This window comes from Benincasa hispida, chromosome 1 (assembly GCF_009727055.1).
Source record: "Benincasa hispida cultivar B227 chromosome 1, ASM972705v1, whole genome shotgun sequence".
Lineage (NCBI taxonomy): Eukaryota > Viridiplantae > Streptophyta > Magnoliopsida > Cucurbitales > Cucurbitaceae > Benincasa > Benincasa hispida.
The window spans coordinates 29,454,290-29,526,378 of NC_052349.1; the positions used below are offsets into that span (position 1 = coordinate 29,454,290).

At 33.5% G+C, this 72,089-nt stretch overlaps 4 protein-coding genes across 4 annotated transcripts; all 4 read right to left on the reverse strand.

Moving 5' to 3' along the window:
• Positions 1 to 18,573: 18,573 nt before the first annotated feature.
• Positions 18,574 to 19,542, reverse strand: LOC120076728 (cation/H(+) antiporter 4-like). Its single transcript, XM_039030628.1, has 3 exons — positions 19,454 to 19,542; positions 19,249 to 19,352; positions 18,574 to 19,157 (listed from the first exon to the last, which is right to left on the reverse strand). The coding sequence occupies exons 2-3, from the start codon at positions 19,289 to 19,291 to the stop codon at positions 18,574 to 18,576; spliced, it is 627 nt and encodes a 208-aa protein (XP_038886556.1). The 5' UTR covers positions 19,292 to 19,352; positions 19,454 to 19,542.
• An 8,412-nt stretch (positions 19,543 to 27,954) lies between these two features.
• On the reverse strand, positions 27,955 to 29,475 carry LOC120076736 (cation/H(+) antiporter 12-like). The gene is made up of 2 exons (XM_039030640.1): positions 28,525 to 29,475; positions 27,955 to 28,116 (listed from the first exon to the last, which is right to left on the reverse strand). The coding sequence occupies exons 1-2, from the start codon at positions 29,473 to 29,475 to the stop codon at positions 27,955 to 27,957; spliced, it is 1,113 nt and encodes a 370-aa protein (XP_038886568.1).
• A 10,265-nt stretch (positions 29,476 to 39,740) lies between these two features.
• Positions 39,741 to 40,510, reverse strand: LOC120076754 (cation/H(+) antiporter 4-like). Its single transcript, XM_039030659.1, has 2 exons — positions 40,416 to 40,510; positions 39,741 to 40,324 (listed from the first exon to the last, which is right to left on the reverse strand). The coding sequence occupies exons 1-2, from the start codon at positions 40,456 to 40,458 to the stop codon at positions 39,741 to 39,743; spliced, it is 627 nt and encodes a 208-aa protein (XP_038886587.1). The 5' UTR covers positions 40,459 to 40,510.
• A 9,609-nt stretch (positions 40,511 to 50,119) lies between these two features.
• LOC120067955 (cation/H(+) antiporter 4-like) lies at positions 50,120 to 52,903 on the reverse strand. Its single transcript, XM_039019609.1, has 3 exons — positions 52,539 to 52,903; positions 51,445 to 52,449; positions 50,120 to 51,238 (listed from the first exon to the last, which is right to left on the reverse strand). Exons 1-3 carry the CDS (start codon positions 52,782 to 52,784, stop codon positions 50,120 to 50,122), a joined length of 2,370 nt encoding a protein of 789 aa, XP_038875537.1. The 5' UTR covers positions 52,785 to 52,903.
• Between the last annotated feature and the right edge of the window lie 19,186 nt (positions 52,904 to 72,089).

A 72,089-nucleotide genomic window follows, 5' to 3' on the forward strand; every position in this document is an offset into this window, starting at 1 on the left:
GAAGAAATCTTCATGACAATCACGTCACCTTGTTGCACAATCTCTCGAATCAAGTGATATTTTCTCTCAATATGTTTGCCTTTTTTATAACTCTTAGGTTCCTTCCACAATACCACTATTATCACAATAAAGTGTGATGAGTAAAGACATATTTTGAATGACTTCCAAATCAGTAAGGAACTTTCTTAGCCAAATAACCTCTTTAGCAGCTTCACAAGCAACTACGTATTCAACTTTCATATTAAAGTCTGCGATGCATCCTTGCTTGATGCTTCACCAGACTATAGCTCCTTCATTCAGAGTAAACACTGACCCTGATGTGGATAACCTAGAATCCCAATTAGTTTGAAAGTCAAAGTTCATGTATCTTATAAGGATAAATCCTGAGCTCCATACACAAGAATATAGTCCCTCGTTCTCCGTAGATACTTCAAAATTATTTTTTACAGCTGACCAGTGATCTAATTCCGGATTGGATTGATATCTACTGACAATCCCTACTGCACAACAAATGTCAGGTCTGGTACATAACATTGCACACATAAGGTTGCCAACAGCCGATGCATATGGAACTTATCTCATTTCCTCAATCTCTTGAGAAGTCTTAGGACACTGTTCCTTAGACAAAATAATTCCATGCCTGAAAGGTAATAAACCCTTCTTGAAATTCTGCATCTAATATCTGACAAGCATTTTGTCAATATATGATGCCTAAGACAAAGCCAACATTTTGTTCTTACGATCCTTGATAATCTAGATCCCTATAACAAATTGCACCTCACCCAAATATTTCCTTTGGAATTGGGCGGCTAGCCTTTTCTTTTTATCTGTCAATAAGCCTACATCACTCCTAATGAGTAGGATATCATTCGCATACAATACAAAGGAAAAGTATTGAACTGTTGATGATTTTCTTATAAACACAAAACTCATCAACATTCTGATGAAAGCTATAATATTTGATCACGGTATCAAATCTTATCTTCCAAGATCGAGATACTTGTCTCAGTCCATAAATGGACCGTTTAAGCTTGCAAAACTTTTACTCTTGACCTTACTCAATGAATCCCTTTGGTTGATTCATGTAGATGGTCTCTTCAAGAATAACATTAAAAAATGCAGTATTGACATCCATTTTCCATACCTTATAGTCATAATATGTAGTTATGAACAAGAGAATATGTGACTATGGACAAGAGAACTCATATAAAGTTAACATGACAACATGTGAGAAAGTTTCTTTATAGTCCACTCCCTCAACCTAGATATAACCTTTTGCCATTAGTCTAGCTTTAAAGGTTTGTACCTTTCTATCTACATCCCTTTTTCTCTTGTAGATCTACTTATAACCTATAGGTTTTACCTTATTAGGTTGATCTATAAGCTCTCAGACATAATTGAAGTACATAGACTCCATTTCTTGATTCATAGTTTTAACCCATTCATCATTGTCAACATCTTCCATTGTTTGATTGTAAGACAATGGATCCTCAACCCCATCATCAGATATGATGTCTTAGGCTTCTATTAAACTCATGTAGTGAACAGGTGAGTTACTTCCACTATGTCGATGCAATCTCAACTCTTGAGATGGATGTGTTTAACTAGATGAATCGACATCAACAACCCTTGTTGACGTACTAGCCTCTTAAGCTCTTGTTGTAGGATCATTAGAAGTCTCACTTAAAACTATTTTACTTCGTGGTTTGTGGTCCTTCATGAGGTCTTCTTAAAAAAAGTTAACGTTTATCGACACAGACACTTTATTCTCATTTGCATCAAATAAGTACCCACCTTTCATTTCCTTGAGGTAGCCTACAAATAGGCATCTCAAACGAGGTTCCAACTTTTTGGGATTTTTCATTAGCACATGAGTTGGACAACAAAATCTCGAGGTGTTTCTATAGATGCGATGAAATGATTTTTTGCTTGGTCTCTTTAATTATGTAAACGCATTGGTTTGTCTAATCAAATTCAATTGTAAGTTTAATTAGAGTCTTGGTGAGTCTAGGGTCAAACTTAAGGATTTCTTTCTAAAGATGCGATGAAATGCTTGTTTTGATCTTAAAGTAACTTTTTGTCAATAATGAAAATAATTGGTTCTATTCTATCACTATTACTAAAATGCGTGAAAGGGGGTGTGATGAGTAACATAGTTAAAGGAAAGCAAGATGTGGAGAGAACTGTAAGATTCCAATAAATGAAATATCTACTAATACTTCCTAAGCAGTGCATATACCACATGTTCAAGCCACTTACTCATAATCACAAGTTATACTTCTCGGTGCATTTAGCCACAATATCCTATTTCTAGGACGCATGCAATGTCCTTCCAGATTGCAATGGAAACAAATTCTTTTTGCATCCTTGGCCTTCTTGTTCTACTGGGCAGTAGGTGGTGGGTTAACTTTCCCTTTTTCACCTTTTTTCTTCTTCCACTTTTTGTGCCGGATAAGGGAAGGCACAGACTTAATTCTAGAGGTCGAATCTCTAAGAACTTTTCAAAGGATGAGGCAACATTTTCCTCACCCTTCTATTCCTTGACTTTCATCAAGGTCTGGAAAGTTTGTAGCTCGTTGAGCAAGGTGGTCAGGTTGTAGTCGATCCTGTTTATAACAAATTGCTATGAAATTGTAGGAAACTTTTAGGTAAAGTTTCCAAGATGAAGTTAACCTGAATGGCCTCATCAATGATAGACTCATTCATTTCAACGACGTTAAAGTGGACTATCATGTTGAGAATATGTTCTCGAACAAATTCCCTTCTTGCATACGGGCATTGAAGATTAATTTAAGAGTGTCATGCCTAAGTTGTGCGGATGGTTGTCCGAACATTCCCTGCAGGGACTCCATGATTTCACGGGCAGTGTGCATGGGCTCATGCTTTTTGGCCAAGACTTCATAAATTCTTGCCAAGATATATGCTCGGGCCTTTTCATTTGCCCATACCCAACGCTCATATGTCTCAAATATTTCAAACGACATTTGGAGTTGGGACTGGAGGACATTCCTCCACCAGGACAAATCTTAAGTCATTGATGATCAGAACTGTATTGGTTGTGTTTTTTCAGGTGATGTAATTATCACAGTTAATTTGTTGGCGGCGAGCATATTTTATGTTGCAGAAGTCATATTGATAAAATTCTAAAATATACAATTTATTTATATTAGTAATCTATGCATTGCCCAGTTTGAAAAACCAATCAAATGTAGCAAAATAATTTAATACACCCTATGTGACATCTATTTTGCAATGATGTTTCAGTGAGGCAGGGTAAAAGCTACCGTAGGGTGATCAGGTACCTCTTCACTGAAATGAGACCATCTCAACCAATATATTGTACAACTCTTTGTTCTTATAAATATCAATCACCATTATTCGTTCCATAAATGTTAAATAGCTTAACATTTTCTTGTAAATGTAACCCCTCATTTTAGATTCTAGAGTTCCGCCCCAATGACCAACCGTAGGGAAAAAAATGATTGAGGAAAATACTAAAGCAACTATATCTATTTCTGAAGATTGAGTAAATGGTCATGCAAATACCATCTGTAAGGGGACACAAGTAAAGGTGCCTCGAGGCCGAGTATGAAAATTTACTACAAACTAATGAGAGAGATTGTGGGATGTGTTGACACACGTTCCGCTCCCACTTACTATAAATACTCTCTCCATTCACTTTGGTATTGACCTATACAAACACCAACAGTAGGGGAACATAAACAAAGGTGCCTCGAGGCAAAGTATAGTTCTCACGGTATGAATTATGAGGGAGAAACGTGAATTTTTACTAAGTGATTATTTAAATTTGCTCAAAAGTAACACTTACTTTGGATCGTTAAACAATTTTGATTAATGTTTATTAAACATTTGAACAAACTTTAATCAACAATTGCATGCTTGCAACAAATCTATCTAATTCACTTTACCTAGCCCAGTTCTTAGGTAGGGGTGTTCCATTTCCATCAACTTAAATACTCCTGCCTAGACAGAACTAGCCTTATACAAAGTTCCCTTATAGATACATTTGCTACAATTTTAATCTTTTATTAAAACCAATTTAATCCTATTAAATTGATTAAAAAGATTAAACTAATTTCTAATCTTATTAAAAATGTTGTGAACTTAGGTCTATGTGAATCATATTTTAAACTATTTAAAAATTGATTTGAACCTATGTTTGCATGCAATTCTGAATTATTGATTTTAATTTCTAATTTCATTTAATTATAACTGTTATAAAATAAATGAAACAAATTAAAACCATGTATTGCATTTAATGACATATTTAGTAAAATTATTATATTTATAAAATTATCTAGAGTAGTGTCATGCTCCATGTAATCTCCATTTCATTACTTAACATACATAACAATTATATACTAAAGTAATGAAATAAAAATATTAATATTCATAGATACATCCAACTATATATTATAACTCTTATAATATAAATGATGCATGACAATGTTATTATGCATGCAAACATATATTATAACACTTATATTATATGTGAAGGGAAACCAATGACGGTTTCGTGGCGGAAGCGGGGATCGATCCCAATTTTAGTTTATAGAATTCCAAATTCCAAAATGATACAAAGAGAGGAGATTATGCATAAATAAATCTATATTTTACAACAAGCTTCTTATGGGAAAATGGGGAAGAAATATTACATATCCTTGAAGCCAATTTCTTCACGTTTCCCTCGAACGGACATCGATCTCTTATCTGATCTGGATACCACCACAACTGGAATCTTCTGTATTCTCAAGGGTTGAGAATATGGCAGGAGTTGTAGGCTCTACATAATATTTGGAAGAAGGGAGAAGAGATTGAGAGGGAGAGAAGAAAAATTTCTTCTCTGTAAACTTTTGCAGAGAGAGTATGAGATTTTTTTTTTCTTCAGATCCTATAAATTGGAAGAAGATGATTGAATCTGATTTTTCACCACCTATTGTACATAAAGTGCCGAAAGAATTAGGGGAATGGTAACTCCCTCCCTTTAATTAAAATAAAAATTAAATTAATATATATATTATATATATATATATATAATATAATATAATAACCACCTTATTACATACATATATACTATATGATATATGAAATACAACCTATAACCTACAATTTTATATTGTATCAAATACAAATATAATCTATAGTTTTATTTTCTCTCAATATTACATTATATTTAATATAAATCATATTTATACTAAATTCAATTATATGAATCTCATCCATATAATTAATATTTGAATCATATTTAAAATTTAATTCCTCTCAACTAATTATGGTATTTAATAAATCATATTTATATTAAATTTAATTATATGAATCTCATTCATATAATTAGTATTTGAATCATATTCAAATTCCTCTCAAAATACTTTATACTATAATGTATCAAATACATTATATTAATTATATCACATATAGAGGGGATCTTATGGACCTGTAGATTTAAACTCCAATGCTACTTGGATAATTAACTAAACTCTTTAATTAAATTACCCAACTTCCATTAACTGTCGGTCACTCCACTACAGACCGACAATTGCACTATTCACACTACAGATATATTTATGTGTTTATTGGATATAACCAATCAGCAGGGCGATGACCCTTCACAAATTACTTGTAAGTATAGTTGGGCCACAATTTCCGTTTTGCCCCTGTAGTTACACTAACTTCTTAAGTACCACTGATTCATCTAATGAATAATAAGTCATAGTCCAACTATGACTAAGTCCCTCTCGAGCCAAGAGAGGACCACATTGTTCAAGCCCCGGAATCATCCCTTAAGAGATTAATTTATCTACTTACCCCAACATTAGGGAATGAGTGAATTCCGTCTTGTGGAGCTGTGTTCCCAACTTCCCAATCAGATAAATCCCCAAAATGGTCGGCTTATTAAGTTGGCAATCTGGCCACTCTCACCCATACAAATCAAATGACCGCCTTCATGAGCAGGAGGTCACAACTCATTTAAGATTCAGGTCATGTCACCTATGGTCATCCGAGTGAAATGTAAGTCTCTATTATTAATGGTATTATATAATGAGACTAACTATTTCGTGATCCGGTCTCATACAAACTCTGTGTATAGGATATCCCCGCTCACATATCTCCATATGAATGATCAAGATTAGACCATTCGTAGCACTTTACAGAAATTGTAACATCTACAAAGTGGGTCATATCCATAGTGTCACCAGGATAAGGTACCAAGCCTTATCTATCTACTATAGACCATTTATGTTATTATTTAAACAAAATCCACCTGTATGTCTCTACATACTTATTTAAATTACATAAAATAACATAGGATATTTAAACAAAATCCACCTGTAGTTTATTGGATTAAGTGTATACACATAAAATAACGATTATTTTATTAATAACAATTTGTTTATACAATGTTTATAAACTACGAGAATACAAGATATTTAGGACACCAATCCCAACAATATGATGCATGAGCATGCTATAAAATAAATCATGCAACTATATTATAACATTTATAATATTCATAATGCATAATTAATGTATAATCTATGGTGGAAATTTACTATATAACATACATTATGGCATATATTAATAAAATAAACCATACATCAAATGCATAATTTAAATAACAATTTATGGACAGGGATTGGACTCGTAAATCATTAATTAAATTAATATAACCTTTATATTAATAATGGAAAAACTAACTATTACATCAAATAATAGCTAAACCGGTTCAAAACAGGTGAACCAGATCTTGAACCGTACAAACCGGATTGCCCAAAACTCGAACTGCTAGACTTCACAAACTGCTTGCGAATCTCGTGAAGTTTCTGTCTGGGAGCGTCGCAATGCTATGAAAAATCATCTCTGTCTGATGCATCACAGCGTCGTAACACTAGGGCACAACATCGTGAAGTTATTGTATACTCGTTTACTGTACAAACGCAAACTTTTTCATTTCTACTCTAATTTGGGCCTCGTTTTCTCCAGAAAACCACTAGAATCAGCATGAGCAACTCAACAATGAATTATAGACTCAATTGCTTAATTAATTCTAGAAAAGAAAGGGCCCTTATAAACCAATTTATGAAATTAAAGCAATAAAATCTAAAGCCCAATTTTGAAAACATCCATAATTCACATACGTTCATCAACCATCAATGTAGTAAATGTACAAAACCCACCAACGGATCTGCATTTTAATTCTATAAAATTTAAAAACTGGGTATTGGAACTTGACTCTTATACCAATTGAAGGAACCGTGAGGTTCGTAGAGGAAGTGGATCATCCAAATTCCCAATTTTACATAAAACTAAAACGTATATAAAACCTAAATCATGCATTCTAAAAGGAATTTTACAGCAGGTTCTAAAACATTACAAAGAAGAGAAATAGAGATTTGGAGACTTACCTCTTGAAGATACAATCTTCACGAAAATCCTCTTCTCTGCTAATAATCTTTTGGCTTAAACTCTCAAACCAAGAATCGTAGAATAAGCAAAAAGAACACCGCCACATATTGAACCATTTGTATTCTCCTTTCGGTAGAGAATCAAACAGGAGGTGAGGATTCTGTTGGTTTCTAAGGGATAGTTTTCTTGAGAGGAAATCTAAGAGAGGGAGTTTTTCTAGAATGTTGTTCTGTCATCTACCACCGAAATCCACAAAAGGAAGAAGATGATATCTCTATCTTCAACTTCCACGTCCTTAGAGAGAAAAATGGAGGAGGGAGTTAGAAAATAACTCCCTCCATTTAAATTTCAAAAATAAATTAAAACCAACTTTAATTTATTTTATATATATATATATATAAATATAATAACACACACATTAATTATACATTAAACACCTTAATGTATAACATATATATCATACTATATTTTATATCTAATATAACATATAATTTATAGTTTACACTATATCAAATATAATAAAATTTATTTAAATTTTCTCGATAATTCATGGTATTTAATATTAAATTTAATTATATGAATCCAATTCACATAATTAATATTTGAATCATATTCAAATATTTATTTCTTCTCAAATAAAATTTATATTATAATGTATAAAATACATTATATTAATTATATCACATATAATTAATTTAAACTAATTATATCACATATAATTAATTTAAACTAATTATATCATATATAATTAATTTCCTCAACTAGAACAATTCAAATTAATTCATAGTTAATTCTCAATAATCCCAGTTGAGCTACAGAGGGGATCTTATGAACCTGTAGATTGAAGCTCCAATGGTTCTTGAATAATTAATTATACCCCTTTAATTAAATTATTCAACATCCATTAACTGTCGGTCACTCCATTAAAGGCTGACAGCTGCACTTTTCACACTACAGATATATTTCTGTGTGCATTGGATATAATTAGTCAATATTGCGATGACCTTTCACAATTTGCTCATAAGTACAGCTAGGCCAAGAATTATCGTTTTTCCCTCGTAGTTATCTAACTCCTTAAGTACCACTGATCCCTCTAATGAACAATAAGTCATAGTCTAACTATGACCAAACCCTTTCGGGCCAAGAGAGAGTGTGGCGCCATATTGTTCAAGTTCTGGAACCAGCCTTTAAGGGAGCAATTTATCTACTCACCTCGACATTAGGGAAGGATTGAATTTCATCTTGTGTAGCTGTGTTCCTAGCGCCTCAATTAGACGAATTCTCAAAATGGTAAGCTTATTGAGTCGACAATCTGGTCACTCTCACTCATACAAATTAAAGGACCGCCTTCATAGGCAAAAGTTCACAGCTCACTTAGGATTCGAGTCATGTCACCTATGGTCATCCTAGTGAAATGTAAGTCTCTACTATTAATGGTGTTATATAATGAAACTAATCAATTCATGGTTCGATCTTATGTAAACCTCTTTAGAACACTCCTGCTCACATGTCTCTATGTGAATGATCAGGATCAAATCATTTGTAGCACTTTACAATAATTGTAACAACTATAAAATGGGTCGTATTCGTAGTGTCACCAGGATAAGGTACCGAACCTTATCTACCTGCTACAGACCATTTAGGTTATCACTTAAACATCATCCAACTGTATATCTCTACATACATGTTTAAGCTACAAAAGACAACCTCAGATATTAGTTTATTGATTTTGTGGGTTAATGCTACTAAATGTCGAATAAAATATCTTGGATTTTATTAAATAAATAAACCGTTTGTACATTACAATTACAACTACAGGACCCACGAGATTTAAGGCATCAACCCCAACAGTATGTGTATCTATAAAATCTACAAATGGCCATTTATTTATAGAAAATTTTGGCAAGTAGGAAGTGACACACTTGAACATTATGCATAGGTAGTTGAATGACTCATGGCCAACATGTAGTAATGAAAAAATGACACTTGGCATTGGACACTAAGCATGGAATTAATGGGCATCTATTATTATTGTAATGGTATTTATAATACTTTCCCTTAGATGTCCATTATATATATGAAATATGCCTTATTAAAACCTTACTAGGAAAAAACCCATGGAAAAAAAAAGTTCCTAGTGAAGGAAAAATACTACATATTTCATATAATTTATACTTTTAAAGGAATATATTTGCTCCTCCTCGTGACAACATTACTTAAGATCTTTGAGTCGCCGCATTCCAATGTTGTGCACCAATCTTTTAAAGGTTACGGTAGGTAATACTTTTGTAAATAAATCTGTTAGATTATCTTTCGAACAAATTTGTTGTACAATGATGTTGTCATTTTCTTCAAGATCATAAGTGTAGAAAAGTTTCGATGAAATATGTTTTGTTCTATCTTCTTTAATATATCCTCTTTTGATTTGTGATATTCATGTTGTGTTGCCTTAGTATAATATCGTTGGAAGATTTTTACTAGAAGACAAATCACATGTTTCACAATGTGTTGAGTTATTGATCTTAGCCATACACTTTCTCGATTAGCCTCGTGAATTGTAAGAATTTCAGCATGATTTGAGGAAGTTATTGTTATGCTCTGTTTCACTGATCACCATGATATAACAGTTCCTCCACATGTGAACAAATAACCTGTTTGAGATCTAGCTTTTTGTGGATCAGATAAAAATCTAGAATCTGCATAAACAACTAGATCAAAATATCAAAATTTGATTTATTTCAATAAAACAAATCCATATCAATCATTCCTCGGAGATAACAGAGTATATGCTTAATTCTATTCCAATGTCTTTTAGTTGGAGAAGAATTATTTCTTGCTAATAAATTTACTGAAAATGCAATATTTGGTCTTATATTATTAGTAAGATACATATAAGTGTAGCAATTGCACTAAGATATGATACTTCAAGACCAAAAAGTTCTTTAATATCATCCCAAGGTCGAAATATATCTTTCTTCACATCTAGTGAACGAACTTCCATTGGAATGTTCAATGAATGTACTTTTTCCATATATCTTTTCAAAACTTTTCCTGTATAAGTTGACTGATGAACAAATATCTCATCTATTAAATGCTCAATTTTCAAGCCAAGAAAAAATTTTGTTTTTCCAAGATCTTTCATCTCAAATTCTTTCTTAAAATATTCCATTGCCTTTGAAAGCTCTTCAGGAATTCCAATTATATTTAAATCATCAACATATACAGTTATAATAATAAATCCAACTGTGATGTCTTTATAAAAACACATAGACATATTGGATTTTTTTTGATATCATTCTTTAAACAAATATCCATTTAGGCGAGTGTACCACATTCGTCCTGATTTTTTCAATCCATATAGCAATCACTGTAACTTTATCGAATACAATTCTCGAGAATTTTATTTATATGTTTCAGATACCTTAAATCTGTTGGGGTTGATGCCCTACATCTCGTAGGATCTTGTAGTTTGTAAACACTTGTATGAACAAACATTCTATGATTTATGATATATGATATTTTATTCACATTGTCTATGAAATATTTGATATTTTACTTGCATTAACCACAAACCAATAAACTAAGATTCATGGTTATCGTTGTAACTTAAACATGTTCAAAAATATCCATTTGTATCCCAAAAGTTTGACACCTTCTGGTGTTTAGATTATTAGTCCAAAAACTCAAAATTTTGAAAGTGAGTTTAATTTTACCTCGATTACTTCTTTCCACTGAAACCAATCTTTTTTATGTCGACATTCTTTAACAAATTTTGGTTCAAAATCCTCATTTTCATATATAATATCAAGGGAAATATTACATGCAAAAATGTTGTCAATAAATATTAGTTCGGTTCCATTTTTTTCTTGTCATGACATAGTTTATTGAAATCTCATTATTATCTTTAGGTATTTCACCTTCCTCATTAGTCATGTCGAGGATTTATTCATACGTATTTACATCCTCAACCAAGTCTTTTTGACTATTAATTATTTTTTTGAGGATTTTTATCTTTAGAATCCACTGGTCTACCATGCTTCTAGCATGTTCCAGATTCATAGCGACAACTTGATGTGTTGGGATATCAATTTTCGATGGAACATTTGCAGCTGGTATATGTGACTTAGTTACTTTCTTTGCATCTATAGATGCATCTGGTAACTGATTTGCTATATTTTGCAAATGAATTATCTTCTAAACGCCAAGTTCACCTTGATCTGTACGGGGATCTAAATGAGACAATAATGATGCATTCCATATAATTTCTTTTTTCAACTTCTTAATTCCTCCCCCTAATATTGGAAAATTTGTCTCACTAAAATGACAATCAACAAATTGTGCAGTAAATACATCACTCATTAAGGGTTCAAAATATTTGATAATGAATGGATAATCATATCCAATATATATTCCTAACCTCCTTTGAGGACCCATCTAAGTACGTTGTGGTGGAGCAATTGGAACATATACTGCACAACAAAAAAATTCTTAGATGGAAAATATTTGGCTCATGGCCATAAACTATTTGTAATAGTGAGTACTTATGATAAGATATTGGCCTAATGCGTACAAGTGATGCTGCATGAAAAATAGCATATCCCCATACAGATGTATGGAAACTTAGCTTGCATAAGCAACGGTCTAGCAATTAACTGCAAACGTTTTATGAATGATTCTACTAAACCATTTTGTATATGAACATGAGCTACATAATGTTCAACACTTATCCCAATTGACATACAATAATTATTAAAAACTTGAGATGTAAATTCACTAGTATTATCAAGATGAATGGTCTTAATTGTATAATGAGGAAATTGTGCTCTTAACTTAATTTGATAATAAGCACACATGTGACCATCTACTAGATACGTCTATTAATAGCATAAAATATCTAAATGGTCTATTTGGTAGGTTAATAGGTCCACATATATCACCATGAATTCGTTTTAAAAATGTAGGTGATTCAATCCTCACTTTAGCTGGTGATAGTCTAATTATCAATTTTTCTTGAGAGCAAGCATCACATGATAATTCATTAAATTGAAGAATATTTTGGCTCTTCAATGGATGTCCATTTCAATTCTCAATAATTCTCCTCGTCATTATAGATCCTAGATGACCCAATCGGTCATACTAAATTGTAAATATGTCTGGATTCATAAACTTCAAGTTCATTGATGCGTATGTTTCAATTTACTCGTATATGAGTATAATATAATCCAAAAGATAAAGCAGACAACTCTTCTAGTATATGTTTTTCATTTGAGATAGTAGATATGATATATAGATATTCTACATTATTCTTACTATTAGTCTCAATATGATAAGTATTGCAACATATATATTTAAAACTAAGTAAATTTTTCTTTGATTGACTAGAGAACAATGCATTGTCAATTGTAAATTTTGTCCTTCTATGTAAAATAATATTTGCTTTTCCAAAACCTTCAATCAGGTTTACAGAACTTGATATCATATGGACTTTTGTTTCCAACATTATTAGTTTGGAAAAATATTTTCTACTTGTAAATATTGTATGTGTAATAGCACTGTCTGCAAGACATAGATTTTCTTTACTTATTTTTTAGTCACCCAACATATGAAAATGATCCAGGTTTCTTCATTGAAAGAAAATAATTATAATAAAAAAACAATATTTGGAATATACAAAGGTAAACATATACTAAGACAAAAAAAAAAAAAAAAATGAAGATAAAGAAGACAACAACATTAAATCTAGATATTTTCAAAGTCAAAGGAAATATTCGATATTCTATCAATTCTGTCAGTTTTCTCTTCAAGAGATTCAAAGAAGTCTGCCACATCCAAATTTGTCATATGGGATGGGTCAAATATGTCATTATCCTGGTATGCAAAACTTGCTTCCACATTTTTCTCTTTTTTCTTTAGGGAGGCTTGATAGAGATCAACTAAATGTTTTGATGTAGACAGATACGTGACCAATGCCCAGTCATTCCACATTAGAAGTATTTATTTTCAATACTTGTTGAACTCTTATCTTGTGGAATTTTTCCTTTGTGATTATCATTTTGTGTGGTTCTTTTGAAATTTGAATGATTAAAACGACCACCACAAAAATAATAATTATTTTTTTCTCTGCCATGGTCACGACCTTGACCACGACTTCGACCATAATTATTATTAAAATTCACAGCATTTTCTTCAGGGAATGGTGTCATTCCGGTTGGTCGAGATTCATGATTTTTCATTAATAACTCGTTATTTTGTTCGACCACTAGAAGACATGAAATTAGTTCAGAATATTATTGAAAACCCTTCTCTCGATATTGCTACTATAGGAGTATATACGAGACATGAAATGTAGAATATGTCTTCTCGAACATATCGGTATCAGTAATTTTCTCTCAATATAACAACAATTTTGAACTGATTTTAAATAATGCGGAGTTGTAATCCCTTACTGATTTGAAATCTTGTAGCCTCAAGTGCATCCACTTATAGTGAGTTTTAGGAAGAATAACTGTGTTTTTTATGATCATACCTTTCTTTCAAATTTTTCTACAAGATACAGCGATATTTTATTGTAAGATACTCTATTTTTAATCCCTCGTGGAGATGATGACGAAGGAAAATCATAGTTTTTGTTTTATCTTAACTGGATGTCGTATTTTTTTCTTCAATAGTCTCTCCAAGATTCATAGCATCCATGTAGATTTCGGCATCAAGCACCCATGACAAATAATTATCGTCGTTAATGGACATCTATTATTATTATAATTATAATATTTATAATAATGTCAATTTTATTATGTTTTCGAATATTTTATATGATTTAGTGCTATATTTTAAATGCATTATTTATGTCAATTGATATACCAAATATATATAAAAAAATATTAGTTAATCTGTTATATTTTCAAAATTATGATATGATTTTGATGATATATCAGTTAGATTTAATTTGGTATATCGTTTGTATACGAAGTATACTTTGGACCGATATACTATATTTAGAGAGGGAAAAAAAGTATATCAATGAATGATATACTTAAAATATTAGATCGGTATTCCAATTGTATGTTAGTATTAATTCAAAATGCATTTCAAGTACATTATTGTTATGTGAATAGTATAGTATCATTTATTCAAAATACAATACTAAGTATTCCATTGGTGTATTAGTAGTTTATAAATACTCATTCAAAACTTAAGTATAAGATAACATTAATCTATCTATTAATAGTCATTAAAAATTTGTATCAAATATATCATTAGTATATCAATAGTTTTTATATTCATTCTAAATCAATTTCAAGTATAACATTCGTGTATCAATAATATATCAATACTCATTCAAAATTTAATTCAAATATATCACTAGTGTATTGGTAATATCTGCACTCTTTCAAAATTCATGTAAAATATAATATTAGTGTATTAATAGTCATTAAAAACTAATTTGAAGTATATCATTAGTGTATCAAAAGTGTATCAACATTCATTCTAAATAAAAATTGAAGTATAATATCTGTGTACCATTAATATATTAGTTTTTCTAAAGAACTCAATTGTTCAAGTATATAAGTAGTATATTAACATCCCGTTCATGATTCAATTTCAAATGTAATATTGGTATTTCAATAATCGACATTAATAAGTTGATATATATATACTCTAAAACAAATTAATAATGATTTTAAATTAATTTGACAAATATAAATGACATACTTTAAAAGTATATTAGTTGATTGATATATCTAATATAATGTATATCAATTGAGTCATATACCTGTATCAAATACACTATCAATATTAGCAAAAATTTGCTATTCTTGCAACTACCTTGAATTAAATAAATGAATTTATATGAATGTAAAATACAAATAAACACACCTATCTCTGCATAGGATTTACTCAAAAAATTACTAATACATTTCATGTATGGTTTCAGTTGGCATATGTTTCTTCTCTGGAAACAAAAACCTGTTTTGAAAGAATATGTTTGAATGTGTTATGTGATTTGTTGTTGTAATACCAACAAAGAAGTTCCAGTGTTGAAGTCAGCTGAGGCAATCAAATCTCCAAGATGTCCAAGCTCTGGATATTCATTCCATTTATCGAGACCAGCAGTTTGAGGTGACTCTAAGCCATTGCTTCTTCCTACAATCATAAGATCAAACATATCTACTATTTTTCTAAGTATGAATACTGTTTCTTGTCCATCTCTGCAAACCTCCTCTTCAAACACAACTCTCTCCTCTCCTAAACAATTTCCTTTAAAATCTTTAACAACCTCTTCATCCATTATATGTTCCCAACTGTTGTCCAACTTTGATCTATTTTCATCTTCTAGTGGCGCTAGCAGTCGGAGCACCATTAGCTCCACTCTCAAGTCATTTACCATGCGTTTTGCATATGATAGTGCCTCCCTATCATCCTTCCCTCCCAAGAAAATCACACATACTGAGTATCTACTTTTAATTCTCGATGACAACGTCCTTGCTCCGGTACGCCCTAATTTTCCTCGGTCGACGAAGATGCCAACTGAACAAGGAGCCCTTTCGAGGACATTGTAGTTCAATGTCCTGATCTTGTTGTCAACTTTGTCAACAAAACCATCCATGGTCCATGTTACATGGAAAGGAAGTATTATAAGTGATGCAACCTTGTCGAGTGCCAATGTGCGTACATCGTTGTGCATGACCATGCATGGTGAGACCGCAGTGAAGCATTCGACGTACACCGTCCCTTCATTCACTCTCTCAAATCAACAAAAATATTGAATAATTTGTCGGGAGTAAGAGTGGTCGTCGAAGGGGTTGTTCTGCCATTTGTGTGAAATGAAGATGGGAGTGATCCGACCAGGGAGCTCGATGAGATGGAATATATGAACGGCGATTGGGTTCTCGATTGTAGGGCACGAGAGATTCAAAATATGAGCAATGGCATTAACATTTTCCTTCTGATGAATGCAGGCGAGAATTTGAAACTTGTCGGAGTGGCGATTCAAATGCATGATGTTCCTATTTTGATAGCCGGCATATTTCCTTGAAGGATCATACAGCCCTTGCACTGCAATTGGCATCACGGTTGCAAAAAATAATACGCAAACAATGAAGCATCCAAAAAGGTCATTGTCAACAACCTGTATTAAATGATTGAAATTCCCACATTAATCCAAGCCAAAACACAGAAAAGAAGTATATACATATATACATACATGGTAGTCAATGGACGTTGTGTAGAAAAACAAGTCCACAGGACCTTTGCAGCTGATAATGAGAGAAAGTGCCAAAGAATCCTTGAAGGGCAACTTGCAATACTTAGAAGACAAAAAACAAGCTACAAATTTGACAGTACAGGCCACACAAATCAGAACTATGTTCAATTTAGTGTAAGGAGCATCAAATGAAATGTTTGACAAATCAGCTCTCAAAGCACAGGTGGTGACAAAAATAGGCATAAACACATGTTCAACAAGGCACTCAATTTTATTCACAAGAGTTGATGCTAAAGGCGCTCCATCAGGAATAGCCATCCCCAAAAGATAAGCCCCTAGAAGTGAAGGTTGACCTGTAAAGTCCCCAAAACAACATATAAAAGAGCTGAAGAAACAACCCCTTCAATATAACAGCTCTTCACTGGCATTCCTTGAGGTGTTTGTTTGATGATCCAAAACATTGCAGGTCTAATCACAAAGAAAGCCGTAAGTATGAGCATTATTAAGGCACCCACTTCAACTGCGACTCTTGAAGGGTTTACTTGGTATTGTATGTGTTGTGCTTTTATGATCAGAATGAATGTACCAAAAACGTCAATGACCAAGGCAGAGGAAAGGCCTAATCGCCCCACTTCCGAGTTCATAATTTTAAGCTCAAACAAGTGAAGCAACAACAGCAAATGAAGTCATCCCATGAAAGTTAATCAACATGGTGAGGAATCGTCTTTGTTTGAATGTTACTTGCCAGTCTTCATAAAGTCTCGTCAAAAACATATTTTTAACCAATGTCTCTGTGATTAGAGGGAGTAATAAAGCTGAAATTCCAATGAGAAATGCTGTTTTTCCTGTTTTTATTGTCATTCTTAAATCAATTTTTACTACACTTAGAAATATGTATAATGTGTACCCAACATCTGCCAGTAATCCAAGCACCTCTTGACTCCCCACATTCAGATGCTTTAGTTTTGCTTCCTCCCATTCGTTCCATGACCACCCGAACGCCAATCCGACCTGATATTCATTCATGGATTAAATTAAACCCTTTACATAAGAAAAAGGAAAATTATTTGGAAGTTGTTTTATACTTACAAGAATTTGACAGGGAATCTTGGAGATCCCTAAACGCTTGAGAAAGTGATACGTAATTGCAAAGCAGAAACAGAACAAAATCAACTGAAGCTCTAGAAGAGGCAAAGAATTCTTCAACCACCATTGAGGGTCATTAAATTTAACCCATAAACCATTTGAATTTATATAAGGTGGAAGATCTATACAAATTGTACTTGTCGTATTTGAATGCAACTGTATCATCTTCTCCCCCATCACAATTAGTAACCAACAACCAAAATTTTGGTTTTGCTTTCAAAATAATATATTCAACATGTCTTTTTTTTTCTTCTTTTTGTTTATATAATTTTCTTTTGTCTTTAAACAAACATGAAAGTTAAGCAACCCAAAAAAAGCCCCTTCCAAAAAGGGATTTGACAGTTCTTTTTATTTTCCAACTAACAGCCAGAAGGGTTCATCTTATATGTCTGTTTTTAACAGATCTCATTAAGAAATATAGCTAAAACATGAGGACATGTGGTTATGTTTTTATTTATCCCCTTGTTGGTGACAAATATAATCATCAGTATGGTTACCCCTTTTCCACCGTTACATGTATGAGATTCAAATATCTCGAAATTTTATATTTAGTGATCATTAAAAACTGTAAATATTTTAATTACATTGTCACGTGACGCTCTTGTTAAATCATTTGTCTTTTTTTTTTTTTTGTGGTACATTAAATTAACCAATATCTATGGATTTGTCTATCATAATGCCATATAAATGAGTTAAACTGAGAAGATAAACTTTCCTTTCATTAACTTATAAGATGTTTATAAAGTTAGCACACCACTGCAAAAAAATTGGATCATGAACTTAGGAGGATATATTAGTTATTTCTGTTGTTGTATTACCAAGACAGAAGATCTTGTGTTGTTATCTAGTGATGCAATCAAGTCCCCAAGAACTCCAAGCTCTGGAAATTCATTCCATTCACTAAGACCAGAAGTTTGAGGTGATGATGATTCCAACCCTTTTCTTCTGCCTACAATCATAAGATCAAATACATTCACCATTTCTCTAAGTCTCAATGCTGTTTGAGGTCCATCTACACTTATTTCCTCTAAAAATCTCACTCTCCCATCTCCCAAACATGTCATTTTGAAATCTTTGATAACCTCTGAATCAAGCATTTTCTCCCACTTACTTGTCCCCTGATCTTCCATACAACTCCCAAGTTTCAGCACTGTTAGTTCAATCCTTGTGTCCTTTGTTAAACGCTTTGCAAATGAAATTGCCTCTCTGTCATCATTCCCTCCCATGTATATCACACATACTGTATACTGACATTTCACTCCTGAAGATGCCATTGAAGGAATGCTTCCTAAATGCCCTTTGTCTACTAAGATGGCTACCGAACAAGGCGCTTTTTCAATCACACTGCAATTCAAATTCCTCATTGTGTTGCCTTCTTGGTCTGTAAATGAATAATTGAATCTTAATTATTTGATTTGTTGGTCTGTAAACGAATCATTGAATCTTAATTAATGAATAAGAACAATGTATACCCAAAATCTGCAAGTAATACAAGCACATCTTGACTTTCCACATTCAAAACCTTTGTTTTTCCTTCCTCTCATTGATTCCAACAACATTCAAAAGCCAATCCAATCTGTAAAAGAAAACCCATTTAAGAAAATGAATTGAAATTTAGGGAAGAATTGGAAGTGGTTTTTTTACTTGCAAGATTTTGAGAGGAAAGCTTGGAGATACCAAAATGCTCGAGGAAATGACTTGTAAATACCAATGAAAAACGGAACAAAATCAATTGAAACTCAAGAAGAGGTAAAGATAACAGATTTTTAATTACCTTTGTGACGTGATGCTCTTGTTAAATAATTTGTCATTTTTTTTGTGTACATTAAATTAACCAATATCTATAGATTTTGTTACTACAGATAAATGAAAACAACTTCAAAGTGAATTAGAATCAGTTACATACAAGCTGTTCTTTATATACATTTTGTAATTACATGTGTACAAGCAAGAAAGTGAAAAATTATAGAGTGATCAAGAAATCTATCAGACTTATCTTGTAATAATCTTTGTACTCCCCGAATAAGAAAAATCATCAAGCTTCTCGCATGGACGTAGGCTATTCCTTGCCGAACCACGGTTAAAAACATCAGTGTTCATCTTTCTTCCCTGACTTCTCTTTCCTCTATTGTGTACCATTTAGCCATCGATCGGTGTACCTCAACACTTCCATCGTGTATAGATCCTCGTCGCACTTCGAAACCTCAATCGTCTAGAGGTTCTTCAGTAAAGCCATTCATCGTCTAGACTAATCTTTCCCTTATCTGTCTAGACGACTCCCTACTTTACCTCCAATCGACTAAACGACAACAGCCACCATCGTCCAAGCGAATTTTCGGCAGCCTTCTCTCCTCAGGTTCTCTCTTTTATTTTCTCTCGTTTTCTCTCATGCAAAACAAAGAAAGAAAAGGAATAGTCATTTAAAGTCTTCAAATTCTTAGAAGTGCATAACTCTTCTCATCTCGACCATCAAGGTGTAAGGTGAAGATTATTCTTCACACGGATTGTGCTTTCAGCACGCTGGTTGAGTTCAGTGTTTTTCTTCAGGTGGTTCTAGTTTTTCATCGTCGGGCTTGCGTTTTCATTAAGCCCAAAGATCAATTTCAGTTTTAAGTTTGCATGATTATCTCAGCTAATTTTCATATCAAGCCCAAACAAGTGGTATCAAGAGCCTGCAAGAAAACTTCAAGATTAGTCAAGATTCTAAAGAAGCATAAATCTTGGAGACTTTTTCAGACAAAATTTTGAAAAACAAACATTGGTAATAGCAAGCATTGACATTGAAAATTTTGATGGGAAAGGAGATTTTGGCTTGTGGAAAGCCAAGATTCAAGGCCATCTTGGGACAAAACAATGGCACATAAGGCCTTTGAGGATCCAGCCAAGCTCCAAATCACTTGGCAACTCCGAAGAAGAAAAAAGAGAACATGAGAGCTAATTGATCATGGTACATCTTGTTTTAAATTTGTCTGACAGTTTCTAAGACAAGTAGATTCGATCAAGAAACAGCCTTCAGATTGTAGAGCATAGTTAAATGAGCTTTATGAGACTAAAAATCTGCCCCCAATAGCTTTTCCTATGCGAAAGGTTTTTTTTACCTTCCAAGATAAGTGCTTCTAAATCCTTGACAGAGAAACCTTAGATGACTTCAAAGGATAATACTGAATTCAAAGACTCAAGGAGAGAGATTAGGGTAGATAATGAAAGCCGATTGTGCTTTCTAACTCATTGTCGGATTCCTAAAAGATGTAAGACTTTACCCTAAATATGGAGAGAGGACTCCTAACTACTGATATTATCATTCTCAACTTCTTAAAATCATAAGATGGAGCTTCTGTGACTAGCAAGGAAGCATAAGCCTAGTGTTTTGAGGGTTTTATTTGGTAAGTCAAAGCAGGAAATAAATAATGGAAAAAGGGAAAACAAAACCAAACAGAGAGGGAAAGAAAACATCCAAGGTTAGATGTAATTTTACAAAGAAACTTCAAAGTGGCAAGAATGAGCAAAAAACAGACAACAGACCTTAACAGAGAAGTGCCAACCTAATTAGCCAGGTGAAGCCTCAGTTTGGGAGAGATTCTTACTTCTTTTCAGATCCCTTTATACCTAAAAATTGGAAGGCAAATAAAGAAACTAATAAAGAACCTAGATTTAGGTCTGTCAGACTCAGGGCCTTCTCTATCCACATGACACCCTACAAAAGACTGGTTTCAACTTATAGAGAGTTGGATTGGAGTTCTGTTCTACAGGTAATATAACTCAATGTCCAGTGGTTGGAGGAATTGCTCCTGTTTCACTTAAACTTGTAAAGAAACAGACAAAACTATTGAGGTAATGTCCAGACATCGTGCCTAAGCTTGAAGAATTAAATTTGTTTCACTTAGCATGCCTCAGATTCTATATGGCTGTGAATAAGGGGAAGAAGGCTATTGGCAAGATTTAAGCAACAATAAGCCTATTCTCAGAGGGGTAAAGCAATTAATAGGATGTATATGTTGTTCAAGGAGTTTAGAAAATACACTCAAACCTTTGATTGTGACTCAGAAGCAGCCCAACTGAAGAGATCTTTGCACAAAAGAACTCTCACACATTGGTAACCAAAGGTCTACAAGTGTTGCTTAGTCAGGAATTCATACCCTAAGGGAATTCATCAGAGCCTATCCTTTTGTGAAACCATTTTGTATTATAATACAATACAAGTTTTTGTTGAGCTCAGACACAACCAAGGCCCATCCTTGACTATATGCCATATCGGACCTTTAGCGTCCTCACCTTTCCAATTCCTTTAGTGGAGCTAGGTATTTCTTACCTTGTATGACTAATTCTAGAAGTGTTGGATCTATTTCTTAAATCTAAGGATTTTAGTCATTTTGAAAAGTTCAAAGAAGGAAGATATGGGTGAAAATTATTCTAATTCGTCAATTAAGTGTCTAAGAATTGATTAATGGGCTTGCAGTTACTGTGCAAGATTTAATGCTTTTGTAGACGGCTGATTACTAGACACAAGACAGTTAGGTAACACCTCGTATAAAATGGGGTGGCAAAGAGAATTGAATAGAAACTATAATGGAACGAGAGTAAGGGAAACCTTATTGCAGATGCTATACTTTCCTGAGGAAATTTTGGAACAGAAAGCAGCCTCATATACTGTCTATTACACTAAAAAATGACCCCCATGCATTTCTTAACCTTCTTCAACCCCTGAAGATAAGGTGGAGCCTAACATCCTCTAGCCTAAATAACTAAGCGTGTTTAGTTGCACTGGTTATTTGTATCAGGACGTAAGGAAATAGCTGGCAGAGCTTGTGAAATGTATGTATCTTAGGCTTCACAGAAGGTAGTTCAAGGTTTAGATGTGACCCTACAGGAGAGAGATGTATAACCAGCAGAGATGTTGTTTCAGGGAGGAATGAAAACGTATATGCAGGATCTAACTCTAATGGCTAATCACTCAAAAGGAAAAATGACTAAATATTTGAGATGGTGCAAGTTCTTAACCCTATTCTGATCCTATCCAGCTCTGAATACCTTTTGATCAACTACTTCAGTCTTGAAGAAAAGTTTAGAAAATGCTTATTACTGATCCCGAGCAAGAAGACAGGATTGAGGGGTTACAGCCTAGCTAGAGATAGGTAAAAGAAGAATTATTGTGCCACCTTCAAGGTATGATCTGATTCCTGTTCCACTACTGAAATCACCTTTTGATCACTACCTCATCTTGAAGTAAAGTAGAAAAATGTATTACTGATCTGAGCAAGAAGGAACAGATTTGAAGGGGTTACAGCCTGCTAGAGATAGACAAGAAGAATTATCTGTCCACCTTCAAGGATATGATGACTATTAGCTTTTAAAATTCTTTCGATTTTATTGTAATGATTCAAACCTCAACCTTTGAAGAAACATGAGCTATCCTAAAGCTAAGTGTGTGATAAAAGCAATTGAATGAAAGAAGTTGATATCACTAGTAAGAAACAACACTTTGGATGTTGATCACCTTTGCAAAGGTTGCAAAGCCAATTGAATCCAAATGGGTGTACAAATTGAAGAAGGTTCCCTGATGATCAAGGACCTAGAATATAGCTAGGTTGTAGCTTAAGAGTTTACATAGAGGTCGGGTTATTATTTTCAATGAGATATTTTCTCCAGTGTGTCAAGCAGACTTCTATCAGACTATTTTGTCTATTGTGGCTCAGGATAACTAGAGTTGGAAGAATTGATGTTTAAAACAGCTTTTCTTACATGGGCTTCTTAGAGGAAATTATCTATATAAGCTGGTATGAGGTCAGAGGGAAATAAGACTATGTTTACCTTACTTAAAAGTCTATCTATGGCCTTAAACAGTCCTTAGGTGCTGGAACAGAAGATCTAGTGACTTCTATGCAGAAAAATGGCTTTATAAAAGCTCCTTATGACAGTTAGTGTTTACATAAACATATATCTAATACTCATCCTATCTACTTGTTATCTATGTGGCATGACATGCTAATTATAGAAGCAACTCAGAAAGAGTTAAATAAAGTTCAAGATTTTATTCAAGTAAGAATTTGAAATGAAAGACAGGGCAATTAAAAAAGAATACTATAAAGGGAGTCATACCAGAGTTCCATGAGCTGATTCAGATCGCTCGATTTCACAGTGACCGAAATACAATGATATACATTCAAGACCATACAGTTATGCACATAATATAATTATCGCATGCCAGAAACAAGATAAATAAAAGGAAAGGTTCCATAACAGTGAAGACTTTCTTCGATCTTCAGAATTCCCAATGCGCGGATCCTCTAATAATCTACAACACCTAGCGAGAATCCCGACTGCAACAGACATCATGGAAACACGAACGCTAGGAACGAGACACCCACCACTAAATTAACCCTGAGGTGATTCTCGGGCAGTGAAAACCCAAAGGGTTTGGGCTTTGGTGAATGTTGGTAAAAGAGGAGGCAATGGTCGTGTAGATGATAAGATAGTGGAGATAAAACAGGTGTGCTTATTGTATAGAAGAAGTGCTTATCGCAGTAGAGGAGCTACACCGATCCTTGTAGAAAATTAACGATTGTTTAGAAAAGTTATATACGATCATTTAGATTAAATTCAATGAGGTAGACTATCCGTTTAAACGGAGAAAGGCAAAACTATCGTATAGGCTATCGGGCAATCGTTTCACGAATTCTTTTATTGGGCAGTAGATGAATATTAAAAATGCGAGCGAATGTAAAATGAAAACCTCTTTTTCATTTTTATATCTGTCGGTTACCATAACCAACGTTGCCCATAAGTAGCACATTCCGAACGTTAGAAAAAAATTGGTTAAATACATATAATTTAATCAATCAATCAATTAAATAAATATAATCACATTATATTTTTATATCATATAGTTTGATATCACATAATTCTACTATTAGTATTTTCTCTTCTTACTTTGATATAAATCATATTTATATCTATATTTCCTCAAAATAATGTATCTCATATATTTAGCCAATTATAATTCATATATATAATTAACATCCCAATTATATATATATAATTGGGAATCTTCCTCCTTGTCAATTTAACATTTCAATTAAGTTCAAAACACTGGTTTTAACTTTATCTAAGTCTAACCCAGTGGGACCTAATGGATTGTTGGCTCAAAGCGTCCAAACGTACATGAATAGTAACTAAACTCTTTAGCCGACGAGTCACCATCCGATTAACTGGTCAATGGGATTCACTATAAGACCCATAGCTGAACTTTCTTACCACCAGATTATTTTTGTGTCCAGTCGGACTATAACCGAATCATGAGTATGATATCTTCACAGATGCTCGTAAGTACAGCTGGGCCCACTTTACCATGTTTCCCTGTAGACATCCTCACTTCTTAAGTACACTAATTCCTACTAAATGAACAATACAAACATTAGTCCACTATGTGTTTACACTCTCTAGGGCCAAGAAAAGATGTGTGGGCAACATTGTTCAAGCCCCAGACATAGCTATTTAAGACGCATCTATATTTCTACTTTGCCCTGCCTCAGGAAGAGAGTGAATTTCCATACTTGTGTCAGCTGCAGTACCCAAATCCCAAATCAAACAAACCTCACAAATGGTAGGTTTTGAATCGCGACCTGGCCATTCGCACCCATATAAATCAAAGGAACCGCCCTCAATGAGGAGTTCCAAACCCACTCAACATTGAGTCATTTACTAATGGTCATTCCTAGTGAAGTGGAAGTCCTTTGTCCATGAATGGTGTTATTATAACGAGACGTTTAACACTTCGTGGTCAGTGTCTTATACAAACTTTTGTTATCTAGGAGCACCCCACTCGCCATGTCCCCAACATCAATGATCAGGGATCAGACCATCTGTGACAAGTCATAACACTTGTGACCATTTCACAAAGCGGGCTGTGTCCGATAGCGTTACTAGGATAAGGTTTCCTGTTCTTTATCCATTTTACTAAAAGACCATTTTGGTTATCACTCAAGGACATGAATCAATTGTATGTCCATCACATACATGCTTGAGTTACATACAGATAACTAGGATTTATGTTTATTGGTTTGTCGGTAAAGCAATAAAACAATTTACCAGAGCAAATACAGATGTGAACTAAATATTCATATTTTTGAACACACAAGTGGTTTTCGTACATAGTGTTATAAACATACAGGACACGAGAGACCTTTAGGCATCAACCCCAACATAATAGGCATTGAAATAATCAGAAAAAAGAAAGCAAGTATTCTAAAGACATGATCAGTCATAGTATTACCAGAATTGCTTAAAGAAGTATCATATACAGAGAGCAAGAAATCAATATCTACTCCTATGCTAACCATATTTCAAACTCTCAGCAAAGAATTTCACCTAAAGAATCTGAACATTGAACATCAAAGGTAATGTTCAACTATCCCCATATTCTCAAGTTGTGGGAAAGCTTAATGTATTAATTGTCTATACAAGCCGAATATTGCCTATGCTACATCTGTGAGATAGATACTATGGTTAATCTGAGGTAAAAGCACTAGGAGGCAACTAAGTGAGTAATGAGGATCTTAAAGGTACTTTCTAGTGCTAAAACTAATGTACAACAGCTTCCAGATAGAGACCAGACTATTTGGTATGTTGGACTCTGACTATGTGGAGATCTAGACAAGAGAAGATCCTTATCAGGCTATATCTTTCTATATGGAAGGATGTGTCCTAAGCTGGAGGCACATTACCAATCAGTAGTAGCCTTTCTACTACTGAGGCAGAGTTTATGGCTCTTCTAGAGAATAGTAAAGGAAGGTTTATGGCCTAAAAGGGATCTTCCTATGTGATTTCAGATCAAACAGATTACAGTGAAAATCTTTTGTGACAATTCAGAGCACCATTATAATTTATCTAAGCACCCACAGTACCACAAAGAACAAAACATATAGATGTTAAATATTATTTCATTCTAGAACAGATAGAAAGCAAAGCAAGTTGAAGTTCTAAATACATACCTCATGAGATGCTGACCGACATGTTTTGACAAAAACTATCATTCAGCTCAAACTCGAAGTGCCTTATATTATAGGGTTTGAGATGAGAGACAACGGTTAAAGAAGAAGACAGTCAGTTCAGAGCAAGCTGAAGAAACCACTGAAGTTTATGTTCAAGGTGGAGATTGTTATTACAGATGTAAATGAAAACAACTTTCAAGGGTTTTTGTAGAAATCAATTCACATACAAGCTGTCTTTATGTACGTTTTGTAATACATTTAAAGGCAAGAGAGTGAAAAATTACAGTGATCAAGAAAAAGCTATCAGACTTATTTGTCAATTAATGCTTTGTAACTCCTCGAATAAGAAAAATCATCAGCTTCTCCATGATGACATAGGCTATCTTGTCGATATAACGTAAAAACATCGTGTTTCATCTTCTTTCCCTGATCTTCTTTACTCTATCTTTAAGAAGAATTAAGCTCAAACAATTCAAACATATTCAAATAAGTGTTCACATTTCTGTTTAACTTTTTTTACACGTTTGTTATTGTAAACTTATCCTGTATCAGAAATGTATAAGTACTCATATTTAAATTTCATAGCATACAACATGCAATAGCTTCAAGAAAGCTTGAAATCTGTAAAAAGAAAGATGTGACTTAGCTTCTTGAATAAGTTCTTCCTCTCCTTCCCGTGGATGTAGGCATCATTTGCAACCACCGCTATATCTTGTGTAGAACTTCTTCTTCTCCTTTCTTTTTACAAAAAAGGGAATTGCCAATGGGGGGTTTTTTTTTCTTTAAATTTTTTTTTTTTTTTTTTTCTTTTTTTTCCCCAAATCGTTTCACTCAAGCAGTCGCCACGAAACAAACAAAAGTTAGGTTAGAGAAGGCTCGTGCACATATAGCGACAAAGAAGAGAACGAGAGAGAGAGACGAGAGAAGAGAGAGACTGAGAGAAATTAATTCTGTACAAATTCCCATTTAGGAATAAGTTTTTCATTTCACTATCTATCAGGCAAAGGATTAGTGGAGCACATCAGGCTGGAAGTTCATGAAACAAAACAATAGCCAAAGCTCTACCAAACCACAATTCATTTTTTGGGGCATATTCTATGGATCACGAATTGGATCATCAAACACCAGAGGCCACTGTATTTCATTCATTTGGGCTTTTAATATTCATTCAACTAAGAAGCAGGCCCAACACTATCGTATACCATTTAGCCATCGATCGTGTGCCTCCATAACTTCCATCGTGTAGACCATCGTCGACTTCGAAACAACCTCATCGTCTAAATGATCTTCAGTAAAGCCTTCATCGTCTAGACCGAATCTGCCCTTAATCATTAGACGATCCCTACTGTACCTCTAATCGACTAGACGATAGCAGCTCCATCGTTAGGGCAATTTCTGGCAGCCTTCTCCCTTCAGGGTTCTTCTCGTTTTCTCTTCAACAAAGAAAAGAAAGAATAGTCATTAAAGGTCTTCAAATCTCAGAAGTGCATAACTCTAATCTCGACCATCAAGGATGTAAGTAAAGATATTCTTCCCGATGTGCTTTTCAGCACACTGGTTTGAGTCAGGTGTTTTTCCTCAGGTGTTATTGGTTTTCATCATCGGGGTGACCTGGTTTTTCATAAGCGCACAAGACAATTTCAAGTTTAAGTTTGCAGTGATTTCTCATCCCAATTTATCATATCAAGCCACATGAGAGAGAGAGAGAGAGAGAGATAAGAAATGAGGAATGAAAGAAGAAGCATATACATATATACATACATGGTAGTCTCTGGACACTGTGTAGGAAAACAATTCCACAGGACCTTTGCAGCTGAAAATGAGAGAAAGTGCCAAAGCATCCTTGAAAGGCAACTTGCAATACTTAGAAGACAAAACACAAACTAAAAATTTGGCAGTACAGGCCACAAAAAGCAGAATTATTTCGAGTTTATTGTGAAGATCATCAAACGTAGTGGCTGAAATCTTTGATAAATCAGCTCTCAAAGCACAGGTAACAACAAAAATAGGCATAAACGCATTTTCAACAAGGCACTCAATTCTATCCACAAGAGTTGATGCTAAAGGAGCTCCTTCAGGAATAGCCATCGCTAAAACATAAACCCCCATAACGGGAGAATGACCTGTAAAAGTCCCCAAAACAGCGTATAAAAGAGCTAAAAAAATAACCCCTTCAATGTAAAACCTCTTCACAGGCATTCCTTGAGGCGTTTGTTTGATGATCCAAAACATTATAGGTCTTAGCACAAGGAAAGCCACAAGTATGAGCATTATAAGGTAACTCACTTCAGTTGTGGTGCCTGAAGGGTTTATATGGTATAGTGCGATCCGGGTTTTCATGGTAAAAAGGAAGAAACCAAAAATGTCACAGACCAAGGCAGAGGAAAGGCCTAAACGCCCCAATTCTGAGTTCATAATATGAAGCTCTTTTACAAGTGAAGCAACAGTAGGAAATGCAGTTATTGCATGAAAGCTAATCATCATGGGGAGGTAGGCTCTTTGTTCGTTTGTGAAGCCCCAGTCGTCATCAATAACCATACTTTTAGCCAATTTCTGTATGATTTGAGGGAGTAATAAGGCTGAAATTCCAATGAGCAATGAATTTTTTCTTGTTCTCATTGCCATTCTTATATCAACTTTTGCTACAGATAGAAATACGTACAATGAATACCCCAAATCTGACAGTAAAACAAGCACTTCTTGACCCTCCATGTTCAAATACTTTAGTTTTGCCTCCTCCCATTCATTCCACGACAACCCGAAAGCCAACCCGACCTGATTCGTTCATGGACTAAAAATTAAGACTAATTGTAATTGATAACATTTTTAGGGCTAATAATTAAGGCAATGTTTAGCAACACGTAATGAAATTTGGTGTAGTAATGAGATTCTATTGATGGATCCATTGTAATGGGCTTGAATTATAAACGTAATTAGATTGTTTTTTATTGCGTTTACTTAGAATTATAAATCTGTCACGTTTATTGTTATCTTTACCGTTACTATTATCCTTATTATTTGACTCTAACAACAACCGTAACAACAATTGTAAAGGTAATAATAAATGTGAAATATTCATTATTTTCCTACTATTATAATCACAACATATATAACGGTAATAGTAAAGATATTGGGTTCCACATAATTTTCAAACACAATCCGATTGAGCAATTTTTGTTCCTCACTCAGATTGTACATTTTTATTACAGGTTTTGAGGCAGACCCCATAGTTCATTAAGATTACGAAACATAGGTAAGTAACAACAAACGAAATCAATTGGAACCCACTTTTCAGATTACTAATGATGTATTATGCTTCACCTGTCGTAAACGTTACCTAAGTGTATAGCAACATTTTTAAAGAATTGCAAATATGAAAAAATCTATCGGTCATATGTTCCAAGAGCTAGATCTAAACTTTGCTATATCTGTAAAATCTTTTGTATTGTGCTATATCTGCTAATGTTTTGGGTATGGCCTGATTGCTATATTTGGATTCGCACCTTCAACTAAACCTCTTTGCATAAGAAAAAAGAAAATTATTTGGAAGTTGTTTTATACTTACAAGAATTTGACAGGAAAACTTGGAGACCCCAAAACGCTTGAGAAGGTGATATGTAATTGCAAAGCAGAAACAGAACAAAATCAACTGAAGCTCCAGAAGAGGCAAAGAATTCTTCAACCACCATTGAGGATCATTAAATTTAACCCATAAACCATTTGAATTTATATAAGGTGGAAGATCTATACAAATTGCACTTGTCGTATTTGAATGCAACTGTATCATCTTCTCCCCCATCACAATCAGTAACCAACAACCAAAATTTTGGTTTTGCTTTCAAAATAATATATTCAACATATGTCTTTTTTTTTTCTTCTTTTTGTTTATATAATTTTCTTTTGTCTTTAAACAAACATGAAAGTTAAGCAACCCAAAAAAAGCCCCTTCTAAAAAGGGATTTGACAATTCTTTTTATTTTCCAACTGACAGCCAAAAGGGTTCTTCTTATATGTCTGTTTTTAACATATCTCATTAAGAAATACAGCTAAAACATGAGGACATGCGGTTATGTTTCTATTTATCCCCTTGTTGGTGACAAATATAATCATCAGTATGGTTACCCCTTTTCCACCGTTACATGTATGAGATTCAAATATATCGAAATTTTATATTTACTGATTATTAGAAAATGTACAGATTTTAATTACCTTGTGACGTGATGCTCTTGTTAAATAATTTGTCATTTTTTTTGGTACATTAAATTAACCAATATCTATAGATTTTGTTACTACAGATAAATGAAAACAACTTCAAGGTGGTTAGAAATCAGTTACATACAAGCTGTCTTTATATACATTTTGTAATTACATGTACAAGCAAGAAAGTGAAAAATTATAGAGTGATCAAGAAATCTATCAGACTTATCTTGTAATAATCTTTGTAACTCCCCGAATAAGAAAAATCATCAGCTTCTCCATGGACGTAGGCTATCCTTGGCCGAACCACGTAAAACATCGTGTTCATCTTCTTCCCTGATCTTCTTTCCTCTATTGTGTACCATTTAGCCATCGATCGTGTACCTCAACACTTCCATCGTGTAGACCATCGTCGACTTCGAACCTCATCGTCTAGAGGTTCTTCAGTAAAGCCTTCATCGTCTAGACTAATCTTCCCTTATCGTCTAGACGACTCCCTACTTTACCTCCAATCGACTAAACGACAACAGCCTCCATCGTCCAAGCGATTTCCGGCAGCCTTCTCCCTCAGGTTCTCTCTTTATTTTCTCTCGTTTTCTCTCTGCAACAAAGAAAAGAAAGGAATAGTCATTAAAGGTCTTCAAATCTTAGAAGTGCATAACTCTCATCTCGACCATCAAGGTGTAAGGTGAAGATTATTCTTCACACGGATTGTGCTTTCAGCACGCTGGTTTGAGTTCAGTGTTTTTCTTCAGGTGGTATCTAGTTTTCATCGTCGGGCTTGGTTTTTCATTAAGCCCAAAGATCAATTTCAGTTTTAAGTTTGCAGTGATTTCTCAGCCTAATTTTCATATCAAGCCCAACAAGTGGTATCAGAGCCTGCAAGAAAACTTCAAGATTAGTCAAGATTCTAAAGAAGCAAAATCTTGGAGCTTTTCAGACAAAATTTGAAACAAACATGGTAATAGCAAGGCATGACATTGAAAAGTTTGATGGGAAAGGAGATTTTGGCTTGTGGAAAGCCAAGATCAAGGCCATCTTGGGACAACAAATGGCACATAAGGCCTTTGAGGATCCAGCCAAGCTCCAAATCACTGCAACCGAAGAAGAAAAAGAGAACATGGAGCTAATTGATCATGGTACACTTGTTTTAAATTTGTCTGACAGTGTTCTAAGACAAGTGATCGATCAAGAAACAGCCTTCAAGATGTAGAGCAAGTTAAATGAGCTTTATGAGACTAAAAATCTGCCCAATAAGCTTTTCCTATGGGAAAGGTTTTTTTACCTTCAAGATAAGTGCTTCTAAATCCTTGACAGAGAACCTAGATGACTTCAAAAGGATAACTACTGAATTCAAGACTCAAGGAGAAGAGATTAGGGTAGATAATGAAGCCTTTGTGCTTCTAAACTCATTGTCGGATTCCTACAAAGATGTAAAGACTACCCTAAATATGGGAGAGACTCCCTAACTACTGATATTATCATTTCAACTCTTAAAATCATATAGATGGAGCTTCTGACTAGCAAGGAAGATAAGCCTAGTGTTGAGGGTTTATTTGGTAAGTCAAAGCAGAATAATAAGGAAAAAGGAAAACAAAACTCAACAGAAGAGGGGAAAGAAAAATCCAAGGTTAGATGTAAATATTACAAAGAACTTCAAAGTGGAAGAATGAGCAAAAAAACAGACAACCACGACCTTAACAGAAAGTCCAACCTAATTAGCCAGGTGAAGCCTCAGTTTGGGAGGATTCTTACTTCTTTTCAGATGCTTTAGCTACCTAAAATTGGAAGGCAAATAAAGAAACTAATAAGAACCTAGATTAGGTTCTAGACTCAGGGCCTTCTTTCCACATGACACCCTACAAAGACTGGTTCAGTACTTATAGAGAGTTGGATGGAGGTTCTGTCTACATGGGTAATAATAACTCATGTCCAGTGGTTGGGATTGGCTCTGTTTCACTTAAACTTGAAGATGAAACAGACAAACTATTGAGGAATGTCAGACATGTGCCTAAGCTGAAGATAAATTTGATTTCACTAGGCATGCTCGATTCTATTGGCTGTGAATAAAGGGGAAAGGAAGGCTACTGTGAAGTTTTGAAGAACAGTAAGCCTATTCTCAGAGGGGTAAAGATTAATAGTGTATATGTTGTTCAAGGAGTTTAGAAAATACACTCAACTTTGATTGTGACTCAGAAGCAGCCCACTGAAGGAGATCTTTGGCACAAAAGACTCTCACACATTGGTACCAAAGGTCTACAAGCTTTTGCTAGTCAGGGAATTCTACCTAAGGGAATTCATCAGAGCCTATCCTTTTGTGAACATTGTATGATAGGGAAGACTACAATACAAAGTTTTGTGAAGGCTCAGCACACAACCAAGGCCATCCTTGACTATATGCATTCGGACCTATAGGGTCCCTCACCTTTCCAATCCTTTAGTGGAGCTAGGTATTTCTTAACCTTTGTTGATGACTATTCTAGAAAGTGTTGGATCTATTTCCTTAAATCTAAGGATTTAGTATTTGAAAAGTTCAAAGAATGGAAGATTATGGGTGAAAAATTATCTAATTGTCAAATTAAGTGTCTAAGAATTGATAATGGGCTTGAGTACTGTGCAAAGGAGTTTAATGCTTTTTGTAGACAGCATGGTATTACTAGACACAAGACAGTTAGGTATACACCTCCGTAAAATGGGGTGGCAAAGAGATTGAATAGAACTATAATGGAGAGAGTAAGAAACCTATTGCAGATGCTATACTTCCTGAGAAATTTTGGACAGAAGCAGCCTCATATACTGTCTATACACTAAACAGATGACCCCATGCATCTCTTAACCTTCTAACCCCTGAAGAAAGGTGGACCTAACATCCTCCTAGCCTAAATAACCTAAGGGTGTTTAGTTGCACTGGTTTTGTTCATCAGAGTAAAGGGAAATAGCTGGCAGAGCTGTGAAATGTATGTTCTTAGGCTTCACAGAAGGTGTTAAGGGGTTTAGAATGTGGCACCCTACAGAGAAGAGATGTATAACCAGCAGAGATGTTGTTTTCAGGGAGGATGAAACGTATATGCAGGGATCTAACTCTAATGCTACATCACCTCAAAAGAAAAATGATAAAATTGAGATGGTGCAAGTTCTTAACCCTAGTTCTGATCCTTCCAGCTCTGAATCACCTTTTGATCAACTACTTCATCTTGAAGAAGAAGTAGAAAATGCTATTACTGATCCCGAGCAAGAAGAACAGATTTGAGGGGGTACAGCCTAGCTAGAGATAGGTAAAGAAGAATTATTGTGCCACCTTCAAGGTATGATCTGATCCTTCCAACTCTGAATCACCTTTTGATCAACTACCTCATCTTGAAGAAGAAGTAGAAAATGCTATTACTGATCCTGAGCAAGAAGAACAGATTTGAAGGGGTACAGCCTAGCTAGAGATAGACAAAGAAGAATTATTGTGCCACCTTCAAGGTATGATGACTACTTAGCTTTAAATGCTTCAGATTTATGTAATGATTCAGAACCCTCAACCTTTGAAGAAGCAATGAGCTATCCTAAAGCTAAGTTGTGGATAAAAGCAATGAATGAAGAAGTTGATTCACTAGTAAGAAACAACACTTGGGAGTTGTCACCTTTGCCAAAAGGTTGCAAGCCAATTGCATCCAAATGGGTGTACAAATTGAAGAAGGCTTCCCTGATGATCAAGGACCTAGATATATAGCTAGGTTGGTAGCTAAGAGTTTTACATAGAGGTCGGGTGTTAATTTCAATGAGATATTTTCTCCAGTGGTCAAGCAGACTTCTATCAGACTATTATTGTCTATTGTGGCTCAGAATAACCTAGAGTTGGAGCAACTTGATGTTAAAACAGCTTTTCTACATGGCTTCTTAGAGGAAGTTATCTATATAAGCCGGTATGAGGTCAGAGGGAAATAAGACTATGTTTACCTACTTAAAAAGTCTATCTATGGCCTTAAACAGTCCCTTAGGTGCTGGAACAGAAGATCTAGTGACTTTATGCAGAAAAATGGCTTTAATAAAAGCTCCTATGACAGTTGTGTTTACATAAACACTGATATCTATACTCATCCTATCTACTTGTTACTCTATGTGGATGACATGCTATTATCAGGAGCAACTATGAAAGAGTTAAATAAAGTCAAAGATTTATTCAAGTAAGAATTTGAAATGAAAGACATGGGCAATTAAAAAAGAATACTATAAAGGATCTCATACCAAGAGTTCCATGAGCTGTTCAGATCGCTCCGATTTCACAGTGACCGAAATACAAATGATATACATTCAAGACATACAGTTATGCACATAAATCTAATTATCGCATGCCCAGAACAAGATAAATAAAAGGGAAAGGGTTCCATAACAGTTGAAGACTTTCTTCGATCTTCAGAATCCCAATGCAGCGGATCCCTCTAATAAATCTACCAACACCTAGCGAGAACCTCGACTGCAACAGCACGATCAATGGAAACACGAACGCGGAAACGAGACACCACCACTAATTAACCCTGGGTATTCTCGGAGTGAAAACCCAAAGGGTGGGCTTTGGTGAATTTGGTAAAGGACGGAGGACAATGAGTCGTGTAGATGATAAGCAAGTGGGAGATAAAACAGTGCTATTGTATAGAAGAAGTGCTTATCGCATAGAGGAGCTACACGATCTTGTAGGAAAAACTTAACGATTGTTTAGGAAAAACGTATACGATCATTTAGATAAATCATGAGGTAGACGATCGTTTAAACGGAGAAGCAACTATCGTATAGGCTATCGGGCAATCGTTTCACGAATTCTTTTGGGCAGTAGAAGAAATATTAAATGCGCGATGTAAAATGAAAACCTCTTTTCATTTTTAATCTGTCGGTTACCATAACCAACGCTGCCCATTAGCCACATCCGAACGTGGAAAAATTGGTTAATTATCATATAATTAATCAATCAATCAATTAATAAATATAATCATATTATATTTATATCATATAGTTTGATATCACATATCTACTATAGTATTTTCTCTTCTACTTGATATAAATCATATTTATATCTAATTTCCTCCAAAATAATGTATCTCATATATTTAGCCAATTATATCATATATATAATTAACCATCCCAATTATATCATATATAATTGAACTTCCTCTTGTCAATTTGAACATTTCAAATTAAGTCAAACACTGGTTTTTAACTTTATCTAAGCTACCCAGGGGACCTAATGGACTTGTGGCTCAAAGCTCCAACGGTACGTGAATAGTAACTAAACTCTTTAGCCACGAGATCCACCATCCGTTAACTGTCAATGATTCCACTAAAGACCCATAGCTGAACTTTTCTTACCACAGATATATTTTTGTGTCCATCGGATATAACCAATCATGAGTATGATGATCCTTCACAGATGCTCGTAAGTACAGCTGGGCCAATTTACCATGTTGTCCCTGTAGTTACATCTCACTTCTTAAGTACCACTAATTCCTCTAATGAACAATACAACATAGTCCAACTATGTGTTTACACCTCTAGGGCCAAGAAAAGATGTGTGGCGCCACATTGTTCAAGCCCCAGAATCAGCTTTTAAGGGAGCCATCTATCTACTTGCCCCTGCCTCAGGGAAGGAGTGAATTCCATCTTGTGTAGCTGAGTCCCCAAATCCCAAATCAAACAAATCCTCAAAATGGTAGGTTTGAATCGGCGACCTGGCCATTCGCACCCATATAAATCAAAGGACCGCCCTCAATGGCAGGAGTTCCCAACCCACTCAACATTGAGGTCATGTTACCTATGGTCATCCTAGTGAAGTGAAGTCTTTGTCATGAATGGTGTTATATAACGAGACGTTAACACTTCGTGGTCAGGTCTTATACAAACTCTTTGTATAGGACACCCCCACTCGCATGTCCCCAACATGAATGATCAGGATCAGACCATCTGTGACAAGTCATAACACTTGTGACCATTTCACAAAGCGGGCTGTGTCCGTAGCGTTACTAGGATAAGGTTTCCTTTCTTTATCCATTTACTACAGACCATTTTGGTTATCACTCAAGACATGATCCAATTGTATGTCACCACATACATGCTTGAGTTACATACAGATAACTAGGGATTTTATGTTTATTGGTTTGTGGTAAAGCAAATAAAACAATTAACCGAGCAAAATACAAGATGTGAAGTAAATATCATATATTAACAACACAAGTGTTCGTACATACTGTTTATAAACTACAGGACACGAGACTTTAGGGCATCAACCCCAACATAATAGGCATTGATATAATCAGAAAAAGAAAAGCAAGTATTCTAAGCATTGATCAGTCATAGTATTACCAGAAATTGCTTAAGAAGTATCATATGACAGAGGCAAAATCAATATCTACTCCTATTGCTAACCATTTCAAACTCTCAGCAAAGAATTCACCTAAAGAATCTGAAATTGAACATCAGAAGGTAATGTCAACTATCCCCTATTCTCAAGTTGTGGGAAGCTTAATGTATCTAATGGTGTCTACAAGGCCGAATATTGCCTATGCTACAAGTCTGGTGAGTAGATATATGGTTAATCTGAGTAAAAGGCACTAGGAGGCAACTAAGTGGATAATGAGGTATCTTAAAGGTACTTCTAGTGCTAAACTAATGTACCAACAGCTTCCAGATAGAGACCAGAGCTGATTGGGTATGTTGACTCTGACTATGCTGGAGATCTAGACAAGAGAAGATCCTTATCAGGCTATATCTTTCTATATGGAAGGTGTGTCCTAAGCTGGAAGGCTACATTACAATCAGTAGTAGCCCTTTCTACTACTGAGGCAGAGTTTATTGCTCTTCTAGAGATAGTAAAGGAAGGTTTATGGCTAAAGGGTCTCCTATGTGATTTCAGGATCAAACAGAATACAGTGAAAATCTTTTGTGACAATCAGAGCACCATATATTTATCTAAGCACCCACAGTACCACAAAAGAACAAAACATATAGATGTTAAATATTATTTCATTCTAGAACAGATAGAAGCAAAGCAAGTTGAAGTTCTGAAAGTACATACCTCAGAGAATGCCTCCGACATGTTGACAAAAACTATCATTCAGCTCAAACTTCAGAAGTGCCTTGATATTATAGGGTTTGAGCTGAGAGACAAAGGTTAAAGAAGAAGACAATCAGTTCAGAGAAGCTGAAGAAACACTTGAAGTTTATTTCAAGGTGGAGATTGTTATTACAGATAAATGAAAACAACTTCAAGGTTGTTAGAAATCAATTACATACAAGCTGTCTTTATGTACGTTTTGTAATTACATGTACAAGCAAGAGAGTGAAAAATTACAGAGTGATCAAGAAAGCTATCAGACTTATCTTGTAATAATCTTTGTAACTCCTCGAATAAGAAAAATCATCAGCTTCTCCATGGACATAGGCTATCCTTGGTCGAATAACGTAAAACATCGTGTTCATCTTCTTCCCTGATCTTCTTTACTCTATCTTAAGAAAATAAGCTCAAACATTCAACATATTCAATAGTTGTTCACATTTCTTTAACTTTTTACAGTTTGTTATTGTAACTACTTGTATCAGAAAATAGTATAAGTACTCATCATTTATAAATTTCATAGCATACAACATGCAATAGCTTCAAGAAAGCTTGAAATCTGTAAAAAGAAAAGATGTGACTTAGCTCTTGAATAAGTTCTCCTCTCCTTCCCGTGGATGTAGGCATCATTTGCCGAACCACGTATATCGTTGTGTAGAACTCTTCTTCCTCCTTTCTTTTACAAGATTGCATGCTCTTTATCTCCAATCGTTTACTCAAGCAGTCGCACGAAACAAACAAAAGATTAGGGTTAGAGAAGCTCTGCAATATCGAAAGAGAGAACGAGAGAGAGAGAGAGAGAGAGAGAGAGAGAGAGAAATTAATTCTGTACAAATTCCCATTAGAATAAGTTTTCATTTCACTTCTATCAGGCAAAGGTTAGTGGAGCACATCAGCTGGAAGTTCATGAACAAACAATAGCCAAGAACTCTACCAAACCAAATTCATTTTTGGGGCATAATTCTTGGACTCACGAATTGGATCATCAAACCAGGGCCACTGTATTCATCATTTGGGCTTTTAATATTCATTCAACAAGAAGCAGGCCCAACACTATCGTATACCATTTAGCCATCGATCGTGTGCCTCATAACTTCCATCGTGTAGACCATCGTCGACTTCGAACCTCATCGTCTAAATGATCTTCAGTAAAGCCTTCATCGTCTAGACGAATCTTCCCTTATCATCTAGACGACTCCCTACTTTACCTCTAATCGACTAGACGATAGCAGCCTCCATCGTCTAGGCAATTTCTGGCAGCCTTCTCCCTCAGGTTCTCTCGTTTTCTCTCTGCAACAAAGAAAAGAAAGGAATAGTCATTAAAGGTCTTCAAATCTCAGAAGTGCATAACTCTAATCTCGACCATCAAGATGTAAGGTAAAGATTATTCTTCACACGGATTGTGCTTTCAGCACACTGGTTTGAGTTCAGTGTTTTTCCTCAGGTGGTATCTGGTTTTCATCATCGGGCCTGGTTTTTCATTAAGCGCAAAGATCAATTTCAGTTTTAAGTTTGCAGTGATTTCTCATCCCAATTTTCATATCAAGCCCAACAGATTTGTCTATCATAATGCCAAATAAATGAGCTAAACCGAGAAGATAAACTTTCCTTTCATTAACTTATAAGATGTTTACAAAGTTAGCACACCACTCCAAAAATATTGAATCATGAACTTAGGAGGATATATTAGTTATTTTTGTTGTTGTATTACCAAGACAGAAGTTCTTGTGTTGTTATCTAGTAATGCAATCAAGTCCCCAAGAACTCCAAGCTCTGGAAATTCATTCCATTCACTAAGACCAGAAGTTTGAGGTGATGATGATTCCAACCCTTTTCTTCTGCCTACAATCATAAGATCAAATACATTCACCATTTCTCTAAGTCTCAATGCTGTTTGAGGTCCATCTACACTTATTTCCTCTAAAAATCTCACTCTCCCATCTCCCAAACATGTCATTTTGAAATCTTTGATAACCTCTGAATCAAGCATTTTCTCCCACTTACTTGTCCCCTGATCTTCCATACAACTCCCAAGTTTCAGCACTGTTAGTTCAATCCTTGTGTCCTTTGTTAAACGCTTTGCAAATGAAATTGCCTCTCTGTCATCATTCCCTCCCATGTATATCACACATACTGTATACTGACATTTCACTCCTGAAGATGCCATTGAAGGAATGCTTCCTAAATGCCCTTTGTCTACTAAGATGGCTACCGAACAAGGCGCTTTTTCAATCACACTGCAATTCAAATTCCTCATTGTGTTGCCTTCTTGGTCTGTAAATGAATAATTGAATCTTAATTATTTGATTTGTTGGTCTGTAAACGAATCATTGAATCTTAATTAATGAATAAGAACAATGTATACCCAAAATCTGCAAGTAATACAAGCACATCTTGACTTTCCACATTCAAAACCTTTGTTTTTCCTTCCTCTCATTGATTCCAACAACATTCAAAAGCCAATCCAATCTGTAAAAGAAAACCCATTTAAGAAAATGAATTGAAATTTAGGGAAGAATTGGAAGTGGTTTTTTTACTTGTATAGATTATTGTTATCTACAGATATAATGAAAACAAACTTCAAAGTGCAGTTAGAATCACGTTACATACAACTGTTCTTTATATACATTTTTAATTACATGTGGTTACAAGCAAGAAAAGTGAAAAATTATAGGTGAATCAAGAACTATCAGACTTATCTATGTAATAATCTTTGTACTCCCCGAATAAGAAAAATCATCAGAGCTATCTCCATGACGTAGGCTATTCCTTGCCGAACCACGGTTAACAAAACATCGTGTTCATCTTCTTCCCTGATTCTCTTTCCATCTATTGTGTACCATTTAGCCATCGATTACGGTGTACTCATCACTGTCCATCGTGATAGACCTCGGTCGACTTCAGAAACTCTCGTCTAGATGATTCTTTCAGTAAACCTTCATCGTTCTAAGACGTTAATCTTTCCCTTATCTTCTAGACGACTCCCTACTTTACCTCCTAATCGACTAAACGACACAGCCTCCATCGTCAGCATTTTCGGCAGCCTTTCTCCTCAGGCTCTCTTATTTCTCTCGTTTTCCTCTGCAACAAAGAAAGAAAGGAATAGTCATTAAAGTCTTCAAATCTAGAAGTGCATAACTATCTAATTCTCGACCATCAAGTGTAAGGTAAGATTATTCTTCACACGGATTGTGCTTTCAGCACACTGGTTTGAGTTCAGTGTTTTTCTCAGGTGTATCTGGTTTTTCATCTCGGGCTTCGTTTTCATTAAGCGCAAAGATCAATTTCAGTTTTAAGTTTGCAGTGATTATCTCAACAATATTTTCATATCAAGCCAACAAGTCGGTATCAAGAGCCTGCAAGAAAACTTCAAGATTAGTCAAGTTCTAAAGAAAGCAAATCTTGGAGCTTTTTCAGACAAAATTGAAAACAAACATGTAATAGCAGGCATTGACATTGACAAATTTGATGTGGAAAGGAGATGTTTAGGCCTTCGTGGAAAGCCAAGATCCAAGCCATCTTGAGGCAAAAAAATGTGCACAAAGGCCTTTAGAAGGATCCAGCCAAGCTCCAAATCACTTGCAACCGAAGAAAGAAAAAGAGGAACATGAGAGCTCAATTGACTCATGGTACACTTGTTTTAAATTATGTCTGACAGTGTTCTAAGACAAGTTGATCGAATCAAGAAACAAGCCTTCAGATGATAGAGCAATTAAATGAGCCTATTATGAGATAAAAATGCCCAATAAGTTTTCCTATGGACAAGGTTTTTTACCTTCCAAGTAAGTGCTTCTAAATCCTTGACAGAGAAACCTTAGATTGACTTCAAAAGGATAATAACTAGAATTCAAGACTCAAGGAGAGAGATTAGGGTAGATAATTGAAGGCCTTTGTGGCTTTCTAACTCATTGTCGGATTCCTAAAAGATGTAAACTTTACCCTTAAATATGAGAGAGGACTCCTAACTACTGATATTATCATTCTCAACTCTTAAAATCAATAAGATGAGCTTACTGTACTAGCAAGAAGCATAAGCTAGTGTTTTGAGGGTTTATATTGTAAGTCAAAGCACGGAAATAATAAATGGAAAAAAGAAAACAAAACACAGAGAGGGAAAGAAAAATCCAAAGGTTAGATGTCAATTTACAAAGAAGATCAAAGTGGCAAGAATGAGCAAAAAAACAGACAACCAGACCTTAACAGAGAAGATCCAACCTTAATTAGCCAGGATGAAGCCTCAGTTTGGGAGAGATTCTTACTTCTTTTCAGATTCTCTTTAAGCTACCTAAAATTGGAAGGCAAATAAAGAAACTAATAAAGAACACTAGATTAGGTCTGTCAGACTCAGGGCTTTCTATTCCACATGACACCCTTACAAAGACTGGTTGTCACTTATAGAGAGTTGGATGGAGTTCTGTTCTACAGTAATAAACTCATGTCCCAGTTGGTTGAGGAATTGCTCTGTTTCACTTAAACTTGTAAAGAAACAGACAAAACTATTGAGGTAATGTCCAGACATCGTGCCTAAGCTGAAGAATAAATTTTGATTTCACTTAGCATGCCTCAGATTCTATATGGCTGTGACATAAGGGGAAGGAAGGCTACTTGGAAGTATTTAAGAACAATAAGCCTATTCTCAGAGGGTAAAGAATTAATAGTGAGTATATGTGTGTTCAAGGGCTTTAGAAAATACACTCAAACTTTGATTGTGACTCAGAAGCAGCCCAACTGAAGAGATCTTTGCACAAAGACACTCTCACACATTGGTACCAAAGGTCTACAAGCTGTTGCTAGTCAGGGAATTCTACCTAAGGGAATTCATCAGAGCCTTATCCTTTTGTGAAACCATTTTGATGAGTTAAACTACAATACAAGTATTTTGTTGAAGGCTCAGACACAACCAAGGCCCATCCTTGACTATATGCCATATCGGACCTATTAGCGTCCATCACCTTTTCCAATTCCTTAGTGGAGCTAGGTATTTCTATAACCTTGTGATGACTAATTCTAGAAAGTGTTTGGATCTATTTCCTTAAATCTAAGGATTTTAGTTATTTTTGAAAAGTTCAAAGAATTGGAAGATTATGGGTGAAAATTATTCTAATTCGTCAATTAAGTGTCTAAGAATTGATAATGGGCTTGAGTACTGTGCAAAGGATTTAATGCTTTTGTAGACGGCTGATTACTAGACACAAGACAGTATAGGTAACACCTCGTATAAAATGGGGTGGCAAAGAGAATTGAATAGAAACTATAATGGAACGAGAGTAGGGAAACCTATATTGCAGATTGCATATACTTCCTGAGAAATTTTGGACAGAAAGCGCCTCATATACTGTCTATACACTAAACAGATGACCCCATGCATTTCTTAACCTTCTAACCCCTGGAGATAAGGTGGAGCCTACATCCCTAGGCCTAAATAACTAAGGCGTGTTTAGTTGCACTGGTTATTGTTCAGGACTAAGGGAAATAGCTGCCAGAGCTGTGTGAAATGTATGTATCTTAGGCTTCACAGAAGAGTAGTTAAGGGTTTAGAATGTGGACCCTACAGAGCAAGAGATGTATAACCAGCAGAGTGTTGTTTTCAGGGAGGAATGAAAACGTATTATGCAGGGATCAACTCTAATGCAACATCACTCAAAAGGAAAAATGACTAAAATTTGAGATGGTGGCCAAGTTCTTAACCCTATTCTGATCCTATCCAGCTCTGAATCACCTTTTGATCAACTACTTCATCTTGAAGAAGAAGTTAGAAAATGCTTTTACTGATTCCCGAGCAAGAAGACAGATTGAGGGGTTACAGCCTAGCTAGAGATAGGTTAAAAGAAGAATTATTGTGCCACCTTTCAAGGTATGATCTGATTCCGTTCCAACTCTGAATCACCTTTGTTCAACTACCTCATCTTGAAGTAAAGAGAAAAATGTATTACTGATCTGAAGCAAGCAAGAACAGATTTGAGGGGTTACAGCCTGCTAGAGATAGAAAGAAGAATTATTGTCCACCTCAAGTATGATGAACTACTTAGCTTTAAAATTCTTTCAGTTTTATTGTAATGATTCAAACCTCAACCTTTGAAGAAAATGAGCTATCCTAAAGCTAAGTGTGGATAAAAGCAATTGCAATGAAGAAAGTCTGATATCACTAGTCAAGAAACAACACTTCGGGATGTTGTCACCTTTGCAAAAAGGTTGCAAGCCAATTGCAAATCCAAATGGGCTGTACAAATGGAAGAAGGCTTCCCTGATGATCAAGGACCTAGATATATAGCTAGGTTGAGCTTAAGAGTTTACATAGGGTCGGTGTTAATTTTCAATGAGATATTTTCTCCAGTGGTCAAGCAGACTTCTATCAGACTTATTTTGTCTATTGTGGCTCAGGATAACTAGAGTTGGAGAATTGATGTTAAAACAGCTTTTCTTACATGGGCTTCTTGAGAGGAAATCTATCTATATAAGCCTGGTATGAGGTCAGGAGGGAAATAAGACTATGTTTACCTTCTTAAAAAGTCTATCTATGGCCTTAAACAGGTCCCTTAGGTGCTGGAACAGAAGATCTAGTGACTTCTATGCCAGAAAAATGGCTTTAATAAAAGCTCCTAAATGACAGTTGTGTTTACATAAACACTGATATCTATACTCAATCCATATCTACTTGTTACTCTATGTGGCATGACATGCTAATTATAGAGCAACTCATGAAAGAGTTAAATAAATTCAAGATTTTATTCAAGTAAGAATTTGAAATGAAAAGACATGGGCAATTAAAAAAGAATACCTATAAAGGGATCTCATACCAGAGTTCCATGAGCTGATTCAGATCGCTTTCGATTTCACAGTTGACCGAAATACAAATGATATACATTCAAGACAATACAGTTATGCACAAAACTCCATAATTATCGCATGCCCTTAGACAACTAAGATAAATAAAAGGAAAGGGTTCCATAACATTGAAGACTTTCTTTCGATTCTTCAGAATTCCCAATGCGCGGAATCCCTCTAATAATCTACAACACCTAGCGAGAATCCACGACTGCAAACAGCCACGATCATGGAAACACGATACGCGGAACGAGACACCACCCCACTAAATTAACCCTAGGGCATTCTCGGGAGTGAAAACCCAAAGGGTTGGGCTTTGGTGAATGTTGCGTCTAAGGACGGAGGCAATTTGGTCGTGTAGATTGATAAGAAGTGGGAGATAAAACAGGTGCTATTGTATAGAAGAAGTGCTTATCGCAGTAGAGGAGCTACACCGATCTTGTAGAAAAAATTAACGATTGTTCTAGAAAAAGTATATACGATCATTTTAGATAATCAATGAGGTAGACATCCGTTTAAACGAGAGAAAGCAAACTATCGTAGGCTATCGGGCAATTCGTTTCACGAATTCTTTTGGGCAGTAGAGAATATTAAAATGCGCACGATGTAAAATGAAAACCTCTTTTCATTTTTAATCTGTCGGTTACCATAACCAACGTTGCCCATATAGCACATCCGAACGTTTGGAAAAAAATTGGTTAATATAAAATATAATTAATCAATCAATCATTAATAAATATATACATTATTATTTTTATATCATATAGTTTTGATATCACATAATTCTACATATTAGTATTTCTCTTCTATTGATATAAATCATATTTATATCTATATTTCCTCAAATAATGTATCTCCATATATTTAGCCATTATATTCATATATATAATTAACATTCCCAATTATATCATATATAATAGAATCTTCCTCTTGTCAATTTACACATTTCCAATTTAAGTTCAAACACTGGTTTTTAAACTTTATCTAAGTCTACCCGGGGACCTTAATGGATTGTTGGCTCAAACGCGTCCAAACGTACTCGAATAGTAACTAAACTCTTTAGCACGCACGAGTCCACCATCCGTTAACTGGTCAATTGGATTCTCACTAATAAGACCCATAAGCTGACTTTTCTTACCACCAGATATATTTTTGGTCCAGTCGGACATAACCAATCATTGAGTATGAGTATCTTCACAGATGCTCGTAAGTACAGCTGGGCCACTTTACCATGTTGTCCCTGTAGTACATCCTCACTTCTTAAGTACCACTAATTCCTCTAATATGAAACAATACAACATAGTCCATCTATGTGTTTTACTACTCTCTAGGGCCAAGAGAAAGATTGTGTGGCCAGTTGCAACAACCATTGAGTTCGGAAAGGCCCCAGACATAGCTATTTAAGAGCGCATCTTATTTCATACTTTGCCCCTGCCTCATGGAGGAGAGTGATTCCATCTTGTGATCAGCTGAGTACCCAAATTCCCAAATCAAACAAACCTCAAATGGTAGGTTTTGAATCGGGCGACCTGGCCATTCGCACCCATATTTACAATCAAAGGACCGCCCTCAATGACGGGTTCCCAAACCCACTCAACATTGAGGTTCATGTTACCTATGGTCATCCTAGTGAAGTGGAAGTCCTTTGTCCATGAATGGTGTTATATAACGAGACGTTAACACTTCTGTAGGTCAGGTCTATTACAAACTTTTGTATCTAGAGCACCCCCACTCGCATGTCCCCAACGATGCATGATCAGGGATCAGACCATCTGTGACAAGTTCATAACACTTGTGACCATTTCACAAAGCGGGCTGTGTCGTGCGTTACTACGGACTAAGGTTTCTTTCTTTATCCATTTTACTACAGAGACCATTTTGGTTATCACTCAGACATGACATCAATTTATGTCACACACATACATGCTTGAGTTACAATACACTCACTGATAACTAGGGTTTTATGTTTTTGCGTATTTTGTCGCGTAAAGCAACATAAATAGCAATTACAGCAGTAGTCACAAATACAGAATTTGTGAATTGCTAAAATATTAAAAAAGGAGCGACGACCGAGCCTAATAATTCTTGAACACATCAAGTGTGTTTCAGTACATAGTGTTATAAAATACAGGACACGGAGACCTTTAAGGCATCACCCCAACAAATAGGTGCATTGAAATAATGCAGAAAAAAGAAAAGCAAGTATTCTAAGCAGTTGATCAGTCATAGTATTACCAGAATTGCTTAAAGAGTATTCATCATTACAGAGCAAGAAATCAATACTCTACTCCTTATGCTAACCATTTCAAACTTCTCAGCAAAGAATTTCACCTAAAGAATCTGAAATTAGACATCAGAAGGAATGTTCAACTATCCCCATATTCTCAAGTTGTGGGAACTTAATTATTAATGTGTCTTACAAGCCGAATATTGCCTATGCTACATCTTGTGAGTATGATACTATGGTTAATCTGAGTAAAAGCACTAGGAGGCAACTAAGTGGATAATGACGGATCTTAAAGGTACTTTTAGTGCTAAACTAATGTACAACAGCTTCCACGATACGAGACCAGAGCTACTTGGTATGTTGACTCTGACTATGTGGAGAATCTAGACAAGAGAAGATCCTTATCAGGCATATATCTTTCTATATGGAAGGTGTGTCCTAAGCTGGAAGGCTACATTACCAATCAGTAGTAGCCCTTTCTACTACTGAGGCAGAGTTTATTGGCTCTTCTAGAGATAGTAAAGGAAGTGTTTATGGCTAAAGGGTCTTCCTATGTGATTTCAGGATCAAACAGATACAGTGAAAATCTTTTGTGACAATCAGAGCACCATATATTTATCTAAGCACCCACAGTACCACAAAAAGAACAAAACATATAGATGTTAAAATATTATTTCATTCTAGAACAGATAGAAAGCAAAGCAAGTTGAAGTTCTGAAAGTACATACCTCAGAGATGCACCGCGACATGTTGACAAAAACTATCATTAAACAGCTCAAACTTCGAAAGTGCCTTGAATATTATAGGGTTTGAGAAATGTAAAACCTCTTCACAGGCATTCCTTGAGGCGTTTGTTTGATGATCCAAAACATTATAGGTCTTAGCACAAGGAAAGCCACAAGTATGAGCATTATAAGGTAACTCACTTCAGTTGTGGTGCCTGAAGGGTTTATATGGTATAGTGCGATCCGGGTTTTCATGGTAAAAAGGAAGAAACCAAAAATGTCACAGACCAAGGCAGAGGAAAGGCCTAAACGCCCCAATTCTGAGTTCATAATATGAAGCTCTTTTACAAGTGAAGCAACAGTAGGAAATGCAGTTATTGCATGAAAGCTAATCATCATGGGGAGGTAGGCTCTTTGTTCGTTTGTGAAGCCCCAGTCGTCATCAATAACCATACTTTTAGCCAATTTCTGTATGATTTGAGGGAGTAATAAGGCTGAAATTCCAATGAGCAATGAATTTTTTCTTGTTCTCATTGCCATTCTTATATCAACTTTTGCTACAGATAGAAATACGTACAATGAATACCCCAAATCTGACAGTAAAACAAGCACTTCTTGACCCTCCATGTTCAAATACTTTAGTTTTGCCTCCTCCCATTCATTCCACGACAACCCGAAAGCCAACCCGACCTGATTCGTTCATGGACTAAAAATTAAGACTAATTGTAATTGATAACATTTTTAGGGCTAATAATTAAGGCAATGTTTAGCAACACGTAATGAAATTTGGTATTGGATCCATTGTAATGGGTTTGAATCATGAACGTAATTGGATTGTTTTTTATTGTGTTTACTTAGAATTATAAATCTGTCACGTTTATTGTTATCTTTACCGTTACTGTTATCTTTGTTATTTGACCCTAACGGTAATTGTAACAATAATGGTAAAGGTAATAATAAATGTGAAATATTCATAATTTTTCTACTGTTACAATAACAACATCTATAATGGTAATGGTAAAGATATTTGGTTCCACATAATTTTCAAACACAATCCGATTGAGCACTTTTTGTTCCTCAATCAGATTGTACATTTTTATTACAGGTTTTGAGGCAGACCCCATAGTTCATTAAGATTACGAAACATAGGTTTAACAACAAACGAAATCAATTGGAACCCACTTTTCAGATTACTAATGATGTATTATGCTTCACCTGTCGTAAACGTTACCTAAGTGTATAGCAACATTTTTAAAGAATTGCAAATATGAAAAAATCTATCGGTCATATGTTCCAAGAGCTAGATCTAAACTTTGCTATATCTGTAAAATCTTTTGTATTGTGCTATATCTGCTAATGTTTTGGGTATGGCCTGATTGCTATATTTGGATTCGCACCTTCAACTAAACCTCTTTGCATAAGAAAAAAGAAAATTATTTGGAAGTTGTTTTATACTTACAAGAATTTGACAGGAAAACTTGGAGACCCCAAAACGCTTGAGAAGGTGATATGTAATTGCAAAGCAGAAACAGAACAAAATCAACTGAAGCTCCAGAAGAGGCAAAGAATTCTTCAACCACCATTGAGGATCATTAAATTTAACCCATAAACCATTTGAATTTATATAAGGTGGAAGATCTATACAAATTGCACTTGTCGTATTTGAATGCAACTGTATCATCTTCTCCCCCATCACAATCAGTAACCAACAACCAAAATTTTGGTTTTGCTTTCAAAATAATATATTCAACATATGTCTTTTTTTTCTTCTTTTTGTTTATATAATTTGCTTTTGTCTTTTAACAAACATGAAAGTTAAGCAACCCAAAAAAAGCCCCTTCCAAAAAGGGATTTGACAGTTATTTTTATTTTCAAATTGACAGCCAAAATGTTCTTGTATGTCTGTTTTTAACAGATTTCATTAAGAAATACAGCTAAAACATGAGGACATGCGGTTATGTTTCTATTTATCCACTTGTTTGTGACAAATATAATCATCAGTATGGTTACATGTATGAGATTCAAATATCTCGAAATTTTATATTTAGTGATCATTAAAAACTGTAAATATTTTAATTACATTGTCACGTGACGCTCTTGTTAAATCATTTGTCTTTTTTTTTTTTTGTGGTACATTAAATTAACCAATATCTATGGATTTGTCTATCATAATGCCATATAAATGAGTTAAACTGAGAAGATAAACTTTCCTTTCATTAACTTATAAGATGTTTACAAAGTTAGCACACCACTGCAAAAAAATTGGATCATGAACTTAGGAGGATATATTAGTTATTTCTGTTGTTGTATTACCAAGACAGAAGTTCTTGTGTTGTTATCTAGTGATGCAATCAAGTCCCCAAGAACTCCAAGCTCTGGAAATTCATTCCATTCACTAAGACCAGAAGTTTGAGGTGATGATGATTCCAACCCTTTTCTTCTGCCTACAATCATAAGATCAAATACATTCACCATTTCTCTAAGTCTCAATGCTGTTTGAGGTCCATCTACACTTATTTCCTCTAAAAATCTCACTCTCCCATCTCCCAAACATGTCATTTTGAAATCTTTGATAACCTCTGAATCAAGCATTTTCTCCCACTTACTTGTCCCCTGATCTTCCATACAACTCCCAAGTTTCAGCACTGTTAGTTCAATCCTTGTGTCCTTTGTTAAACGCTTTGCAAATGAAATTGCCTCTCTGTCATCATTCCCTCCCATGTATATCACACATACTGTATACTGACATTTCACTCCTGAAGATGCCATTGAAGGAATGCTTCCTAAATGCCCTTTGTCTGCTAAGATGGCTACCGAACAAGGCGCTTTCTCAATCACACTGCAATTCAAATTCCTCATTGTGTTGTCTTCTTGGTCTATAAGTCCATCACTTGTCCATGTTATGTGGAAAGGCAATATTATGAGGGATGTGATCTTGTCCATTGCCAATTTGCATATATCATTGTGCATGAACTTGAGTGGTGAGATTGAGGTGAAGCATTCAGCATACACTGACCCTGAATTCTCCTTCTCAAAGTGATCAAATGAAAGGAGCACATTTTCTGAGTAGGGTTGATCCCCAATTGGCTTGTTTTCTATTCTATGTGAAATGAACACCGGAGCTGTCCGCCCCACCAGCTCGATCAGATGGAGAGCATAAACTGCGATCGGATTATCCTGTGTTGGACATGAGATGTTGAGAAGATGAATGAAGCCATAGATGTTTTCATTCTTGTGAACACATGCAAGGACTCTGAACTCTGAGTTTTGGCTCAAATGCATGATATTCCTGTTCTGTTTGCCTGCTTGTTTCCTTGAAATATCATTCAGGCATTTCACTGTCGCTGGCACAAAGATTGAAAGTAGTAATAAGAATACTGTAAACCATGCTAGAATCCCATCGCTTATAATCTGCAAACACATTAAAAAAAAAAAAAAAAAACACAACGTTACACTATGAACAACTAAAAGAAAAATGAAAACTAGGTAGTCTTTCTTTCAAGTTTAATCTCCTCCGTATTTAGAAAATTTCTATTAAGTCTCTTAACTTTAGTTAGTTAACGAAAGAGAAAGAGAGAAATGGAAAAAAAGAAAAGGGGAGGAAGACAGAATAATACATTGTATTCAGTGAATAATGTGCAGAAGGACAATTCAACAACTCCTTTGGAGCTGAGAAGGAGGGATAACACCAAGGAGTCTCTAAAGCTCAACTGGCAATATAATGAAGTAAGAAAGGAACAGAAGAATTGGGTAAAATAAGTTACAAGAGCAAGAATGATGTTAACTCTTGTATAATTATCCACATATGCAATGAATAACATCTGAGACAAATCAACCTGTAAAGCACAAGTAATCACAAAAACCGGCATGAAAATATCTGAAACAAAGCATTCCAACTTCTCAATAAGAGAGAATCCCATTGGACCTCCATCAGTAAGAGACAATCCCAACAAATAAGGTCCGACAATTGCTGGTTGTCCCAATAAAGAAGATGCAACAGCAGAAAGAAGAACCACAAGAAAAACAGTTTGAGTAGTACCGCGGCTAACTGGCTTCCCTTCTGGTGTTTGTTTCACAATCCAAAGCACTGCAGGCCTAAACAAAAATGACACCAAAAACACTTGCACACATAATCCTCCAATTGAATAGTACCCTTTTGAAGCATTCTTTCTTGATATTCTTATTAGGTTTGCAATGGCTACTGCACATTGGCTGAACATGTCTGCAACTAATGCTGAGGATAGCCCCAAGCGACCGAGTTCTGTGCTTACAATCTTCAGTTCACTTAGAAGACTAGCAATCACTGGAAATGAGATCATACTTTGTATTGAAACCATTAAAGGCAGCTTCCTTATTTCTGAAATTTCTAGCCCTTCCAATAGAAAAGAACTCACCAAAAGACCACAAGTTAGAGGCACAAGAATTGAAGGCAGTCCAATTATCCATGCTCTTTTCCCTGTTTTCATTGTCATTCTCACGTCCATTTTCACTGCTGTTATGAACATAAACAGCATGTATGCAAAATGTGAAAACAATCCCAGGATCTCTTCACTCTCTACCCTGAAAAGTTTGAACTTTCCTTTGTCCAACTTGCCCCATGAACAACCAAATATCAAACCAGTCTGTTTCCATTGCAAATATCAAACCAGATGTTATTATTGTTTGCGTATATATATATAGTAATCTGACAACAGATGAAAATTATACATACAATGATTTGAGAGGAAATTTTGGAGACACCAGAACGCTTGAGAAGAAGATGAACAATTGCCATGAAAAAACAGAACATGACCAATTGTAACTCCAAGAGAGGCAAGGAATTATTGAGCCACCAATGAGGGCTGTGGATGTTTGACCACAAACCACCTGAGTTTGTGAAAGGTGGAAGATATATACAAGTTAAAGTTGAATTCGAGATCGAATTCGGTTTGAAGTCTTGTCTTGAATGCATCTTCATCTTCTTCTTCTTCTTCTTCTTCTTCTTCTTCTTCTTCTCCCCACAGATAACACAAAGGCAATAAATAACACAGAGATGATCAGAAGGAAGAGCAAGAACAAAAAAATAAAAAAGCTTTGTGTTGTTTGGTTTCAAAGTTGGCGTCCTTTCAAATTGGGTTTGCTAGATAAGTAGTTTCCTATAACCAAACAACGCGTCAAGGGAAAAGCAAAACCAAAGACATAAAAGAGGATTTTAGATATAAGTTAAGGTAGTTCTGAAAGAGGTTGTTTGTTTTCAGTTGATGGATTATATACCTAAATTTGGACATTTTAATTAAACATGAACATGTGTTGCGCATTCCCTTCATTTTCCTTCTTTGGAAGTTTGTTACTTTAACAAAATCTACATATCACCAAGGTTAACTTAGATAACAAAAATCTTCAGAGAATCCAATTAATAATTCATAGATAACTATTCATCAAGATTCTGTCAATTATTTTGCTTAATAATAGTATTTTTTTTTTTTTATTTAATTCATGTGATAATCTTTCATTTTCATATTTCATTGTTTGTCGAGATGTTTTATTTGGTTAAAAATGTAGAGACACAGATTCAAATACTAATTAAGGTATAACCAAGGTTTGAAATATTGATTTCGATGGAAATATCGAGGTCCTAATTTATAGAAATATTGATGGAAATATCGATATCGATGAAAATTTAAAAAAACTTTATAAAAATTTATGGAATTTGTTATATTTAGATAATGAACTTTAATTGTGGTTGAATTAGACTATAATTGACCATTTTTAATCACTATTTCTATAAAGTAAGACAATATTTAGATGTATATTGTAAAATATCCATGTAAATGTAGATGCGAGAGCTAAAATTTACAAAAATAAAAAATAATAATTACAAATTAATATTAAATTATTGAAAATTAATTACAAATTTATAGGACATAAAATATTTGCATATAAAATAATTATAAATTATTTATTATAAAATGAAGTGGATACAAAAATGAAAAATCATAGCATTAAACTAACATAACATAATAACAATAGAAAAATCATAACATTAAACATAACACAACATAATGGAAAATAAATAAGAAAAAGAAAACTCTACAAGTAGATAGAGCTTGAGAGAAAATGAAAACTCACATTCATTCAAATTTAAGGTGAAATAATGTGAAAATTCAATAGAAAATATTTGATGAAAATATGTGATTTCTTTGTAGTGTAGAAAAGAAATAACTTTCTTCCATTTCACTTGAGCTAACATAGTCAATTGTTGTAAAAAAATAAATAATTAATTAAAAAACTCAAAATTTTGAAATTTCAATGGAAATTTTAAAATATCAATGAAATTTTCGAAATTTAGATACTTTTGGAGAAAATCGAAATTGACCCTCTACCGAAATTTCGAGCCTATCGCGATATTGAAATTTAGATCGAAATTTCAAGATTTCAACTGAAAATTTGATCTACGGGTATAACATAAGTATTATATATAGTAGTTAAACTATATCAAATGAGGTTTCTTTCTTTCTTTCTTTCTTTTCTTTTTTTTTTTTTTGAGAAAACAAACTATAGCAAAGAGTTATGCTCTCATGTTTTAGCTTGTACATGTCTAAATTAGTTGAATTGCTGGTTTTTCTTTAACAAAAAGGTTGAATCATTGTTAACCATATATTGATTTGAGATAATGATAATAATTATAACTAATTAACAATGATTGAAATCATTAACCGACCATGTGGTCGGCAAAATTTGTCACCTAATTCTAGATCAAATAATATAACCGTTTCTACCTAGTATTACAGTAATGGTAGCACGGGTCGAACTCAAAATAACGAAGAGTTTTCAAATTAAATGGTTTACAATTCTAGATAATCGAAAGGAGGGTTTTGAGATTGATTGATTGCAATAAAATTTAAATAGCATAAAAGTAAACAGAACAAAGTGAAAATTGAAATATATGTGAAAAGGACCTAGCTTGGGTTATTATGAAAATCTATTCAATACACTCGATCATCGAATTCTCATTACCAGAATAAAATATTTGCTTACACCTAACCAAACTAATTGAAAAGGCCAATCAATCATTCTAATCAACTAATTAATCTAAATTGAATTGATGAAAAGCATGCAATTTTAAGTTTGTCCTAATTGCATTAAGGTTTAGGACAAAGTTAAGTTGAACATTTAATTTTCAAGCACATAACTACATTTGATTCAATCCTTGGTTAGAATAATACTTATTGCATTTGATTCGCAAGCTACCATAACTTATCGCTTCTTAGCGATCAACATAAGATTAAATATCACATATCAAATGTTAATCTAAAGCAATAACTAGAGATGTCCATGGGGCGGGGCGGTGATGGGGAAGCCTTCCCCGTCCCCAGCTTTGCCCTCTTATTTCAATTCCCATCCCCGTGAAATTTTCCACGGGGATTGAAACGGGGATTCCCTCCGGGAAATTCGCGAGGATCGGGTTTCCTGGTGGAAAAATTTTTCATTTTTATTTTTTAATTTACTCATTTTGTAAAATTTTATTCTGAACATTATAAAATTTTGTATATTAAATCGGGTCATTTTCAATACACTTTTTTTTTATTAAAAATAAACACTATAAAATTTCTTAATAAAACAACAATATTTTATATGCAAAGATATAATTAAAATATCTAATCTTATAATTAAAAAAATAAAATAAAAAATTATAAGCTTAAGCTTTCCACTTAAATATTACAATATTTAGGTCTTAAGAGTAATAAATTCTTAATTATTAAAAACATTATACATATATTGAAGTATAAAAACATTAAGAAGAAAATTAGAAAATAATTGTTGAAGCATTTTAAAGTAAACTAATTAAAAAAGTTAATTAAAATAAATTCACAGTGAGTTTATATAAACTCATCGTGAACTCACCCAATGTGAGTTTAATATGTATATATATATGTGTGTTGGTCAATGGGGAGAAATTTCTCCCTGCTCCCTCCCCCATTCTCCACCTTTGTCGAGGGCCCCATGAGGCTCTGATCCCGCGTGTTAAATGGACATCTCTAGCAATAACCAAAAATTTCACAAAGCGTCTTATAATATGATCATAATATAATATATATCAAAATTGAATCTAACAAACACAATCAAACTCGGTTCGAAAATTCACAAGTACATGAAAATAGAGATAAATCCTGAAACTCAAGCTAGAATGAGATTGTTGGGGTGTATGCCTTAAAGCCTTGTAGCTAATATATTATTTGAAATAATGGTTGATTATTTTATGCAATAATCTATTAAAGAAAGATCTGATGTTGTTTATGTAACTTAAACATGTATGTAGTTGACATACAGATAGATCATGCTTAAGTAATAATCTAAATAGTCTATAGTATATAGATAAGGTTGTTAGGATTTATGCCCTAAAGCCTCGTAATTTATTACTTGATTAATTTAGTTGTTAATTAAGTGATATAAATATATCCATTAACTAGAAAAATCTAAAGTTATTGCATGAAGTCTTAAACATGTACGTAGTTTACATACATGTGGATCATATTCAAGAAATAACCTAAAGGTCTATAGTATATGGATAAGATTGGGTGTCTTATCCTTGTGATACTACGGATATGACCCACTTCGTGATAGTTACAAATGGTTTGATCCAAACCGTTCATGTGGAGACATGTGAGTGAGGTATCTTATACAAAGAGTTTGTATAAGATTGGACCGTGAAATATTTAATCTCTCTTTGTAAATTCGTTAGTTGATGAGATTAATATTTCATAGGATGATCATGTGCGATTCGATCTTAATCCTGAGTTATTTATGAACTTCTGTTTGTTAGGTCAGTCCTTTGATTTGCACGAGTGAGAGTGATCTAAGGACTCAATAAGCCTACCATTTTGGGGATTCGACTAAATAGGGAGCTGGGAACATAATTTCACAAGATGGAATTCACTCTTTCCCCCATAGTGTAAGTAGATGGGCAATTTCCTTAAGTGCTGATTTTAAGTCTTGAATAAGGGGTTCCACCCTCTCACTGGCCCAAAAGGGACTTAGTTTATGGTTGAATCATAAACAAATTATTCATTAGAGGAACCAGTGATACTTATGGAAAAGATGTAATTACAGTGGCAAAACGGACATTTGACCCAGCTGTAATTTAAACAAACTTGCTTATATTGATTATATCCATGGACACAACTTGTCCTACAGTGCATAAAGGTTCAACTATGGGTCTAGTTAATAATCTCTAGGTCCATAAGGTCCCTTTGCTAGCTCACAGACCAAAAGGATCAACTATGTTGAAAGAAAAATTGAAATGTTCAAACTTATGAGGGAAAATATTAATTGTATTGGATATAATTAATTATATGATTTATTATTATAAAGTTTATTTGAATAAGATTCAAATTATAACTTTATAATATGAAGAATTAATTTGTTTGAATATGACTCGAATTAAATAGATGATGAGAAAATTAATTTATTTGAAAATGATTTTAAAATAATTAATTAATTATTTGGATAAGATCCATATAATTAAGTCATTTAATTTAAATAAGATTTGAATTAAATAATTGGAGGGAGAATTAATTAATTAATTTAAATTAGATTCAAATAATTAATTATTTAATTGAAATGATATTCAAATTAAAGATTTTGCAATAGACAAATATTTAAATATGATTTAAATATTTTAAACCATTTAAATATGAGATATTATTTGGATAAATATTTTATTCAAATATTCTCAAATATTTAAATTAAAAAAATCTCTGCAAAGGGTTATTCAATAAGATTAGGAATAACTCATAGAAATCTATAAATAGTGTGGGTGAAAATGGGTCGAGTTGGGTCAGCTTTGTGCAAAACCCAACTTGACCCAATTATAATCGGATCAAAACTTAGTAGAATCAGGTCGGGTTGGTCATCTTTTCTACGCATCTCCCTTTCATTCAGTGTGTGGCGTTCAACTTTATTCTCCTAAAAAAAAATTTGGCAAATCCCACCTCAAAATTACAAATTCATTCACATCTAAGAAAAAAAAAAGGAAGAGAAGAAGAGAACCAACAATTCTATCTAAAAATATAAGATAAGAAGAAAATGAAAATCCATAAAGGAAAAGAGGAGGAGGAGAAGAAAACCCACAAAATTAAATGAGAAATAGAAGAGAAAAAGACAACATCCACTCACAAATTTACATAAAAATTAGAGGAGGAGGAGAAATCTATAATTAAGTTTTCTTCAAAATCCATGTTTCATTCCCCTAACAAATCTTCAATTTAGAGACAAAAAAACTCAACCAAAGAGAATGAAAGAAAAGAGAGTTGAAAAGGGAGTAGATGGCTACTACAATTAAAACTTAAAATTTGAAATAAAATATATAGATATAAAAAAGTTAATTTTGGACGTGATTCAAAATTATACTTTATAATATGAGAGAGATAAATAATTGAATATGATTCAAATATTATTTATATGAATGAAATTCACATAAAATTATAGGTTAGGATTAATATGAATGAAATTCATATTAAAACTATAGGTTAAAATTAATATGAATCAGATTCATATTAAATCTATAGGTTATGTGAGAGCATATGGTTTGAATATGAATCAAATGAAATTAAATATGTGATATTTAATTATTAATTAACTAATTGTTAACTAATTAATATTATTACTTTAGTTATATGTTAAATAAGATTTAATATATATTTAAATTAAATAAATTAAGAATAAATCCCAATAGGAAGTTTTTTTTTTTTTTTTTTTTTTTTTTTAAGATGTGCGGTGGGAAGTTTTAGCTCCCCTTCCTCGGTGGTAGTATCTATTTGTGTTCTTGGAGGGAGCATCAGAGTTTGAGGGGAATGTTCATGGTACAAATTGTTTGTGACATGGAGAGGAAAGCATTGAAGATTGTCTTCAAGGGTTAGATTTTCTAATCCCTTCTTCTATGTAAAAGCATGCCTATATTATTTTATGTTTATCCTATAATGTATATGTCTCTATGTTTCACGAGTTCCAAAACGAATTTTGATTGCATACGCATTTACGTGCTTCCACTAAGGGAATTTGAATCCTTCAATTGGTATTAGAGTCAAATCGTGCTTTTAATTTTTGTTTTGGACTGAAAATAGAGAAGAGGTGTGTAACTTTCTATGCATTTGATGTATGGGTTTGCAAAATAGGCAATTTCCAATTCTGGCATTTAGATTACAGTTTTGCATTGATAAGATCAATGTAAGGGCCCGTTGTTTTGGGCATGTTATTTTGTAATCGAGTCTATAAGTGTACGTCGATTGAGGAACAAGAGATGATAAGAAGATCAATGAAAAATAAGCAAAAACAGGCGAAGAACGAAGCAGAGAAAAGCATTCTGTATTGGAGCATAAAGCAGAGCGTTGCAATGCAATGCTTTACATTGCGACACTAAAGGCCCAGAATTGCAACGCTAGGTGAAAGCATAGCAATACTGTTGTTGTCCATTATTGAATGTCTGTCATGGAAAGTTGTAGCATAGCAACGTTGGAGGCAACGTAGCGTTATGCTACGACAACAAAACACCAACATAGCTACGCTCTCCAGAGCGTTGCTATGCTCCAAGCTAAGACGCACCCGCAAACGATTGCCAAGTCGTGGGTTTAAGCCTCAAGTGGAGCGATTTTTGCAACAGTTTCATTTTTCTTTTTTTATTTGTTTTTCAATTAAAATAATATAATTTCATTATATTAATTTAATTAATTTTTAGGATGCCAAAATTTGGTATATTTTTGCTGTTTAATTTTATTTTTGCATATGATGTATGATTAAACTAATGTTAATTATATGTTGCACAATATATGCCATATAGTTTAAATCCCACCTTAGGATATACATACTCATGCATCATTTTAATATAAGTATTATATTATATGGTTACATGTTCTAATAAGCATGTCATGCATTTTTTTTTAATATAAGTGTTATATTATATATTAGCATACTTTTTTAGAAGCACATATTCCGCCAGGGGGACGATTGGGGCGTGGACATAAAGTTTCATTAATATTAATTAATGAAAAGACATGAGCATGCATCATATTTAAATATAATTGCTATATTTAAAGTCTAGACTAATTTTTAAAGCATGCACATACATGACCATACTATATAGTTTGCATGATTAATTATAATATAAGTGTTATATTATATGTTTTAATGTTTGATTAAAAAAATGTCTTACTATATAGTTATTCATTTAACATTAATATAAGAGTTATATTGTGTATGTTAATGAATGTAATATGCATGAGATATGGTTTTATTAATTTGTATAAAATTTTTATATTTAGTTAATAATACATGCATATGTTTTAATTGTATGCTAGCTTACTGCGATTAGGATAAGTTAATTAATTTGTTTTAAATGGTTTAATAATTAATCTTCAAATTCTATTTCTAATAAGATTAGATTTAAAATAAATCTTTTATTTTTCTTTTGATAAGATTAAAATGAGAAAATAAAATATTAAGTTTATAAAACATTTGCCTATAAGGGATCATTGATCTGAGGAACATTCTGTCTAGGATTGGGGTATTTAAGCTGACGGAAATGGAACACCCCTACTTGGGAACCATCCTGAAAGTTGAATTAGTCAAATGTTTTATAAGCATGCAATAGATTATTAGAATTTATTAAAATTTTTAGTAAATGATAAACGTACGTTGTTAAACTATCCAATATAAGAGTTATATTGGACAAATTTAACAAGACCTAGATAAGTCTTTTAGCCTAATTTACCTAAGTAATAAACTTTCAATCCTATAATACTTAGTGGGAGGATAAATGATATAGTATGATATGTCTGATTCTCCTTCGTTCTCGAGTAATTCACACCATGAGATTCATGCTTGACCTCGAGGCACCTTGATGCCTCAGTTGAGTTTTATGCCCTAAAACTCGTAGATAGTAAACATTATTAATTGACCGTCATCAATAAAGAGTTATCGTTGTTAATTCAATAAAGGCTATTGTTTGTGTTATTTGTCTACTTTGTCTTAATAACCCTAAATCTAATAAACTAACATCCAAGGTTGTCCTACGAATCTTGAACTGTATATAGAGACATACAAGGATCAATGTTCAAGATACAACCTAAATGGTCTATAGTATAGGAATAAGGTTGGGTATCTTATCTTGGTAACACTATAGATACAACTCACTTTGTATTTGATACAAATGCAATGATCCAACGTGTTCGTGTAGATGACCCACAAGTGGGGGTATCCTATGCATTGAGTTTGCATAAGACTGAATCGTGAAATAGTAACCACTAGATGTAACACCATTAACTAGTTAGGTTTCTATTTCAATTGGATGACCTAGGCAACTTAGTCTTAACCCTGAGTATATTATTAACTCCTATTCATGAGGGATTATCCTTTGACTTGTATGGGTGAGGGTGGCCAGATCGTGGACCCAATATGCCTACCATTTGGGGACAAGACCGAGTGAAAACTGGGAACAAAACGATACAAGATAGAATTCACTCACTCCCGCCTTAAGGGTAAATAGATGAGTGTTCCCTTAAGTGGTATCTCTAGGACTTGAACAAAGAGTCCTACCCTCTCATTGGCCCGAGAGGAGTTTATGTTTATTGGTTGGACCATAAACAGATTGTTCATTAGAGAAGCACTAGTACTTAAGAACTCAGAGGTAACCCAAGGGTAAAATGATAATTTGACCCAATTGGTGTTACCAACACTTGTGAAGTACTAACTTGCTAGTATTGGTCTATATCCATGGACACATAAATATAGTTGTAGTGAGAAGAGTGCAGTTATGGGTCTTTAGTGAAGTGTACCCACATTTAATAGATATTGATTAATTTGGTTAATGAGTTTACTTAATTAATCTCATATCATTTGAGCTTCTAATCTATAGGTCCACCAGGTCCCCTCATTAGCTCACTAGATGATACTTAAAAGAGATAATTTGAATTATTCAAATTAATTTGAGGAAACTATATATTAATGTGATTAATATATAATTAATTATGGATGTGATCTTTAATTAAATTGGAAAGTAATATTTGAATAAGATTCAGATTAGTTAATTCAAGTGAATTAGATTCATAAAGAATTAATTAATAGAGAGGTATTGCACATATATATGCAATGTATATGATAATTAAATATATACATTAAATTGGGTTTACTGTATAATTGGTTATTTAATTATTGTGCAAATTAAAATTAAATAATCAAATAAGTATTATTTAATCAAATAAGTGTTATTTAATTAATTATAGAAAATAAAAATATATATTAGGAAAAGAAAAATATATTAGGGAAAGGCCTTGACCCTTCCCTATATAAAGACCTCTCTATGGCCCTTTGCAATACACACATTATAGTCTCATGTAGAGAAACTCTGACAATACACAACTCCCTAGTATTATTATGCAGAATTTTCTCTAAGTCTCTCTACTCTCCAAAAAAACACTATTCTTCTCTCTCTTTCCCAATAGTTGGATACCACCTATCCTCTACTGGAATCCTAAGAGAATAATGAAGTTTCTCTCGTGGTAGTGTTCAAGATCGTTCAAGGAGTTACTCGTGATCAAGACCGTTTGGAGATTTGTTCGTTGGAACCTTGGAGAGACTCACTCGTGGCATTAGGGAATCTACAAAGGTAAGAATCGTTCTAATCCTTTTCCTAAAAGTATGTTAATTTACGTGTTTATTTATTCTATTAGCTTAAACTCGAATCGTGGAATGCAATGTGTTCCTCGTCGAAACACATCCGTTAGGGGATCCGATCCCTTACAATGTCCCTTTACGAATGGTGTTTACATGGGTCACTATCAAGGTGAATTAGAGAAAGTATTTATAGTAAGTGGGTAATAGATGTGTGCCAACACATCCCACAGTCTTCATCATTAGTTGACAACATGAGACTCATGTTTGGCCTCAAGGCGCCTTAGATTCGTCCCCCTTAAAGGAACCATTGGACCCAAATCCCAAAATTTATGGAACGTTTTATTTACAGAGAACAAATAGAAATAGTATGCATTTAATTGAAAAAACACAACATGCTTGGAGAATTTTAAAAATAGAAAAATGGGTTTTAGAAACCCTTACCTTTGAAGATTCGTTCTTCAAGAAGAATCCCTCGATCAATAGGACACTATCACGAAATTTCTACTGTATTCTCTGGGATGAGAATCCAGGAGTGTGTGGGCGTTGCGGATTTTTGGAAGAGGGAGTTTGAGAGACTAAGAGAAGAAAGGAGAAGATGGGATTCAGATTTTCTCAGAACGTTTATGTGAATTTGTGTTGTTTCTGTGTAAACACTACAAGAAAAAGAAATGCCCTCTTACCTACCCCACTATCACGTGATAGAGAGAAAAGAAGAGGAGGACGTTACAACTCTCTCCCAAAATGATTTTTTTTAAAAAAAATAAATAAAATAATATATATTTACTTTTAATAAATCAATTAATATATATATTTATATGATAACTACCTTATTATATAATATATCTATTAAACTATATGTTATATCAAATATAACATATAACCTATAGTTTCTAAATGGTATCAAATACATTATAACCTATAGTTTCAATTATCTCTCACCAATGGCTTTTAATATAAATCACATTTATATTAAATTTAATTATATGTATCCAATTCACATAATTAATATTTGAATCATATTCAAATATTTATTTCCTCTCAAATAAACTTTATATTATAATGTATCAAATACATTATAGTAATTATATCATATATAATTAATTATATCACATATAATTAATTCTCTCAATTAATTTGAACAATTCAAGTTAATCCAAAAATTTATTGTAACGACCTGACCTTTACATAATAAGGTCCGACCGCTACGACATGCATACTTAGACTTTTCTATCATGAGATGAATTTTTGATAAAAATTTCAAAAGAACATATCTAAAATTTTATTAATTAGGTAGAAAACTGTATAAAATGTTTATTTTACAAAACATCAGAATTCATAAAACATCAGCGTAGTGATACAAAATGCATATATGGCCATAATAGTAAGTTTAATGGTTGGCCCTTTGAGCGACGTCCAGTCCTGCCACCTATGCTATATCCTTACCTACAAAGTCTATAAAATAAGATGAGTATATAATATATCCCGTAAGTAGTTCTCACTTAAGCTAGTGACCAAATGCACAATCACATGCAACATGTCATGAAAACATATGATTGGGACCGAAAACATATCATAACATGAGGTGGTCGGTTACGCTTCCAACGTAAATTCCTCCATCCTGGTAGGAAGATGAGGACTTAAGCGAAAACTAACACATCTGATGATTAGCGGGTCATGCAGTCAGTAGGGCCAGAGTCACATTCAACATCCACCATTAGCATAAACGTAAGATTGGACTAGAGGGTACAACCATACATACCCTGCTAGTCCCTAGCATAATCTTGACATAGAATTGGGTCTAGAGGGTGCAACCATACATGCCCTGCTAGCCCGGGAAGCATAACCTTTATCTAATTAAAATGTAATCTTATTTCATCATCGTGAATAAACATAATGCATGGGGTCCCTTGCCGATGTATTTTAAACATGTAATGCAACATAACAATAACATAATTATGCAACATAATAAAGGTACACTACTATAAAACACTTAAAGAGAGGGTGAGATAAACTACTTACATCGGCTGCGATCATAATTATTCCTTATGGTTTGGTCTTATAGATTTCATAAAGAACACTTGTGATTAAAACTAGTTTTAAGACTATTGAACTAGGAAATTTGATGAACATAGTTTACTTATTTTTAGAATTATAATTATTAAATCTTTGGAATACTAATATAACTATGCTTAATTATTTAACAATGATGATGACGATAATGATAATGATGATGATGCTGATGATGATAATAATAGTAACAATAGAATAATAATAATAATAATGATATTAGTAGTAGTAGAATAATAATAATGATAATGATAATAATAGTCTTAGTATAACAATAATAGAAATAGTAATAGTAAAATATTAATAATAGTAATAGTAATAGTACTAGAATAATAATAGCAGCAACAGCAGCAGCAGCAACAACAACAACAACAATTATGATAATAACAATATTAATAGTAGTCATGTTGGTAGTAGTAGTATTAATAGTAGTAATAATTATAATAATAATAATAAGAAGAAGAATATAATAGTAGCAGTAATAATAATAGCAATAATATTATCATATTATTGATAACAGTAATAATATTTATATTGATAGTAATAGTACTAATAATATTAGTTATAGTGATATTAATAGTATATAACATAATAATAGTAGTAGTAAGGAAATTTCATACATTTTGTTAAGTTATTCTTTTGATGTTTGTAATTTATAGAGAAACTTTATTACCTTAATAATATTGTTGATTTATTTTATCTTTCATGATTAAAGTTTTAGAAAAGAAAAAAAAAGAAATTCTTAAATGTTAAAGAAGAAGACTTACTTAAATTAGTCAACTCCCAAAAAAAAAAAACTTGCTTTAACCTTTATGTTTATACTCAAATTTTCAACCCACCACTCCTATTTATAGGAGTGTTCCACAGCCCATTTTTTTTTTTTTTTTTTTTATCAAACTGACTTTCTCTCTTTCTTTTCTTTTTTCTTTTTTTATATTTATCTCTCTTACTAACCAATTTATCTATTTATTTATTTATATTTTTATTATTAATTTAAAATTTTCTTGTTATCTTTTTCTAACCAACTCAACTCAATTCAATTTTTATTATTTATTATTATTGTTATTATTATTTTAACTTATCTAGATATTTTTCAAATGTTCTTAGTTATTTTATTATATTTATTTTGTTCTTAAACTTACTAGATTTTTTTGCTTAAAAATCATCCCATATCATCATTATTTTATTTCTTAGAAATTTTATTACTTTGTTATTTGTTTAATTACCAAACTAATGTTTTGTGTGTTTTCCTTATTATTTATGTACCACTTTTGATCTAACGATGAAATTTAAAATTGGTCTTCTCCAACTAGTCTTTAATTTAAAATTAAAATTTATAATTTTCGTAATATTTATATACATACTTGGGTTGTTACATTTAGTCTCATTAATTCCCATTGAGCCATAAAGGGGAGCTCATGGACTTATAGCTTGAAGCTTCAACCGTACGTAAATAATTAATTAAATTATTCACCATCCGTTAACTGTAGAGCACTCCACTAAAGACTGACAGTTGCACTCTTCGCACTATAGATATATTTCTTTCTCCATTGGATAAAACCAGTCAATAGTACAATGACCCTTCACAAATTGCTCGTAAGTACAGCTAAGCCAAAATTATCGTTTTTGTCTCTATAGTTACATCTAACTCCTCAAGTACCACTGATCCCTCTAATCAACAATAGATCATAGTTCAACTATGACCAAACCTCTCTCGAGCCAGGAGAGGGTGTGGTGTCACATTCAAGCCTTGGAATCAACCCTTAAGGAAACAATTTATCTACTTACCCCGACGTTGGGAAAGAAGTGAATTCCTTCTTGTGTAGTTGTGTTTCTAGCTCCCCAATCAGACGAATCCCCAAAATAGTAGGCTTATTAAGTCAGCGATCTAGTCATTCTCACCCATACAAATAAAAGGACCACCTTCATAAGCAAGAATTCACAACTCACTTAGGATTCAGATCATGTTACCTATAGTCACTCTCACCTATACAAATAAAAGGATCGCCTTCATGAGTAGGAGTTCACAACTCACTTAGGATTCAGATCATGTTACCTATAGTCACTCTCACCTATACAAATAAAAGGATCGCCTTCATGAGTAGGAGTTCACAACTCACTTAGGATTTAGGTCATGGTACCTATGATCATCTTGGTGAAATGTAAATCTCTATTATGAACGGCTTATATAATGAGACTAGTCATTTCGTAGTCCAGTCTTATACAAACTTCTTTGTATAGAATACCTAATAGAGTAAACTAACATGCAACGGAGAAAATCAGAATCAATAAGCACTCTAATTATACTTAATTTGAGTTTAAAACATGCTTTAGAAAAACTATTTCACAAGAGGGTTTGTTGAACACAATACCTTTGATGAATCTTCTTGAAAACCAACTGAACTCCACGAAAAGATGCTTCAACCTTCAAGTAGACCACCATAAAGATCTTCTCTACTATTCTCTTGCAAGGATTGTGTGGTGGAAACATTAAATTGAGCTAGTTTTGATAGAACTGAAGAGGATTTTGTTGAGGATTTCAAATTCTACATAATTTTTGTAGAATTCTGAATGCATGGCTAATCATTCAGCCTAGCACTCCAATTTATAAAACTTTCAACATGTAATCTCAAAGCTTGCATAAAGGCCAACTCCTTCTTCATGAATTGAGTGGAATTGGATAAATAAGGTGCTTGCACCTTTAGTAGAGATTTTCAATTTTTGGAAATTTACCTTTTGTTTTTCAAATTGTATTTTCAAAATTGATTTCTAAAATCAATTTAATAAATAAACTAATTTATTTGTTTAATAGTTTTATAAAAATTAGTTCAATTAATTAATTTTGTTAATTTAATATCTAATATTAAATTAATAAAACACCAATTTCACTATGAATTTAATTTCATATAATTAATATTAAATCATAATTTAAAGATTAATCGATTCTCCATTTTGTTTCATTTTGATAAAATTAAACATTTCAATTGAATCGAATACAATTAATAGAAACTCTAATTGAATTTGAACATTTCAAATTCTAAATCCTAATTTCAAATCTCATCAAGAATACTCAATTTACTAAACCAAATTACGAGCTAGTATAGGGATCTTATATACCTACAGATCATAAGCTCTAACAATTTGCAATTATTTGGTTAAACTCTTTATTGCCCAAAAACAACATTTGCTTTGGATAGTTAAACAATTTTTTATTAAGGTTAATTAAACACTTTAACAAACGTTAACCAATAATTGCATACTTGTAACAAATCTATCTAATTCACCTTTCCAAGTCAGTTCCTAGGTAAGGATATTAATTTTCTGTCAACTTAAATACCCCAGTCTAAGCTTTAGACAAAAGGCCCCTTATAGATACATTTGTTACAATGTTAATCTTTTAATTAAAACAAATTTAATCTATTAAACCGATTAAAAGATTAAACTAAATTTCTAATCTCATTAGAAATGTGATCTTAGATCTATATGATTCAAATTTTAAAACTATTTAAAAAAAATGAATTTAACCTAAGGTTTGCATGCAATTCTGATTTATCGATTTTAATATCTAATTTCATTTTGTTATAACAATTATAAGCAAATGAAATAAATTAAAACCATTGCATGCATTGACATGCTTAGTAAATTATAACAATTATAAATTACCTAAGGTAATATCGTACTTCATGCAATTTCATTTCATTACTAATATACATAACAATTATATACTAAAGTAATTAAATTATTAATAACATACTTCAAACATACATTCATACTATATATTATAACTCTTATAATATAAACGATGCATGCATAGGTTATTAATGCATGCATACATATATTATAACATTTATACTATATGATACATAAGCATGCTATACAAAATAAATCATGCAGCTAAACATATATTATAACATTTATAATATAAATGATGCATGAAATTAAATGCATAACTTATGGTGGGATTTTATACCATATGGCATACATTATGGCATATAATAATAAAATTTAAATCATACATCACATGCATAATTTAAAGGCAATTAATGGATCGGGATTGGACACCTAAAACAAAAAAAAAAAAATCTAACTATTACAAATTAATAGTCATCTCGTTTCAATAGGTGAACCGGGTTTTCGATCGCTCAAACCAGACCACAAATTGCTTGAACCAACCATGGACCATTCCAAAAGAACCCAAAAAATCGGAGAACCACGAACCGAACTGGACCAGCAGACCACAAATCGCGCCCGAACTGAAGCTGGTCTGCACGTCTTCTCCGTCTCGAAGCATCGTGATGTCGTGCCCTAGCGTCGTGACTCTACGAAGAAGATTTTCATCTGCTACATCGTAATGTCATGACTTTAGGGCATGGCGTCATGACACTACTGTACAATCGCCTATTGTACAGTTTTAAACTCTTTTAAAACGCTTTCGATTTTTGCCTCGTTTTCTCCAAAAATTAATCGGAAACAACATGAGCGACTCAAAACTTAAATATATAGACTCGATAGCAATTTTATACCCTAAAACATGGGTTCTTACAAAACAATTTTGGAAAAGAAAAGTGATATACTAAATGCCCAAACCCGAAAACATCCATAATTGCAAAACCATACATTCCACTGAACATTCATCACATGAATTATACAAAATGCTAAATCCCACCATAAACCTGTAAAAATAATTCCGAAATTTATGGAAAATTTTGGGCCGAAAAACCCCGCTATGATACCTATTGAAAGAACCATTGAAGGTCCTTAAGCGAAAACGGGATTGGACCCAAATCCCAAAATTTACAGAACGTTTTATTTACATGAAACAAGTAGAAAAGTATGCATTAATTGAAAAAATATAGCATGCTTGGAGAATTTTAAAAATAATAAATGGGTTTTGGAAACACTTACCTTTGAAGAATCGTTCTTCAAGAAGAATCCCTCGATCAAAAGGACACAACCATGAAATTTCCACTGTATTCTCAGAGATGAGAATACAAGAGTGTGTGGGCTCTTTGGATTTTTGGAAGAGGGAGTTTGAGAGATTGAGAGAAGAGATGAGAAAATGGGATTCAAATTTCTTAGAATGTTTCTGTGAATTTGCGTGGTTTCTGTGTAAACACTTTAGGAAGAAAAAGCGTCCTTTTACCTACGCCACTATCACGTAGAGAGAGAAAAGAGGGGGAAGGAGTTATAACTCACTCCCAAAATGATTTTTTTTAAATTAAATAAAAAAATTATTTTTTTAATAAATCAATTAATATATATATTTATATGATAACTACCTTATTCATATAATATATATATTAAACTATATGTTATATCAAATATAACATATAACCTATAGTTTCTAGATTGTATCAAATACATTATAACCTATAGTTTCAATTCTCTCTCACCAATGGCTACAGAGGGGATTAAATTAATTATATCAGATATAATTAATTTCCTCAATTAATTTGAATAATTCAAATTAATCCAAAAATTGATTCTCATTAATTTTCATAGAGTTACAGAGGGGACCTCATGAACCTATTGCTTGAAGCTCCAATGGTACGTGAATAATTAATTAAACTCTTTAATTAAATTATTCACCATCCATTAACTGTGGGCACTCCATTAAAGACCGACAGTTGTACTCTTGACATTACAGATATATTTCTATGTCCATTGGATATAACCAGTCAATAGTACAATGACTCTTCACAAATTGTTCATAAGTACAACTAGGCAAAAATTACCATTTTACCCTGTAGTTACATCTAACTCCTCAAATACCACTAATTTCTCTAATGAACAATAAATCATAGTCCAACTATGACCAAACCCCTTTCAGGCCAGGAGAGGGTATGACGCCACATTGTTCAAACCCTGAAATCAGCCCTTAAGGGAGCAATTTATCTACTTACCCTGATGTTGGGAAATGAGTGAATTTCTTATTGTGTAGCTGTGTTCTCAGCTCCCCAACCAGAAGAATCCTCAAAATGGTAGGCTTAATGAGTCGGCGGTCTGGCCACTCTCACCCATACAAATCAAATGACCACCTTCATAGGAGTTCACAACTCACTTAGGATTCAGGTCAAGTTACCTATGGTCATCCTAGTGAAATGTAAGTTTCTATTATGAACGGCGTTATATAATGAGACTAGTCATTTCGTGGACCAATCTTATACAAACTTCTTTGTATAGAATGTCCACTCACATGTCTCCACATTAATGATCAGGATCATATCACTTGTGGCACTTCACAACAATTGTAACATCTACAAAGCGGGTCGTACTCGTAATGTCACAAAGATAAGGTATCCAGCCTTATCTATCTACTACAGACCATTTAGGTTATCACTTAAACATGATCTACCTGTATGTCTCTACATACATGTTTAAGCTACAAGATAACCTTGGATGTTAATTTATTGGTTTGTGGATTAATGCAACTGAATGTCAAATAAAACATCACATATTTTATTAAATGAATAAAATGTTTGTACAATATAATTACAAACTATAGAATCCTACGAGATTTAAAGCATCAATTCCAACACCCCTAGGGATGGTGTTTGCATGGGTCAATATCAGGGTTAATCTTGAAAATATAGGATTATAACTTTTTGTTATCAGTATTGTTCTTCCCTACGATAGACTTGTTGGGAAAAAAATTATAAATTCCAAAATGATGGGTTACACTTATAAAAATTCATTAAGGTGGTTAATAAAATTCTGACCAAAATAATGTTAACTAAATATTATAGGAATAAGAGTTATTTTGGTGTACTATTTGGTTGAGAATGTCTCAATTCAGTGAAGGATTAACTGACTGCCCTACGGGTGGTTTTTATTCTAACTCACTAGAGTATCATAGCAATAGAAATTATAAATTAATATGGATAAGATTCATATTAAATCTATTGAGTTCATTTTTAATTTCTATGCTAAATTAGAATTGGTATAACATTGTATATAGTCAAATAACATGTTTTATAAAATTCAAGGTTATGTTTTTTTCTCTCAAGAGTTTTAAATTTTAATTATCGATATAAGTCAAAAGATTTGATAAATAAGTTACTTAGAAAAATGTCTTCAATATTTAATGGCAGTGGATTTTTTAAATTTTTCTTTCATTTGGGAAATATTCTCAAAAGGAAGTTGACGATTCATGAAATGTTTATGGATTGTAAATGAAGTGATAGTTTACTTTTATCATCTAGATAACATATGATGTGTTTAGATGATAAGATAAAATCATGACAAAAACATACTATATAGAGTCATGGGAAGTTAAATGACCTCCGTAATTAAGTATTATTTGAGTTAAGAAAAATTTCTGTGACTAGAGTAAATATGGAAAATGTTTCCAAATTAGCTTGGGATTTTACATGATGAGGAATTTTAGAAATACCTCAAAAGGAAGAAAAATAAAAATAAGTAAATTTAATTTACCAAATTCTCGGTGGGGAATAAAGATTCACACCTGATAGTTGAATAAGAATTCACTATCAGAATATTTCTTCATTTAAAATTTGATTGTGTTTCTTGGTAAATTCTTAAATCAGAA

What these genes read in the sequence shown, in the direction of transcription:
- LOC120076728 (XM_039030628.1), bottom strand. Translation starts at nt 19,291, where the DNA reads ATGTGGAAAGTCAAGATGTGCTTGTATTACTTGCAGATTTTGG. An exon ending in GTATTACTTGCAGATTTTGG is followed by an intron (nt 19,158 to 19,248) that starts GTATACATTGTT and finishes ATTCATTTACAG; the next exon opens with ACCAAGAAGGCAACACAATG.
- LOC120076736 (XM_039030640.1), bottom strand. Translation starts at nt 29,475, where the DNA reads ATGGAGGGTCAAGAAGTGCTTGTTTTACTGTCAGATTTGGGGTATTCA. An exon ending in CAGTGTCCAGAGACTACCAT is followed by an intron (nt 28,117 to 28,524) that starts GTATGTATATAT and finishes CTAGTCGATTAG; the next exon opens with AGGTACAGTAGGGATCGTCT.
- LOC120076754 (XM_039030659.1), bottom strand. Translation starts at nt 40,458, where the DNA reads ATGTGGAAAGTCAAGATGTGCTTGTATTACTTGCAGATTTTGG. An exon ending in GTATTACTTGCAGATTTTGG is followed by an intron (nt 40,325 to 40,415) that starts GTATACATTGTT and finishes ATTCATTTACAG; the next exon opens with ACCAAGAAGGCAACACAATG.
- LOC120067955 (XM_039019609.1), bottom strand. Translation starts at nt 52,784, where the DNA reads ATGAAGATGCATTCAAGACAAGACTTCAAACCGAATTCGATCTCGAAT. An exon ending in AAATTTCCTCTCAAATCATT is followed by an intron (nt 52,450 to 52,538) that starts GTATGTATAATT and finishes CAATGGAAACAG; the next exon opens with ACTGGTTTGATATTTGGTTG. An exon ending in CATTATTCACTGAATACAAT is followed by an intron (nt 51,239 to 51,444) that starts GTATTATTCTGT and finishes ATGTGTTTGCAG; the next exon opens with ATTATAAGCGATGGGATTCT.